The 68,005-nt window shown below is 51.1% G+C and overlaps 5 protein-coding genes across 11 annotated transcripts; 3 read left to right on the top strand and 2 right to left on the bottom strand.

Annotated features, from left to right (window-relative positions):
* Window positions 1-19,446: 19,446 nt before the first annotated feature.
* Window positions 19,447-21,583, top strand: TMT1B (thiol methyltransferase 1B). The gene is made up of 2 exons (XM_052641110.1): window positions 19,447-19,944; window positions 21,270-21,583. The coding sequence occupies exons 1-2, from the start codon at window positions 19,447-19,449 to the stop codon at window positions 21,504-21,506; spliced, it is 735 nt and encodes a 244-aa protein (XP_052497070.1). The 3' UTR covers window positions 21,507-21,583.
* Window positions 21,584-21,997: 414 nt separating this feature from the next.
* On the bottom strand, window positions 21,998-45,345 carry ITGA7 (integrin subunit alpha 7). Of its 6 annotated transcripts, XM_052640908.1 has the most exons (27): window positions 44,971-45,321; window positions 43,087-43,245; window positions 40,462-40,589; window positions 40,281-40,360; window positions 38,900-39,155; window positions 38,266-38,397; window positions 36,875-37,082; window positions 36,584-36,777; window positions 36,138-36,226; window positions 35,889-36,016; window positions 35,661-35,756; window positions 35,459-35,520; window positions 35,163-35,332; window positions 34,606-34,755; window positions 33,829-33,944; window positions 32,554-32,746; window positions 31,650-31,730; window positions 31,464-31,543; window positions 31,250-31,324; window positions 30,995-31,097; window positions 28,371-28,547; window positions 28,052-28,183; window positions 25,242-25,355; window positions 24,931-25,029; window positions 24,707-24,832; window positions 23,614-23,726; window positions 22,522-22,714 (listed from the first exon to the last, which is right to left on the bottom strand). In XM_052640908.1, the coding sequence occupies exons 1-27, from the start codon at window positions 45,174-45,176 to the stop codon at window positions 22,654-22,656; spliced, it is 3,528 nt and encodes a 1,175-aa protein (XP_052496868.1). In that variant the 5' UTR covers window positions 45,177-45,321; the 3' UTR covers window positions 22,522-22,653. The 6 variants fall into 6 exon arrangements, with proteins under 6 accessions (XP_052496866.1, XP_052496867.1, XP_052496871.1 ...); XM_052640906.1 differs by lacking the exon at window positions 23,614-23,726 and having other exon boundaries at window positions 21,998-22,714; XM_052640907.1 differs by lacking the exons at window positions 23,614-23,726; window positions 38,266-38,397 and adding an exon at window positions 37,916-38,035 and having other exon boundaries at window positions 21,998-22,714.
* Window positions 45,346-51,683: 6,338 nt separating this feature from the next.
* BLOC1S1 (biogenesis of lysosomal organelles complex 1 subunit 1) lies at window positions 51,684-55,378 on the top strand. Its single transcript, XM_052640698.1, has 4 exons — window positions 51,684-51,842; window positions 52,569-52,641; window positions 54,739-54,871; window positions 55,178-55,378. The coding sequence occupies exons 1-4, from the start codon at window positions 51,782-51,784 to the stop codon at window positions 55,286-55,288; spliced, it is 378 nt and encodes a 125-aa protein (XP_052496658.1). The 5' UTR covers window positions 51,684-51,781; the 3' UTR covers window positions 55,289-55,378.
* A 183-nt stretch (window positions 55,379-55,561) lies between these two features.
* On the top strand, window positions 55,562-60,409 carry RDH5 (retinol dehydrogenase 5). Its single transcript, XM_052640060.1, has 5 exons — window positions 55,562-56,197; window positions 56,781-57,108; window positions 57,275-57,533; window positions 59,146-59,309; window positions 59,573-60,409. Exons 2-5 carry the CDS (start codon window positions 56,799-56,801, stop codon window positions 59,794-59,796), a joined length of 957 nt encoding a protein of 318 aa, XP_052496020.1. The 5' UTR covers window positions 55,562-56,197; window positions 56,781-56,798; the 3' UTR covers window positions 59,797-60,409.
* A 1,206-nt stretch (window positions 60,410-61,615) lies between these two features.
* Window positions 61,616-65,407, bottom strand: CD63 (CD63 molecule). Of its 2 annotated transcripts, none has more exons than XM_052640062.1 (8): window positions 65,337-65,407; window positions 64,106-64,182; window positions 62,937-63,125; window positions 62,698-62,772; window positions 62,500-62,595; window positions 62,250-62,387; window positions 61,919-62,002; window positions 61,616-61,765 (listed from the first exon to the last, which is right to left on the bottom strand). In XM_052640062.1, the coding sequence occupies exons 2-8, from the start codon at window positions 64,169-64,171 to the stop codon at window positions 61,700-61,702; spliced, it is 714 nt and encodes a 237-aa protein (XP_052496022.1). In that variant the 5' UTR covers window positions 64,172-64,182; window positions 65,337-65,407; the 3' UTR covers window positions 61,616-61,699. The 2 variants fall into 2 exon arrangements, with proteins under 2 accessions (XP_052496022.1, XP_052496021.1); XM_052640061.1 differs by lacking the exon at window positions 65,337-65,407 and adding an exon at window positions 64,768-64,886.
* Between the last annotated feature and the right edge of the window lie 2,598 nt (window positions 65,408-68,005).

Genomic DNA, 68,005 nt, shown 5'->3' with positions numbered 1-68,005 from the left:
ACTGGAAAAAGTCAGTTTTCATTTCAATACCAAAGAAGGTTCAAACTACAGCACTTCTGCTGCTGCTGCTGCTGCTGCTGCTGCTGCTAAGTCACTTCAGTCGTGTCTGACTCTGTGCAACCCCATAGATGGCAGCCCACCAGGCTCCCCCATCCCTGGGATTCTCCAAGCAAGAACACTGGAGTGGGTTGCCATTTCCTTCTCCAATGCATGAAAGTGAAAAGTGAGAGGGAAGTTGCTCAGTCGTGTCCAACTCTTAGCGACCGCATGGACTGCAGCCTACCAGGCTCCGCCGTCCATGGGATTTTCCAGGCAAGAGTACTGGAATGGGATGCCATTGCCTTCTCCATTGTGCTTATTTCACATGCTAGCAAGGTAATGCCCAAAATTCTTCAAGCTAGGCTTCAACAGTATGTGAACAGAGAACTTTCAGATATACAAGCTTGATTTAGAAAAAGCAGAGGAACCAGAGATAACATCTGATGGATCATAGAAAAAGCAAGGGAATTCCAGAAAAACTTCTGCTTCTGCCTCACTGACTATGCTAAAGCCTTTGACTATGCAGATCATAACAAACTGTGGAAAATTCTAGAAAGAGACGGGAATACCAGACCACCTGACCTGCTTCTTGAGAAACCTATATGCAGGTCAGGAAGCAACAGTTAGAACTGGACATGGAACAACAGACTGGTTCCAAATAGGAAAAGGAGTACGTCAAGGCTGTATATTGTCACCTTGCTTATTTAACTTATATGCAGAGTACATCCTGAGAAACGCCAGGCTGGAAGAAGCACAAGCTGGAATCAAGATTGCTGGGAGAAATATCAATAACCTCAGATATGCAGATGACACCACCCTTATGGCAGAAAGTGAAGAGGAACTAAAAAGCCTCTTGATGAAAGTGAAAGAGGAGAGTGAAAAAGCTGGCTTAAAGCTCAACATTCAGAAAACGAAGATCATGGCATCCGGTCCCGTCACTTCATGGGAAATAGATGGGGAAACAGTGTCAGACTTAATTTTTCTGGGCTCCAAAATCATTGCAGATGGTGACTGCAGCCACGAAATTAAAAGACGCTTACTCCTTGGAAGAAAAGTTATGACCAATCTAGATAGTATATTCAAAAGCAGAGACATTACTTTGCCGACTAAGGTCCGTCTAGTCAAGGCTATGGTTTTTCCTGTGGTCATGTATGGATGTGAGAGTTGGACTGTGAAGAAGGTTGAGTGCCAAAGAATTGATGCTTTTGAACTGTGGTGTTGGAGAAGACTCTTGAGAGTCCCTTGGACTGCAAGGAGATCCAACCAGTCCATTCTGAAGGAGATCAGCCCTGGGAATTCTTTGGAAGGAATGATGCTAAAGGTGAAACTCCAGTACTTTGGCCACCTCATGCAGAGAGTTGACTCATTGGAAAAGGCTCTGATGCTGGGAGGGATTGGGGGCAGTAGGAGAAGGGAACGACAGAGGATGAGATGGCTGGATGGCATCATGGACTCGATGGACGTGAGTCTGAGTGAACTCCGGGAGATGGTGATGAACAGGGAGGCCTGGCGTGCTGCTATTCATGGGGTTGCAAAGAGTCGGACACGACTGAGCGACTGAACTGAAATGAACTGAACTGAACTGAATGGCAGAAAGCAAAGAGAAACTAAGGAGCCTCTTGATGAAGGTGAGAGAGGAGAATGAAAAAGCTAGCGTAAACCTAAACCTTTAAAAAAAAAAAAAAAAAAAGATTATCACATCCAGTCCCATCACTTCATGGCAAATAGATGGGGATAAAGTAGAAACTGTGACAGATTTTATTTTCTTGGACTCCAAAATCACTGCAGACGATAACTGCAGCCATGAAATTAAAAGATGCTTGCTCCTTGGAAGAAAAGCTATGACGAATCTAGACACAGTATTAGAAAACAGAGACACCACTTTGCTGACAAAGGTCCATGTCATCAAAGGGATGTTTTTCCAGTAGTTTTTCATGTACTTTTATGAAAGCTGGACCATAAAGAAGGCTGAGCACCAAAGAATTGATGCTTTTAGGGACTTCCCTGGTGGTTCAATGGTTAAGACTTTGTGCTTCCACTGCAGGGGGCACAGGTTCAATCCCTGGTCCAGGAACTAAGATCCCACACACCATGTGATGTGGCCTAAATAAATAAAATAAAATACATTTTTTTAAGAAGAATTAATACTTTCAAACTGTGGCACTGGAGAAGACTCTTGAGAGTCCCTTGGACTGCAAGGAGATCAAACCAGTCAATTCTAAAGGAAACCAACCCTGAATATTCACTGGCAGGACAGATGCTAAAGCTGAAACTTCAATACTTTGGCCACCTGATTTGAAGAGCCTTTGGTAAAGACCCTGATGCTGCGAAAGTTTGTTGGCAAGAGAAGGAGGTGACAGAGGATGAGATGGTTGGATGACATCACCAACTCAATGGATATGAGTTTGAGCAAACTTTGGAAAATAGTGAAGGACAGGGAAGCCTGGTATGCTGCAGTCCTTGGGGTTGAAAAGAGTAGGACACAATTTAGCAGCTAAACAACTCTATTCAGAAAGCTGACTGACTGAGAAGATTGCAGACTAATGTTTCAAAATAACTATCTGGATGGATCTGGATGCCAAGTTCTTTTATAGGACAGAGAGGGGGAGGAGTTGAAGTAAAGACCATTATCTTGCAAATATCTCCTGGAATGGCCAACCTCAGAAGGAGAGGTGTTAATCTCTTTAGGCAGAGTGACAGGGTTCCCTGAGGCAGGTGGTTATGTATGGTTATAATAACAAAAGCAATGAAAAACAAAGATTAAAGTTAAAGAAACAGATCCATCATGGAGTCAGAATCGTCTCTTCTCTGCCACAATACATAAGAAGTGGATTTATTTAAAGAGATACACACTCCACAGACAGACTATGGGCCATCTCAGAAGGCAGAGTGAAAACGTTTACCTCAGAATGGGACTTTGAACCCATGTGCTGGGACTCAAACCCAGCTGAAATCCAGTTTAGGACTTGAACCCTCATGGCCAAGACTTTCAGTCGCTCAGTCATGTCCGACTCTTTGTGACCCTATGGACTGCAGCACACCAAGCCTCCCTGACCATCACCAACTCCTGGAGTTTACTCAAAGCCATGTCCATTGAGTTGGTGATGCCAACCAACCATCTCATCCTCTGCTGTCCGCTTCTCCTCCTGCCTTCAATCTTTCCAAGCATATGAGTCAGCTCTTCACATCAGGTGGCCAAATTATTGGAGTTTCAGCTTCAACATCAGTCCTTCCAGTGAATACCCAGGACTGATCTGCTTTGGGATGGACTGGTTGGATCTCCTTGCAGTCCAAGGGACTCTCAAGAGTCTTCTCCAACACCACAGTTCAAAAGCATCAATTCTTAGGCACTCAGCTTTCTTTATAGTCCAACTCTCACATCCATACATGACTACTGGAAAAACCATAGCCTTGAGTAGATGGACTTTTGTTGACAAAGTAATGTCTCAGCCTTTCCCATTCTATTGTTTTCCTCTATTTCTTTGCACTGATCACTGAGGAAGGCTTTCTTATCTCTCCTTGCTATACTCTGGAACTCTACATTCAAATGGGTATATCTTTCCTTTTCTCCTTTGCTTTTGGCTTCTCTTCTTTTTACAGCTATTTGTAAGGCCTCCTCAGATAGTCATTTTTGGTTTCTGCACTTCTTTTTGGGGGGGATGGTCTTGCTCTTTGTCTCCTGTACAATGTCATGAACCTCTGACCATAGTTCATCAGGCACTCTTGTCTATCAGATCTAGTTCCTTAAATCTGTTTCTCACTTCCACTGTATAATCATAAGGGGTTTGATTTAGGTCATACCCGAATGGTGTAGTGGTTTTCCCCCACTTTCTTCAATTTAAGTCTGAATTTGGCAATAAGGAGTTCATGATCTGAGCCACAGTCACCTCCCAGTCTTGTTTTTGTTGACTGTATAGAGCTTCTCCATCTTTGGCTGCAAAGAATATAATCAATCTGATTTCGGTGTTGACCATCTGGTGATGTCCATGTGTAGTCTTCTCTTGTGTTGTTGGAAGAGGGTATTTGCTATGACCAGTGTGTTCTCTTGGCAGAACTCAATCAGCCTTTGCCCTGCTTCATTCTGTATTCCAAGGCCATTGCCTGTTACTCCAGGTGTTTCTTGACTTCCTACTTTTGCATTCCAGTCCCTGATAATGAAAAGGACATTTTTTGGGGTGTTAATTCTAAAAGATCTTGTAGGTCTTCATAGAACCGTTCAACTTCAGCTTCTTTGGCATTACTGGTCAATGCATAGACTTGGATTGCCATAATCCAAGTGGTTTGCCTTGGAAACGAACAGAGATCATTCTGTCATTTTTGAGATTGCATCCAAATACTGCAATTCAAACTCTTTTGTTGACTATGATGGCTACTCCATTTCTTCTAGGATTCTTGTCCACAGTAGTAGATATAGTGGTCATCTGAGTTAAATTCACCCATTCCAGTCCATTTTAGTTCACTGATTCTAAAATGTTGATGTTCACTCTTGCCATCTCCTGTTTGATCACTTCCAATTTGCCTTGATTCATGGACCTACCATTCCAGGTTCCTATGCAGTATTACTCTTTACAACATTAGACCTTGCTTCCATCACCAATCACATCCACAACTGGGTGTTGTTTTTGCTTTGGCTCTGTCTCTTCATTCTTTCTGGAGTTAGTTCTCCACTGATCTCCAGTAGCATATTGGGCACCTACCAACCTAGGGAGTTCATCTTTCGGTGTCCTATCTTTTTGTCTTTTCATACTGTTCATGGGGTTCTCAAGGCAGGAATACTGAAGTGGTTTGCCATTCCCTTCTCCAGTGGACCACATTTTGTTAGTTTAGGACTCTAACCCACATGGCCAAGACTTGAATCCAACCAAAACCCTGCTTGACACTTGAACCCATGTGGTATTGAAACACCTGCTTTCAGAACCTAATGGAGCTCAGGTTCTTGAGGTCTTATCACAGAAAGAATTCTGTGAGAGACAAAGTGTTAGGAAAAAGTGGATTTATTCAGATTCAGAGAGAAGCAAATGCCAAAGGCTGAGTGTGGGCCATAACAGAAGGTGAGTCTGACAGCTGTGAAATGTGGTGTGATTAGTTTTTATTCAGTTCAGTTCTGTTCAGTTGCTCAGTCGTGTCTGACTCTTTGCGACCCCATGGACTGCAGTACGCCAGGCTTCCCCTTCCATCACCAATTCCTGGAGCCTGCTCAAACTCATGTCCATCGAGTTGGTGGTGCCATTCAACCATCTCATTCTCTGTTGTCCCCTTCTCCTCCTGCCTTCAATCTTTCCCAGCATCAGGGTCTTTTCTAATAAGTCAGTTCTTTGCATCAGGTGGCCAAAGTATTGGAGCTTCAGCATCAGTCCTTCTGTTAGGGGAAGCACACTGATTGAAACTGCCCACACTGGTCAGGCACCATAGTAACCATTTGCATGAGTTGTTTTATGACAGGAGACCCTGATAAGGAATACGGAACTGATAAGCCACCACCAACTGGAAGAGTTTGGGAAAGGTCGAGAGGAGACACTGCGTGTCTGTCCACTTCCCAGAATCCCTCTCACTAGCATGCATCTTGGCTGAGCAATGTGTGTGCCACCAGGAAAGACTGTGAATTAGAGTGATTGGCCAAAGACGACCCTGAAACTAATCCCATCACCATAAAACCTTGAGACTGCAAGCCACTCGGCAGAGCTGTTCTCCTGGGTTCCCTTACCCTACTGCTCTCCACCCAGGTGCCCTTTCCCAATAAAATCTCTTGCTTTGTCAGCACATGTGTCTCCTTGGACAATTCATTTCCGAGTGTTAGACAAGAGCGCAGTTTGGGGCCCTGGAAAGAGTCCCCCTTCCTGCAACACTTCCAATAAATATTCAGGAATGATTTCCTTTAGGATTGACTGGCTTTATCTCCTTGCAGTCCAAGGGACTCTCAAGAGTCTTCTCCAACACCACAGTTCAAAACTATCAATTCTTCGGTGCTTAGTTTTCTTTATAGTTCAACTCTCACATCCATACATGACTACTGGAAAAACCATAGCTTTGACTAGATGTACCATTGTCAGCAAAGTAATGTCTCTGCTTTTTAATATGCTGCCTAGATTGGTCATAGCTTTTCTTCTAAGGAGCAAGCATCTTTTAATTTCAGGGCTGCATTCACCATCTGCAGTGATTTTGGAGCCTGAGAAAATAAAATCTCTTAATGTTTCCATTGTTTCCCCATTTATTTGCCATGAAGTGATGGGACTAGATGCCATGATCTTAGTTTTCTGAATGTTGAATTTTAAGCCAGCCCAATGAGTGGAAGGATTATTCCATCTATTTTGGGAAAGGGGTTGAGATATTCAGTAATTGAGCCACCACCCATTCCTTGGTCTTTTGAGAATGGCAACAATACATGGAAGAACTGTACGAAAAAGATCTTTACGACCCAGATAATCATGATGATGTGATCACTAATCTAGAGCCAGACATCTTGGAATGTGAAGTCAAGTGGGCCTTAGAAAGCATCACTACGAACAAAGCTAGTGGAGGTGATGGAATTCAAGTTAAGCTGTTTCAAATCCTGAAAGATGATGCTGTGAAAGTGCTGCACTCAATATGCCAGCAAATTTGGAAAACTCAGCAGTGGCCACAGGACAGGAAAAGGTCAGTTTTCATTCCAATCCCAAAGAAAGGCAATGCCAAAGAATGCTCAAACTACCACACAATTGCACTCATCTCACACACTAGTAAAGTAATGCTCAAAATTCTCCAAGCCAGGCTTCAACAGTACATGAACCATGAACTTCCAGATGTTCAAGCTGGTTTTAGAAAAGGCAGAGGAACCAGAGATCAAATTGCCAACATCCGCTGGATCATGGAAAAAGCAAGAGAGTTCCAGAAAAGCATCTATTTCTGCTTTATTGAGTATGCCAAAGCCTTTGGCTGTGTGGATCACAATCAACTGTGGAAAATTCTGAAAGAGACAGGAATACCAGACCACCTGACCTGCCTCTTGAGAAATCTGTATGCAGGTCAGGAAGCAACAGTTAGAACTGGACATGGAACAACAGACTGGTTCCAAATAGGAAAAGGAGTATGTCAAAGCTGTATATTGTCACCCTGCTTATTTAACTTCTATGCAGAGTACATCCTGAGAAACACTGGACTGGAAGAAACACAAGCTGGAATCAAGATTGCCGGGAGAAATATCAGTCACCTCAGATATGCAGATGACACCACCCTTATGGCAGAAAGTGAAGAGGAACTAAAAAGCCTCTTGATGAAAGTGAAAGAGGAGAGTGAAAAAGCTGGCTTAAAGCTCAACATTCAGAAAACGAAGATCATGGCATCCGGTCCTGTCACTTCTTGGGAAATAGATGAGGAAACAGTGGAAACAGTGTCAGACTTAATTTTTCTGGGCTCCAAAATCATTGCAGATGGTGACTGCAGCCACGAAATTAAAAGACGCTTACACCTTGGAAGAAAAGTTATGACCAATCTAGATAGTATATTCAAAAGCAGAGACATTACTTTGCCGACTAAGGTCCGTCTAGTCAAGGCTATGGTTTTTCCTGTGGTCATGTATGGATGTGAGAGTTGGACTGTGAAGAAGGTTGAGTGCCAAAGAATTGATGCTTTTGAACTGTGGTGTTGGAGAAGACTCTTGAGAGTCCCTTGGACTGCAAGGAGATCCAACCAGTCCATTCTGAAGGAGATCAGCCCTGGGATTTCTTTGGAAGAAATGATGCTAAAGCTGAAACTCCAATACTTTGGCCACCTCATGCGGAGAGTTGACTCATTGGAAAAGACTCTGGTGCTGGGAGGGATTGGGGGCAGGAGGAGAAGGGGACGACAGAGGATGAGATGGCTGGATGGCATCATGGACTCGATGGACGTGAGTCTGAGTGAACTCCAGGAGATGGTGATGGACAGGGAGGCCTGGCGTGCTGCGATTCATGGGGTCGCAAAGAATCAGACACGACTGAGTGACTGAACTGAACTGGAACTTTCATGGCACTTCTGGGCATGTCATTTAGCTTGCTGACTGAGGATCAAGTTCTTGTCTTGTCTGCCATCTTGGTCCCATTTGATTCTAATTGGTTTATGTCATGTCCTTGGGCTATATCATTCTTCCAAAAGTTGCGCCCTGCCCACTTCCCTCCAGTTACAAGAAAGTGAAGTGAAAGTGAAGTTGCTCAGTCATGTCCAACTCTTTGCGACCCCATGGACTATAGCCTACCAGGTTCCTCCATCCATGGCATTTTCCGGGCAAGAATACTGGAGTGGGTTGCCATTTCCTTCTCCAGGAGATCATCCCAACCCAGGGATTGAACCCAGGGCTCCTGCATTGTAGGCAGACACTTTACCATCTGAGCCACCAGGGAAGTCCATTCCCATTACAAAAGCAGCCTTGAACTATGGCATGGTTAGTTTTTATGGACTGGATAATTTCATAGACTAATAAGTGGGAGGATTATTGAAAATTATTTCAGAGGGGGGTGTGAATTTCTAGGAACTGCACCACCACCCACTTTTTGGCCTTTTATGGAGGGTCTGTCCCAAAGAAAGGCAATGCCAAAAAATGCTCAAACTACCACACAATTGTGCTTATCTCACACACTAGTAAAGTAATGCTCAAGATTCTCCAAGCCAGACTTCAAAAGTACGTGAACTGTAAACTTCCAGATGTTCAAGCTGGTTTTAGAAAAGGCAGAGGAACCAGAGATCAAATTGCCAACATCTGCTGGATCATCAAAAAAGCAAGAGAGTTCCAGAAAAACATCTGTTTCTGCTTTATTGACTATGCCAAAGCCTTTGACTGTGTGGATCACAATAAACTGTGGACAATTCTGAAAGAGATGGGAATACCAGAGCACCTGACCTGTATGCAGGTCAGGAAGCAACAGTTAGAACTGGACATGGAACAGACTGGTTCCAAATAAGAAAAGGAGTACATGCAGAGTACAGCATGAGAAACTCTGGGCTGGATGAAGCATAAGCTGGAATCAAGATTGCTGGGAGAAATATCAATAACCTCAGATATGCAGATGGCATCACTCTTATGCCAGAAAGCAAATAAGAACTAAAGAGTCCCTTGGACTGCAAGGAGATCCAACCAGTCCATCCTAAAGAAAATCAGTCCTGAATATTCATTGGAAGGACTGATGCTGAAGCTGAAACTCCAATAATTTGGCCACCTTATGTGAAGAGCTGACTCATTTGAAAAGACTTTGATGCTGGGGAAGATTGAAAGCAGAAGGAGAAGGGGACAACAGAGTATGAGATGGTTGGATGGCATCACCAACTCAATGGACATGAGTTTGAGTAAACTCCAGGAATTGGTGATGGATAAGGAAGCCTGGCATGCTGCAGTCCATGGGGTCACAAAGAATCAAACACGACTGAGCAACCGAATTGAACTAATTGATGGAGGGTCTCAGAACTGTCATGGCACTGATGGGTGTGTCATTTAGCTAATGTATTACAATGAAGGTATAATGAGGCTCAAGTTCTATTAGAAGTGGAATCTTCTACCATTTTAGACCTAGTTGGTTCTAACCAGTTTTTATCATGTCCTTATGGCTTTGTCATTCTTTTAAAGGTTGTGTGCCCTGTCCCCTTCCCTCTTGTTTCAAAATGATGTCAGCTACAAATTGGTGCTTGCCAAGGGCATTTGCCATCTGTCTCTAAAGAGATTGAATCTCATCCTCCTGCAGCTGTTAACCTTCAACACACCCTAAAGGGAGTTCAGGGTGGAGAATGAGACACTCTGTGCTCCAAGGAAACTGGTGGAGCAGATCTTTAGATAACTAGTCATTTTCAGGAACTGATTTCAGGATTCCAATCCTTGCATCTTCTCATACCTAAGTAAAGTGAAAGTTGCTCAGTTGTGTCTGACTGTTTGTGACCCCATGGACTTTGGGACCCCATGGAGAGTATTCTGGCCTGAATTCTCTAGGTAGTCTTTTCCCTTCTCCAGGGAATCTTCCCAACCCACGAATCGAACCCAGGTCTCCAGCTTTGCAGGCAGATTCTTTACCAGCTGAGCCACAAGGGAAGCCCAAGAATACTGGAATGGGTAGCCTATCCCTTCTCCAGCAAACCTTCCTCATCCAGGAATCGAACCAGGGTCTCCCGCATTGCAGGTGGATTATTTACCAACTGAGCTATCAGGGAAGCCCTCTCATACCTAGAAAAGTGCTAAACCCCTTTAAGGTGACATCAGCTCCTCGTGACTAGCAGAAAACCTTCTGTAAGATAAATGCTGGATTGCATTGAACTCCCCCTTCACCACAATCATATATATTGACCTTCCCCCTCTACCTCTCTTGAGCAGTTTCTCAGAGCTACCTGAAGTGCTATCTCCCAGGTTGCAGTCCTTATTTTGCCCCAAGTAAAATTTGCAACACTCAGGTTGTATATTTTTTTTAAGTTGACAATGACAAGTTTGCCTCAAAACAGTATTCAGTAGGGGTGGGAAGGGAAAGTGGATGAGCATGTAGATGAAGCAAGACTGCCCATGGTTTGAAAGTTGTTGGGACTGGATGATGTATACATGGGCGCGTTATACTATTTTATTCATTTTTGTTCAAATTCAAATTTTTCCATTATACAAAGTTTTTAAAAAGAGAGAATGATAAGATACAAGAAGAAGGAGAAAAAAGTCAGGGGGAGGGGGAGATTGAAAGGAAAAAGAAGGAGAATAAATTAAGTCCTAGGTTTTTGCTTGAGTAATTGAGCAATTGATTGTGCCATTATTGAGCTGGTGAAGAGAATGAGCAGAGTTAAACAAGAGGTTTGAGGGGTATCATAAGTCCCATTTTGGACACATGAAGTTTGACACATCCAAGAAACATGCTGAGGAATATGTAAACAACTGAATATGCAAGTCAAATGAAACTCAGAGGGAAAAACTGCCCCAGAGATAAATATGTGGGAAAAAATAGCATAGACATGGTATTTAAGTCATGAAAATGAATGGTATTGCTTAATGAGAGAATATAGACAAAGGGAGATCCAAAATCAAACCCAAAGAAACAAAATTTAGAAGACTGAGCAAATGAGAAAGACCTTAAAAGGGGGTTGGGGGGAGTCTAAGAAGTAACACCTAGGGGGACAATATAGAAACAAGAAGACTGGGGAGTTCCCTAGTGAACCAGTGGTTTAAGAATCCATCTTCCAATGCAGGGTTGCTGCTGCTAAGTCGCTTCAGTCATGTCCGACTCTGTGCGACCCCATAGATGACAGCCCACCAGGCTCCCCCGTCCCTGGGAGTCTCCAGGCAAGAACACTGGAGTGGGTTGCCATTTCCTTCTCCAATGCTTGAAAATGAAAAGTGAAAGTGAGGTCACTCAGTCATGTCTGACTCTTCGCGATCCCATGAACTGTAGCCTACCAGGCTTTTCCATCCATGGGATTTTCCAGGCAAGAGTACTGAAGTGGGATGCCATCACCTTCTCCACCAATGCAGGGTACACCTGTTCAATCCCTGGTGAAAGTGAAAGTTGCACAGTCGTGTCCAACTCTTTGCAACCCCAAGGAATTCTCCAGGCCAGAATACTGGATTGGGTAGCTTTTCTCTTCTTCAAAGGATCTTCTCAACCCAGGGATCAAACCCAGGTCTCCTGCATTGCAGGCAGGTTATTTACCAGCTGAGCCACAAGAGAAGCCCCAGTCCCTGATCAGTTCAGTCCCAGTTCAGTTCTGTCTCTCAGTCATGTCCGACTCTTTGTGACCCCATGAATTGCAGCATGCCAGGCCTCCCTGTCCATCACCAACTCCCAGAGTTCACCCAAACTCATGTCCATCGAGTCAGTGATGCCATCCAGCCATCTCATCCTCTGTCGTCCCCTTCTCCTCCTGCCCCTAATCCCTCCCAGCACCAGGGTCTTTTCCAATGAGTCAATTCTTCACATGATGTGGACAGAATTTTGGAGTTTCAGCTTTAGCATCAGTCCTTCCAAAGAACACCCAGGGCTGATCTTGTTTAGAATGGACTGGTTGGATCTCCTTGCAGTCCAAGGGACTCTCAAAAGTCTTCTCCAACACCACAGTTCAAAAGCATCAATTCTTAGGCACTCAGGTTTCTTTATAGTCCAACTCTCACATGCATACATGACTACGGGGAAAAACCATAGCCTTGACTAGATGGACCTTTGTTGGCAAAATAATGTCTCTGCTTTTGAATATGCTATCTAGGTTGGTCATCACTTTTCTTCCAAGGAGTAAGTGTCTTTTAATTTCATGGCTGCGATCACCATCTGGAGTGATTTTGGAGCCCAAAAAAATTAAGTCTGACACTATTTCCACTGTTTCCCCATCTATTTCCCATGGAGTGATGGGACCAGATGTCATGATCTTAGTTTTCTGAATGTTGAGCTTTAAGCCAACTTTTCCACTCTCCTCTTTCACTTTCATCAAGAGGCTTTTTAGCTCCTCTTCACTTTTTGCCATAAGGGTGGTGTCATCTGCATATCTGAGGTTATTGATATTTCTCCCGGCAATCTTGATTCCAGCTTGTGCTTCTTCCAGCCCGGCGTTTCTCAGGATGTACTCTGCATATAAGTTAAATAAGCAAGGTGACAATATACAGCCTTGACGTTCTCCTTTTCCTATTTAGAACCAGTCGGTTGTTCCATGTCCAGTCCCTGATAGGAGAATTCAAATTCCACATGCCACCTGGCAACTAAGCCTAACCACCACAACTAGAGCACCCATGCACCAAAATGAAGACCAAGCGATGCCGAGCAGAGCCCTGCAGGGCTCCTGGCATGGAGGCTTTTTTGTCCCCCATTTCTTATAAGCAAGACTTCAGCCTCCATGACCTTTTCTCAGTTCCCAACAGAATAGTTACTAATCATAGGAAGAACAGCAATGAAACCACCTGAGGCAAGATTAAAGGACCAAAGAAGTTAATCAAGATTAGGAGACTGGACCGCCTAAGACCCTAGTGCATACGTGCTCAGTCATGTCCGACTCTCTGTGACCCCATGGACTGTAACCTGTCAGGCCTTCCTGTCCATGGAATTTTTCATGCCAGGATACTGGAGTGAGTTGCCATTTCCAACTCCAGAGGATCTTCCTAACCCAGGGATTGAACTGCCTCTCTTGCTATCTCCTGTACTGGTAACCTAAGACCCTGCACACACCCTAATCTTGTCAGCAACCCCACCTTTTTGACACTTTACAGAAGAAAGAATACAAGACTGTTACTACCTTGGTGCTTATCACATACTCCTGCCTGACTATATAACCTTTCTCTACTCACCAGGGACAGGGGGCACAGTTCTTGAGGTGCTATCCTACCATCTTCCCCCTTTACCTGGCAAACTAATAAAGCCACTCTTTTCTTCACCTCCATAATTCTGTCTCTGTATTTCTATTTGGCTTTGGTGCACAGAGAGCCAAGATTTGGTCAATATAAATGCAGCCCCCCAAAAATGAAGACTAAGACTGTTGTCCTCAACATTCAGAAAACGAAGATCATGGCATCTGGTCCCATCACTTCATGGGAAAAAGATGGGGAAACAGTGGAAACAGTGTCAGACTTAATTTTTGGGGGCTCCAATATCACTACAGATGGTGACTGCAGCCATGAAATTAAAAGATGCTTACTCTTTGGAAGAAAAGTTATGACCAACCTAGATAGCATATTCAAAAGCAGATATTACTTTGCCAACTAAGGTCCGTCTAGTCAAGGCTATGGTTTTTCCTGTGGTCATGTATGGATGTGAGAGTTGGACTGTGAAGAAGGCAGAGCGCTGAAGAATTGATGCTTTTGAACTGTGGTGTTGGAGAAGACCCTTGAGAGTCCCTTGGACTGCAAGGAGATCCAACCAGTCCATTCTGAAGGAGATCAGCCCTGGGATTTCTTTGGAAGGAATGATGCTAAAGCTGAAACTCCAGTACTTTGGCCACCTCATGCGAAGACTTAACTCATTAGAAAAGACTTTGATGCTGGGAGGGATTGGGGGCAGGAGGAGAAGGGGACAACCGAGGATGAGATGGCTGGATGGCATCACTGACTCAATGGACATGAGTCTGAGTGAACTCCAGGGATTGGTGATAGACAGGGAGGCCTGGCGTGCTGCGATTCATGGGGTCGCAAAGAGTTGGACACAACTGAGCAACTGAACTGAACTGAACTGACCTGGGACAGCCTACAGAAGATAATATTTTAAGGAGGATATAGTAGGCAACTGAAGCTGTTAAGGGGTCAAATAATATATAAGAACAGGGAATAGCCACTGGAACTTGCTATGTGAAGGTCATCGACAGCCATCATAAGAACGGTTTTTATTGGAGCAATGGGTGAGAGGGCGTGGAAGCATGAATTAAATGTGAGGAAATTTAGATAACATTAGCAGTGACTCGAGAATTATCACTGTGAAGTCAATCTATAAAACAAGGTGGTAGCTAAAAGGAGGTGTGGAATCAAGAGAGTTGAGTTTTTATTAAACTGGCATATATTAGAGCATGTTAGTATGTTGAAAGATCCATGAAGAGATAGAGATAAATGATTTAGGAGAAAGAGGAGATAAAACTAACATTAGAATTCGTAGTGATATGGGCTTCCTTGGTGGCTGAGAAGGTAAAGCATCTGCCTGCAATGCAGGAGACCTGGGTTCGATCTCTGGGTAGGGAAGATCCCCTGGAGAAGGAAATGACAACCCACTCCAGTACTCTTGTCTGGAAAATTCCATGGACAGAAGAGCCTAGTATGCTACAGTGAATGGGATCACAGAGTCCTGAAGTGATAGAGATAAATGATTTGGGAGAAAGAGGAGATAAAACTAAGATTAGAATTCATGATAGCATTGCTCATAACACAGAAAAAGTCTAAACAACCCAAATGAACATCACCTATGAATACATAAACAAATTGTAGTACATCATACAATGGATGTTGTCTGGACATAAACAAGGTGAAGCATTGATACGTGCTTCAACATAAGTTAACACTGAAAACATTAAACAATGTGAAAGAAGCCCATCACAAAAGGCTTGATTATAAATAGAATGATTCCATTTACATGAAATGTCCAGAATAGGTAAATCCATAGAAACAGAAGGCAGTTTGGTGGTAATGGGAAAGTTGGCAAAAACAGACTGAGTGCTACTTAAGCCTAGAGTTTCTTTCGGGGGTGATGAAAACGTTCTAAAATTGACTGCTGTGATGTTTGCCCAGTTCTAAACATACTAAAACCACTGAACTGCATAATTTAAATGGGCAAATTTTATGGTATGTGAATTGCGAATTATCTCGATAAAGTTGTTATGTAAGTAATAAAAAAAGGTTGGGATATAATAGAGACCTAAACAGAGAAATTAACCCTAGGCAGAACAACACAGCTTCCGTTGTAATAAAGGAAGGAAGGACGGGAGAAGATGCAGAAAATCTGTAGGTCTCGTGATAGAAAATAAAGTTTACATCTGATCATTTCTCCCATAAAGTATGAGGTAAATTCATCAACTGGGAGTAAGGATAGAAGAAAAGTTACAATAGGAATGAGGACAGAGGACTCGGTATGAAATATTCATCTCAATACTTACTTAACACTATTAAGTACTTTTATCTCAACCTCAAAGTCCACATCATTCTGAATGGATGCATTAGTCAAGGTCCACTCTAGCAATTTCAAAGAGAAGCAATGTAACGTACAGAACTGGTTTGAATGGAGATGTTAGGAAGTTTGAAGAAGGAAAAGGAAGAAAGGATGATACCCAGAGATCATAAGCTGCAAACACCCCAGGGCTGGGTCCCACCAGTTCCTGCTGCTGTTCTGTTGTCAACACCGTCACAACATGTTCTCCACTTGCCAAATACGGCGGAGCTAGAGTTGCTGAAAAAAGTACAGACTTTGGCTCAGGCTTACGGAGCCTTGAATCACCCATCCCCACTGTGGCTCCAGAACTGCCACTGCCAACAACAGCCACACTGTCCAGCTGGAAACAGGAGGTGCCCTCTTCTTCCCACAGTCTGATCTCCTCAAGTGCTTACTATTGGCAGAACTCACAAGCAAGGGAGCCAGGTAAATGTAGCCTGCAGACTTTTAATCCCAGAAATATAGAGCAAAGTATAAAAGGGTGGGTGAAAGCCTGAGAGAAAAATACGTATAACCTGTGGGACAGTATTAGAACTATTCCTATTAATTTCAAGAACAAGAAAAAGGTATGGCAGAAACCAAAACAACATTGTAAAGCAATTATCCTTCAATTAAATCTTTTTTAAAAAACTACAAATAGAAGAGGAAAAAAAAAGAACAAGGTCAGGAATTTAGTATCCATACTACTATTCCCTGGTGGCTCAGAGGTTAAAGCATCTGCCTGCAATGCGGGAGACCTGGGTCGGGAAGATTCCCTGGAGAAGGAAATGGCAACCCACTCCAGTATTCTTGCCTGGAGAATCCCATGGATGGAGGAGCTTAGTGGGCTACAGTCCACAGGGTCGCAAAGAGTCAGACACGACTGAGCGACTTAACTCACTCACTCACTCACTACTATTTAACATTGTTCTGAAAGCATAGTTAAAGCAAGTAAATAAAAGAAAAAAATAAAAGATATAAATATTGGAAAGGAAAAAGTAAAATCATCATCATTTACACAGATCATTTTAGACCCAGAAAGTCCAAATAATTAAATAGAAACAATTATTATAAATAATGAAAGGGATTTCCCTGACAGTCCAGTGGTTAAGACTTCACCTTCCAATGCAAGGAGTGTGGGTTTAATCCCTGGTCAGAGAGCTAAGATCCCACATACCTCGTGGCCAAAACCCCAAAGTATAAAACAGAAGCAATATTGTAACAAATTCAATAAAGACTTTAAAAAAATAAGTAAATAAAATAAACAATGAGAGTATAAGATGACTAGGTACAAAATAAATAAACAAAAATCAAAATTATATATGTGTGTGCAAATGGAAACCAGTTAGAAGGTACAAATGAAAAAAAGATGTCTTATATTGACCAAAAACTAAAATAACTAGAAATAAACTTAAGAAACATTCGATGTATCTGAAATACTGCTGAGAGGACCAAAGACAATGTAAATAGAGCATGCATGACACACTCTTGAACAAGATATGTTGGTTCCCTCTAAAATATCATTAACACTATCCTAGTAAAATGGCCACTGCAAACATACTCGTAGCAAAAGACTGAAATCTCCTTGAAAGTAAGGAACAACAAAAGGATAACTGCTTTCACCACTTCTATTCTACACAGCACTATAAGTTCTAGCCAGAGCAATTAGGCAAGAAAAATAAATTTTAAAACAATGAAATTGAAAAGAAAGAAGTAAAATTATCTTTGATTGCATATGATATGATCTTTTATGTAGAAAACCCTAAAGATTACACACACACACACACACACACACACACCCAAAAGCTTTTAAAACTAATAAGTAAATTCAGCGAAGTGGAAGGTTACAAAGTCAATACACAAAAGTCAGTTGCACCTCTATACATGAACATAAACAATATGGGAAAAATCCATTTACAATAGAAAAGAACAAAATATTTCAGAATTAATCAAGGAGGTGAAAGATGTACAATGAAACTATAAACTATTGCCAAATGAGAGACTTCCCTGGCGGTCCAGGGGTTAAGACTCTGAACTTCCACTGCAGGAGGCACAAGTTCGATCTTTGGTCAGAGAACTAAGATCCCACATGTTGTATGCAGCTATAAAAAAGAGATAGAGAGATTTCAGCCTTAAAAAGGAAAAAATTCTTCTGTGCTACAACATGGATAATCTTGAGAACATTATGCTCCGTGAAATAAGCCAGTCACAGGAATATAAACACTGTATGACTTCACTTACGTGAGGTACTTAGAGCAGTCACATAGAATCACAAAGACAGAAAGTACAGTGGTGCTTGCCAGGGGCTAGGGCAAGGAGAGAATGGAAAGTTACTGTTTAATGGATGCAGAGTTTCAGTTTTACAAGAAAAAGAGTTATGGGGACGACTGGGTGATGCCTACACAACAGTGTTAATAAATTTAACACCATTGAATTGTACACTTAAAATGGTGAAGACGGTAAGTTTTATGTTGTATGTATTTTACCACAACCAAAAAAATTAAATGACATTGCCGAAACAAAAGAATATTTGTTGTTGCTATTGTTCAGTTACCAACTCTTTATCCAGCTGTTTATGACCCCACGGATTACAGCACATCAGTCTTCCCTGTCGCTCACCATCTCCCAGAGTTTGCCCAAGTTCATGTCCAAGAATAATTACACATTCTAAATAAATGAATACATAGCCATTCCACATGCAGGTATTTACACATGGGAAATGCAAGCATATATCCACACAAAGACATATATAAAAATGTTCATAGCAGTTCTGTTCATAATAGACAAAAACTGGACACAACCCAAATGTTCATCAACAACTGAATGGATAAATAATTTGTGGTAAATCCATAAAATGGAATACCACTCAACTATTTTCCATAAAATAGAATACCACAAATCAGTTTTGCTGATTATCTAAGGTTGTTGATTTTCTTTTCTCTAAATGAAAACTTCCTTTGGCCACTGTGCATGGGGACTATACAAGAGAGAAATGACAATCTAAAATCTCACAAACAGCCTTTTCCAGGGCCAGTGATGGCCTCTGAGGGAGGATGAGTTTAAACAAGGTCCCTGGTTGGGGCAGGTGCTCTGTCAAAGTCCATTGCCTCTGCCCTGAAGGTCAAACCCACTGCCCGGTCCAGTGGGGGCACTTAGGGGAAAGGTGTGGAGACAACTCCTGAGTCAAGCAGGGCTGAACTATTTCAGGAAAGTGTCCTTTACACAGGGCTGCAGTTGGTGGAGCTGGGGCAGCCCCTGGGCCAGTGCCCAGCAGAGAAGTTTTGTGACCCCAACGCGCCCCCCTCCCAAAGTGAAGACACTTTTGTTTCTGTGCTTCTATCTGGGGCAGAGGCTTGTTACAGTTTACAAAGCCCTGGGGGTGTTCCAGGGGCACTCAACCAGAATCCCCAGCTTACATAAACTGAGCAGAACCTGAGGCCAGGACGTGCCTATGAGTCAGCTCTGCCTTGGCATTTGGCCCCCCGAAGCTGTGATCTGAGATGGAGCTCCCTTCCCCCTCCCCGCAGCCCTCTGAGATGGCCACACACACCAACCTCTTCAACCTGGCAGAGCGTCCCAGAACTCAGGACACACCAGCACCACCTGTTTCTTCGCCTCCACTTTATTATGCCCCTATGTAATAAAATTTGTTAAAGAGCCTGTGGGACTTTGGGATTGCTGCTCTTTGCAGGAGTTCAAACATCCACTGAACCCCAGCAGAGAGGTAACTGCCAATTAGGAAACGGAGCAAAGTCCTCTTGCAAGGCGAAAGGAGACTTGCACGCAGGTCAGCGGCAGCTGAGCAGAGACCGGTCAGTCTCCCCAGGGAAGCTCCACTCAGGGCCAGGCTGCCATGGACGCCCTGGTCCGACTCCTGCAGCTGCTGGTGTTTCTCCTGACCCTCCCCTTGCACCTCATGGCTCTACTGGGTTTCTGGGAGCCCCTGTGCAAGACCTATTTCCCCTACCTGATGGCTGTGCTGACGGTCAAGAGCAACCGAGTGATGGAGAGCAAGAAACGGGAACTCTTCAGCCAGATAAAGGGGCTGGCAGGTACCTCGGGGAAGGTGGCCCTGCTGGAGCTGGGCTGCGGCACCGGTGCCAACTTCCAATTCTACCCAGCTGGCTGCAAGATCACCTGCCTGGACCCCAATCCTCACTTCGAGAAGTTCCTGACAAAGAGCATGGCCGAGAACAGGCATCTCGAGTATGAACAGTTTGTGGTGGCTTTCGGAGAGGACATGAGACAACTGGCCGATGGCTCCATGGACGTGGTGGTCAGCACCTTGGTGCTGTGCTCAGTGGAGAGTCCAAAGAGAGTCCTGCAGGAAGTTCGGAGAGTTCTGAGGCCGGTGAGCAGAAAGGGAAGGATCTGGGCATGGAGCAGCAATGTAGCATCAGCCACCCCAGAGTCCAGGGCACCCAGGATGGGGTATCTCATGTACTAGAACATGAGTCACCCATCCCCAACTGCTTTTGATCAGGAAATATGACCAGGGCCTGTATGGGGCAGGATAGAGTGCTGTAGAAGCACACAGCAGAGCCTGAACAAAGTGGGGGCAGATCAGTGAAGGACATCTAGGGACATGGTGTTTAAATTGAGACCCGAGGGATTAAGCAGAGGGTGGAGAGAGTATGGGAAACAAAAGTGCGTTCTAAGTAAAGATGTTAGGAAACATGGAATCCATAACAGGACTTCCATAGTAGCTCAGATGGTAAAGAATCTACCCGCCTACCAGAAGATCCGAATTCGATCTCTGGGTCAGGAAGATCCCCTGGAGAAGGGAATGGCTACCCACCCAAGTATTCTTGCCTGGAGAATTCCATAGACAGAGGAGCCTAGCGGGCTTCAGTCCATGAGGCCACAAAAAGTCGACACGACTGAGCAACTAACACACAGAATCCATAAGACTGGGAACTAGACGTGAAGAGAAAGGAATTTAGGATGGTTTCCAGGTTTCTGGCATAAACGACTAGCAGAGGGAGTGAAGGATGCTAGAGGGACGTGCCATCTGCAAGAAAGGAGAGACCCGTTCTGGACTCATGAGGTCTGAGGTGCTATGGAGACAGCTAGGCAAGAGGCACAGAGGCAGCTGGATGTCTAGGTCTGGAGGTCAGCAGAAGACGTAGCCTGGAGATTTCGACTTGGAAGTCACCAGCTTGTAACTGGTAAACTCCAAGCGGAGGGGTGAGATCACCGAGGGAAGGTACAGTGAGGAGGGAAGAGCCGGAGGAGCTCTTGCTTAATAAGGGGCCCAAGTGCAAAGTGTCCCTGGGATGCTGGCTGAGATGTCCGGAGCACAGGCACCTGGGTCTCTGGGAGGGTTCTGAGAGGGCTCTAGGGGAACGTCTTTGTGTCCAATGAGGTCTGTGCCCCTGGTTCTCCACCTCCCCATCTGCCTGCCCACAGCTAAGCTGTCCTGGTCATCGTTTAAAGATCTCTCACCAGGCAACCCCCTGGGTCACCGGAGGCTTTTCACATTGGCTTTGAGTGGACAGGTAGGAGTCAAGGGATACAGAGAAAGTCAAGAGCAGGATGCTGTCTGCTCCCTAAACTCGTAGACTGGCACCTCCCACTCCACCAGGAGGCTCTGATGGCTTGGTCAGCGGGATGGCATGAGGTCAGAGGAAGGTTGCAGAGTGGAGCAGGTAGGTGACGTGCTCTCTTCTCTCACAGGGAGGAGTGTTCTTTTTCTGGGAGCATGTGGCAGAACCACTTGGAAGCTGGGCCTTCCTGTGGCAGCAAGTTTTAGAGCCCACGTGGAGGCACATCGGGGACGGCTGCCACCTCACCAGAGAGACCTGGAGAGATCTGGAGAATGCCCAGTTCTCTGAACTCCAAGTGGAACAACACCCCCCTCCCATCAAGTGGTTACCTGTAGGGCCCCACATCATGGGAAAGGCAGTGAAATAACCCTTCCCCAAATCCTGCTTCCAGTCGGTCAGTCAGACGATCCCACCTACCCAAGTCTCCCTTCTCCTAAGAGGGATCCAGGCAGACCGAAACCATCCCCCACCACCCCAATCTCTCCTCCCCCCATGTCTGCCGGGGAGACATCTAACTCCAACCCTTCTTCAGTGAAAAAGCTCTATTCCCACCCTTACCACAGGGAGAAGAGAGTTATACTCTGTCATCTCAACTGCAAAGTCATGCACTGGGTCTCCCAATTTTTTCCCACCCACCCTTAAGACACCTCCCCATCCCTTCCCCGTGTTCCCCCTCCCCTGCTTCTGTGACTACACCCAAGTGCCCCCTGGATGTGATCACAAAAGTCAGCAAAGTCCCTGCCAGGCCCCTGCGCCCCCTCCCACCACCACCTGAGCTGTGGGGATGCAGAGAGAACAGGCCTCTCTGGAGACCCTGGGCATGAGGAAGCAGGAGTCATCATAAGAGGTTTTGTCCTCAAATATTTTTTAATAAATAGACAAAATCCACTACATTGATGCTGCAAACTAAGGTCAGAGGAGAGGGGAAGCTAGGGAGGGAAGAGCCCCTGAGTCAGCGACGTAACCTCCTCCCCACCCTCTAGGCCACCCTCTGGGCTTAAGGCACTTTCGGGAGACAGGTCCTTGGGGTCCCATCATACAGACTGAGTGGGAAAGGGAGGGACTAGAGTCCTTTCTCCCCACTTTTGAATCAGGACACCACTGCCCTTCTCACCCTCCCCCACGACCCATCCCTGATTTACCCCCTCTCATCTCACAGCATCGTAAGGGGAAGTTTGGCGGGGGGGTGGTCCTCATGGGGGGCAGAGATCTGGGCCCCAGAGGAAAGAGATCCTGCCAAATCTGGATAGGACACCAGAACCCCAGTCTACCCTCGTCATCCCCAGGAGCCATCTCTGGGGAAGGGGTTCAAGGGGCCTATGGGCCAGGCCAGGGTGGAGAAGGCTAGGCTGTGCCTGGCACCGGCTGCCCATCAGAGCCCAGCTCTGGGTGCCCATCCCCAGCCAGGATGGGGTGGGCGTCTGGGCCCTCCCGCCGGGGGCTGCCCCAGTTGTTCCTCAAGATGGTGCCCGTCTTCTCCTCCTTGAACTGCTGCCGGTCTTCCCGCGGGATCTTCACCGCATGGTACTGGGGTATGGTGGCTTCGGGGTACCGCGCTCGCTTGAAGAATCCCATCTGGAAGAAGAGCAGGCCAGACATGAGGAGCCTGTGGGGCTGGGGTCCCTGGAGCACAGGCCCGGCACAGCCTGGTTGCTGCCCCACTATCCCTGGGACAGAAAGAACCAACGGCGGTCTGTGCCAGAAGCAGCCCGCACAGGTGCCACCATCATGGCTGGGTTCCCCCGGTCCTCACGCACAGCAAGAGAAAGACCAGGAGGGGCCTGAGCTGCAGGACCAAGGATATCTCCCTTGGCGCCTGAAAGAGGGGTTGAAGGTAGAACTTCAGAACCGCTGTCCCAAAGATTTCAACCCCTCTAAGCTTTTTAAGAGATGCAACAGCGTCCCCGAGAAGACAAACAAGATCTAAGGGAAAATGTGGCTTCCTAGACTCCTGCAAATTCCAGAATGATTCTTCTGAAGCCTCATACACACAATGCCTGCCTACTGGGCAGCATCTCCCTTAGGGTGGGCCCTCTCCTCTGTGGCCCCCCCAACTAAGTCATGAGCATGCTGGCCCTTACATACCAAGATGGAAGTGTGCCCCTTGCACACTCACACTCAAGACTTCCCAAGACTCCGACATGCTGGACTGCATGGCATCGCCTTGCACTTGTGTCTCTGCACTCTCATGCCCAAAAAAAGGCATGCAGGGCACCTCCCAGCACTCCCCACATGCTCACACTCCAGGAGCCCACCCAACCCTTGCACATGCCTCAGGCTGGGTTATGCTCACCCTTATAAGCTCACCCTACTAGTTACCTCCCACCCCAGTTCCTGGAACTCACACCACCCTCATGCAATCTCCTTTCTTCACTTTGCATATTCCTGAATGCTGGGAGCTCGACTTGCACACACATACATACTTCCCGACACATACAAATCTGGACACACACATGCTCACACCCAACAATTACCCCACAGTCCCTGGACCCCCAGCTTCCACAGCTGAGGGCTGCACAGCCAGCCGGGCCCGGTGATAGTTGGTGGGAAAAGATGAGCTCTGGCTGCTCCGACGGAAGAAGCCACACTGAGATGTAAGGGAGGAGGGGAGCAGAGGAGGTGGAGGATGGGAAGGCTGAGGAAGGGTGGGGACCCCTATCTCTGCTTTGTCCCCCTTCCATGGGAGTGAGAAGGAGAGATCTTGGATCCAGTTCCTCAAAAGCCTCAATCTCCCTGAAGAATGGCAAGGTTCCCAACAGTCTGGATACCCAGAGGCCTGATGATACACATTTGCCAGAGGCTGTGCCTGGTCTGTGATTGGTCCTGGGGAGAGGGGCAGCTCTCCGGAGGGCCCCCAGGGCATGTGTGGTTCCACATGGCTCAGATGTGGCATTGGTTCGGGGGATGGCCGCTGATGATGGACGTGATTCTCGGTACTGACGTATACATGTGTGTGCTCTTATGTGGAGCCCCAGATGCACACATGATTCTGGCTATGCTCTGTGACCAAGAATGGTTCCATGTAGAGCCTGGTATGTGGCAGCTCAGAGTTCAGTCCTGGAGACAGTTCCCTGGAGGCAGTTCTCCACACTGGTTGGCTTTCTTGGGCCTGGCTTTCTTCCCAGCCTTAGCCACCAGGCTCTAGTTAAATCAGACCACACTTCCCTGCCTCCATGACTTTCCACTCCCATGGTCCTTCTGAAAGGCCCAGACCCACATTCCATTTCCCACACCCAGATCCTACTACCCCACCTTCTAAGGCCCTTCCAGGGCCACCTGCTCTCAAGCTTTCCCTCCCCTGAATTCCCACTGTGCTTTCTCGACTCAGTCGGCTGCCTCGTCCTGGACGACAAGGCTCCCCTCCCTGGCTCGACTACAAAAGGCCTGAGAACAAGATCTACATCTGGCTTATCCCTGAAACATCCAGGGCCTGAGAGAGGTATTGGCACACGTGAGTAAGTGCTCAACACAGATGTGCTGAATAAATGGGAGAGAGGGTGCAAGAACCACACCACAGCCTGACAGGGGAGCCTCACCAGCAGCAGCACCACCCTCCCCAAGCCTCACCTTCCACATGAGCAGCACCAGCAGCGCCAATACCAGCAGCCCGGCTAGTACAGCCAACAGGATGACCCACCAGGGGACTCCTTCTGCCGCCACAGCCGCGGGGTCGAGGTACACCATCACCGGGATCTGGGGAGGAAGGGGTGAAGGGCGCAAGGGCTGGAGCAACTGGAGAGAGGAGCTCCCCTGGCCACACCGCCCCGTGAGCCTTGCGCCAGGCAGCTCACCACCGTGGAAGCATCTCTGAGCAGCAAGTTCTTGATGGAGGATTTCACGGTGATGTTGGCTCGAACAATCACTTCCAGAGACTTTACAGCTGAGTACTCCTAAGGGAGCAGGGAAAGAGAACCTCCTCCTAATGCCCCATGCGTCCACCTCCCCCCAGCTCCTGAAGCTGTAAATGGAATGGCGCCCAACACAGAGGGTGTTTCTGCCTGCCTCGGGTTGAGAGCATGCTGCCTTTGGACCGGGAGGAAAGAGAAGGAAAAATGGGTCCCAGAGGGGCTATTGGGGAAGAGAAGCCCAGCTGTGCTCTCACCTCCAGGAAGGTGCTGTTCCAGAGGCGGCCCCAGACGTGCAGCACAGCCGCGCGGTCAAAGCTGTAGAGAGGGCAGCTGAACACCACGCAGTTGGCTGTGCCCCGGGCGCAGTCCTGAGGACCAGGACAGGCAGGGCTCTGAGCTGCTTGGCCCCGCCCCGCCAAGCTGCCCAGGGCCCAGCAACCCTCACAAATGTGGTCACACAGACACAGTCTGCTCAGAGCCTCCCCTCCATCCTTCTAGGAAACCCCCCTGTACCCCAGCTCTTCAGTATCTCCTGTTTTCCTTTCCTGACTTTAAACTCTCCTCCTCCAAAAAGTTTTTCCAAACTAACCCTGTGGTCTAGAATAGCAGCCTACCCCAAATCTGGGCTATTTGGCTTTGAAATGCATGGGGAGCAGAGAGGAGATCTCTTGACAGCAGCAGGCAGAGTAGCTTCCCCAGTAGATGCATATGTTACCTAATGATGACCTCATTTATTGAGCACCTACTATCTGCAAGATATTTATCTCATTTAAATTCACAACTGTCCTGCAAGGTGCAGATTATTATCATCCCCATTTTTCAAACTAGAAAATTAAAGTTTAAAGAATCTAGTGACCAGTCTCAGATCACACAGCTAGCAAAGCTGGTGGAGCAGATACTTGAACCCAGGTCCAGAGTGGGCAAAGTTGCACTCCTCTGCAAAGCCCAAACTCACTGCAGGAAGATGTGGCTGCCCCAGGAGCTGCTAAGGGGACAGGGGACTGAGACACTGCTCCTTCCAGGTCTGACCTAAATCCATTTGGTCCAATCTCACCTAATGGACCATCTGCCTAAAAACTAATGTTCTATTCATCACACTTCCCGTACAGAAGAATGGCTTTGAGAGTGTCTGAATTCTCTGCGTCAGCCCTTATTTTGCCCCTGTAGAGTAATTCAAGAATCCTTTGTCAATTTGTCTAAAAGTCATTTTAAGTAAAAGAATCCATTTCAAAATGTTTTTAAGATTTTTTTTTTTTGATGTGGACCACTTTTGAAGTCTTCACTGAATTTGTTACAGTATTGATTCTGCTTTATATTTTGGTTTTTTGGCCAAGAGGCATGTGGGATCTTAGCTCCTCCACCAGTGATTGAACCCGCACCTCCTGCATTGGAAGGCAAAGAACCCCTGGACTGCCAGGGAAGTCTCCCATTTCAAAGTACTTATCAAGAAGGGTGGCCTTGGGACTTCCCTGGTGGTCCAGTGGTTAAGACTCCATGCTTCCCATGCAGGGGACGTGGATTCGATCCCTGGTTGGGAAACTAGGATCTCACATGCCACTGCTGCTGCTAAGTCACTTCAGTCGTGTCCGACTCTGTGCGACCCCATAGACGGCAGCCCACCAGGATCCCCCATCCCTGGGATTCTCCAGGCAAGAACACTGGAGTGGGTTGCCATTCCCTTCTCCAATGCATGAAAGAAGTGAAAGTGAAGTCACTCAGTCATGTCCGACTCTTCACGACGCCATGGACTGTAGCCCACCAAGCCCCTCCATCCATGGGATTTTCCAGGCAAGAGTACTGGAGTGGGTTGCCATTTCCTTCTCCATCACATGCCACAGGGCACCAGAAAAAAAGATAAAAGATGGCATTTCAGTAGGGCACCAGAGAAAAGATAAAAGGTGGCCTTTCAGTAGAAATCAGTCACCTGGAGAAAGCAAGACTATCCATGTAACAAAGAAATAGCAATTACACGAGTTCATACTACCCCCCGGGGGCTTCCTTGGTGGCTCAGACAATAAAGAATCCACTTGCAATGCAGGAGACTCGAGTTCGATCACTGAGTCTGGAAGATCCTTTGGAGAAGAGAATGGCAACCCACTCCAGTATTCTTGCCTGGAGAATCCCTTGGACAGAGGAGTCTGGTGGGCTATCGTCCATGTGATCGCAGAGTCGGACATAACTGAACGACTAAGCACACACATACTACTCTTGTGAAGCTTCCTGCCGTGCTTTCAACGGGGCCAGGGAAGCAAAGGGCCCCCAGGAAGGATGGACTGTGGCAGGGGAACTTTCTCCCAGACAGATACCACCAGAGTTGCCCAACTGCTGCCCTCCCCCTGCAAAGGTCTCTTTGTCTGTTTTCGCCTCTATTGCCCATCCTTCCGTATGTAGGAGTCACCTTCTTGCCACCAAGCCGAGCACCACCCTGATCTGTCCCCCACCCCCACTCCCAACTCTCACTGCCAGCGCCATCCTAGAACGGACAGCACAGAGCCTGCGCTAAGCTGCTTAGTGAGTCCATTCGGAAACATAACTATGTGAAACAAGTAGGAAAAGGGGAGGCCAAACTGCCTGAAAAGGAAAAACTTAATGAATCACATAAATATACTATCAAGTTAATTATTAGAACTTTTAAAAACCTTTTTGACATGGTGTTTTTAACATGGTGAAAACTATGTCAAATTTCCTTATGCAAACTGACTTTTTGCCCGAAAAGAATTCAAAAGAACTACAAAGAGACGTCAGAGGTGGCTAAAACCATCCCACCCCCTCTAAAATGTGACCTTCCATTTAGGCAGGGAAAATTGTCTGCACAGGGAACCAGCTGTAGCTAAGTGCCCTGGTCTCTAGTGAACACCTGGCAGGTGTTGGGGAAGCTGGGGTGGCGGCAGCTGCCCCCAGGTGTGACGTGTCTGGTCAACTTGCCCCAGGTACCTGACCATCACACCTCGCCACAGGCCACCCCCACCCTGAAGCTCCAGGCCCTTTCCCTTGCCCCCACCCTCTGTCATACCCCCTCCGCTCGCCCACCATCCTGGCTGAACCGCATTTGCCCTGTCCTCACCAGGGTGATGTTTTTCCTCTTCTCAGCAGAGGACACTGGCCACCAGGACGTGCTGGGCTCCGGCTGCTCTCGAGGTTCCTGCGACTCCGGTGGCTCCAGCTCCCGCCTCCTCCTGTCCCTGCTGTCCACATCCTGGGCCGGGGAGGGGGCCCAGTGAGGGTCCCTCCCAACGCAGCAAGGAGAGATGGCACCTCTTCCCCAGCGGCTTCCTCCACAGGCCCCCAGCCCCAGGGCAGCCTGCGCAGTCTGAACCCCACACCCCCCACCTCCACACCCCCACCCTGCTTCAGCAGCCCCACCCACCTTGCCTGAGCCTCACCAGTTGGAGGATGTTGGGCCTGGGGGAACAGAGCCCCCTCTGCCCGGACCCCTGCCCGCCTTCCAGCTCCACCCGCATGGGGTACAGCAACCACTTCCCGTTGGCAATCTCATGGGGCCACATGATGTTGAGGAAGGCCGAGCCCAGGGTGTTGAGCGACTGGCCTTGGTTGGAAACCTGCGGGCACAAGAGTGTGAAGCAGTAGTGTTCGTCGCTCAGTCGTGTCCGACTCTTCGCGAGCCCACAGACTGCAGCCTGTCAGGCTCCTCTGTCCAAGGGGTTCTCCAGGCAAGAATACTGGAGTGGATTGCCATTTCCTTCTCCAGAGGATCTTCCTGACCCAGGGATCAAACTCGAGTCTCCGGCATTGCAGGCAGATTCTTTATCATCTGAGCTACAGGGAAGTCCCTTGATAGTGTAGAAAATTAAATATATTTTATATCATTTTGTAATGACATAGCCTTGAAATTTTCACACACCTCTAAGAATATCTAAGACTAAAATTCCACTATAAGCCAACGGGATTACCAAGCGAGGAGGAATATTCTTTGTTTACTGCTACACTGACTTCACTTCTGTGTGATTGTGAAGCCTGAAAGTGATACAGACGTGACTATTCAACCTTTCCCTGAAGGTTGGTAACCTGGAGGGCAAGGGTATCCACAGCATTGTGTAACTTTACTTGATCTCTGATTCCTATTGTGAACTGCAACCCACTAGCAGTTTACTATTTAGCGGAATCAATTTTACCGGTTGCAATCAGCGTTTGAAAAAAAATAAATAGAATAAAAGAAAATAAACACCAGGTTATATCACATGCAGTAAGGAAGGAGTGTTCTATAAAACTTTTATTTATGTTAGATATATACATGTTTGGGCTTCCCTGGTGGCTCAGATGGTAAAGAATCCACCTGCAATGCAGGAGACCTGGGTTCAATCCCTGGGTTGGGAAGATCCCTTGGAGGAGGGCATGGCAACCCACTCTTTAATTCTTGCCAGGAGAATCCCCATGGGCAGAGGAGCCTGGAGGGCTACAGTCCATGGGGTCACAAAGAATTGGACATGACTAAGCAACTAAACACATATACATGTTTACTAGAAAATGATATAAAATGTAGAATACCCTAAAGATGCTTAAAAATAGCTGCATTATAGAACAATATATAGAAAAAATCGTGAATAAATCAATAAGGACACTCTCATATGGTGTGTGGAGAAGGTGATGGCACCCCACCCCAGTACTTACCTGGAAAATCCCATGGACAGAGGAGCCTGGTAGGCTGCGACCCATGGGGTCGCAAATAGTCAGACACGACTGAGCGACTTCCCTTTCGCTTTTCACTTTCATGCATTGGAGAAGGAAATGGCACCCTACTCTAGTGTTCTTGCCTGGAGAATCCCAGGGACGGGGGAGCCTGGTGGGCTGCCGTCTATGGGGTCACACAGAGTCGGACACGACTGAAGTGACTTAGCAGTAGCAGTAGCAGTAGCATATAGTGTGATTCTTTAATAACATGAGTTCACAGATCAGTAGGCTTGAAATGCTCTTGAAGCACTAAAACATGAAGTCTCCTAGAAAACCCTGGATCACAGTTTTTATGTGAAAGTGAAAGTTGGTCAGTCATGTCCAACTCTTTCTAGGCCAGAATACTGGAGTGGGTAGCCTTTCCCTTCTCCAGGGGATCTTCCCAACCCAGGGACTGAACCCAGGTCTCCCTCATTGCAGGCGGATTCTTTACCAGCTGAGCCACTAAGGAAACCCAGTTTTTTTATACTTTACCCAAAAAATTTCCATACCCACAAACCCAAAATGTTTTATACATGATTTAGCGGATTCATAGACATGGTAAATTCAATCTAGAATTGTTAAGAACTCCTGCTTTAAATATTTTAAGCATCTAAAATTTCCTTAGAAAGTAGTAGAATCTCCCCGTCCTTATGGGGAAGCAAAACTCTAGACCTAAAAATTCTGAATGTACTTATGTAAGTAAATGCAAATTTTTATTCTAATCTAATATTTTGCTAAATCCTAGACAGGTACACGAACAGTTCAAAAGACAGAATGACAGAATCCTAATACACAGAACTTTGAATTCTAATGTACAGACAAGGAGAGAATCGTGGAGGGTCTACTGGGAGCTGGTACTTTTTGACATAACAGAATCAAAGGGTGGGTTCTAAACCCATGAGATGGAGGGGACAAGGCTACAGGGAAGGCTCAGGAAGCATAACTTCCACAAAGACTCAGGATCCTAATTCACGCACCATTCCCTGCCCACCCCAAATCTGGGGAAACCTGGAGATGTCCCTGGGAGGTGTGGGAAGGCCCCGGGCAAAGGGAAGGGTTCTGGGAAGAGGCACTAGCCCTCCCCCCACGTCCCCATCCCCCAGCAGAGGGCCCTGTGCTCTCACAGTGAGATGAGACATTCAGTCAGGAACGAGCAGGAAATGGTCAGCTGAGGCTGCAACACAAATACCTGCCCGCAGTCAAGGCCCAGGAGCTAGGGGAGGCCGCAGGCTCGCTGGACCACCAGGCACCAGACGGGAGAAGAGCCACAGCCCCTGGAACACGTCTCAGCATCTCTTCTGTGCCAAGAAGGGAGAGACCTCACCGGGACACTCACCGTGACCTCGTACTTGACCTTGCTGCCCACATCCCGCTCAGACCGCATTGCACTCTCTCCCCGTACCACACCAGAGAAGAAGAGCTGCTGGGGAATGGCCACCCTGGTGAGGAGGGGTTAAAACAGGGGCTGAGGAGGGCTGGGGTTTGATGGAGGGTCAGGAAGGGTCAGGCCAGTGAGGCAGAACCCAGGGCTGGGTCTGGAACTGGCAGTGCCCACCCCTCCAGTGGAGGTGCCCACCCAGGCAGGGCTTACCCCGTGATGGACAGCGGCAGCTCAATGAAGACACGGGCACGGGCCAAGACTGGATGCAGCTCCTGCTCGCTGATGCTGGTGAGTAGTGGGGGCAGGTGTGGGCAGCGAGCCCAGGCACCACCCCAAGGGGTCACAGGCAGACAGCAGAGCCCCTTCCAGGTGGACTTCTAGCCAACAGCCCCCACTGTCACCCACCCTGGACCCCCAGCCTTACGTGGCCAACAGCAGCTCCACCTCCAGCTCTTCGGTTTCAATGGTGATCCCTGAGGTGCTAAGGATGAGGTAGAAGGTGACCTAGACCAAGAGTGCAGCAAGATGAGAGTCTGGAAGGGTGAGGAGCTTGAAGGGGGGCCAGGGGTTAGACAGCCACTTGGACAGGGATGAGGGCAGCTGTGGCAACCTGGGCGCCTCTCTTCATGGGGTTCCCCAGCTCACACTCGACATGGGAGGCATTCTCATCAGACAGGCACAGCGGCTTCTCCTGGAGTGGAGAGAAAAGCAGAGGTCAGCTGGGGTAACCGAAGCCCCCAAGACCCCACTTCTGAGAAAGCAAATTCTTAGGTAGGTTGATAAGGAGTTTGGGGCCCAGGAGGAGGAGACAAACCTTTTTTTTCTACATTGCTTTGTCTTAGTCACATAAGACTTAAACTCTGAGTTGTTATGACAACAGTCTTTAAGACTAACTTTCATGAAAAGTGAAAGTGAAGTCGCTCAGTCTTGTCTGACTCTTTGCGACCCTGTGGACTGTGGCCTACCAGGCTTCTCTGTCCATGGGATTCTCCAGGCAAGAGTAGGGAGTGGGTCACCTTTTCCTTCTCCAGGGGATCTTCCTGACCCAGGGATCGAACCCAGGTCTCCCGCAGATGCTTTACCCTCTGAGCCACCAGGGAAGCCCAGAGCTAATGATTACACAACAAAACAATGCATCTTGCTCGAGGGTCTGTTTTTCCTTAAGCTCTGTACCAATGCTTATATAACAACAATTTATCTTGTCCGAGGACATTTTTCTCCTTTTTAACAAGAACCTTCTGACTAATCTTATTAATTTAAGATGTATGTTGTGGGAACCAGTCTGGTAAAAGCCTTGATTAGACTAGGGAGGGGGCTAGTCTATCCCATGCCCCTTCTGATGTCTATATCAGAAGCTTTCTCTGTCCTTTCTCACTGTAATAAAACTTCTGCCACACAAAAGCTCTGAGTGATCAAACCTGATCCCTGACCCCAAAGCTAAATCTTCTCCAGAGGTCACGAATCCGACATCGTTCACTGTAAGCTATCACTGCCACTCTGCCCCAGGTCCTCACCACAGGGTCCAGGCCCCGGACTCCCGAGTAGTGTAGAGCGGCAGGGAGGGTGACCAGGAGCTGGGCTTCATGAGCGTCATCCCCATCAGCCTGGGGCTGGGCTGGGTCCGAGGGTAGGTTGGTGACCTTCAGCTCCAGGCCGATGACTGGCTGCCCACTCAGAGCAAACAAGGCTGTCGTCCCATCCGCATCCCTGAAGGACCAGATCCCAGTTGCTCTAAGACCTGAACACCTGCCCAGCCTCTCCCTCCCGCCCCCTCCCACAATGCATGGGATTCGCCTCCACCCTCTGAACCTCTCCCTCCACCTGGGCCTCCCTAATCTCCACACACTCAAGAAAGAGTCAAGACTGGAGTCAGGGACTTCCCTCGTGGTCCAGTGGCTAAGACTCCAAGCTCCTAATGCAGGGGGCCTGAGTTTAATCCCTGGTCAGAGAACTAGATCCCACGTGCTGCAACTGAGATCCAGCACAGCCAAATAAATAAAAATTTAGGGGCCTTCCCTGGTGGCTCAGTGGTAAAGAATCCACCCACCAACGCAGGAGACATGGGTTTGATCCCTGATCTGGGAAGATCCCACATGCTGCAAAGCACCTAAGCTAGTGGGCCACAACTATTGAGCCTGTGCTCTAGAGCCCGGAAGCCTCAACTACTGAAGCCTGCATGCCCTAGAGCCCAGGATCTGCAACAAGAGAAGCCACCATGATGAGAAGCCTGCGCACCGCGATTAGAGAGCAGCCCCGGGCTCACCCCAGCTAGAGACAGTCTGTGTGCAGCAATGACAACCCAGCACAGCCAAAAACAAATAATAAAATTGAAAGAAAAAAAGCACTGAGTGGTTAGCACTTCAGTATATAACATAAAAATAAAAATTTTTAAATACATTAAAAAAAAGAAAGACTAGGAGTCAGGGAACCACCCTCCTGGTCCCCAGTCCGCCGTTTACTGACCTTGGGCAGATAACTAAACCTCTCTAGGCTTCCAAGTGGAACTGATAGTAATTCCTATCTCATGGGTTGTGAAGACTGAACAGTGAGGTGTATGTGAACTATATAATTTCAAAAATATGATGAAGGATTATTCTTCCCTGCCAGGTGAGCTGCTATGGGCCCGTCACCATCCTCATCCTGCAAACTTCCGAGCTGTCTGCAGGCCCTCCCCACCTTCCACCCTCCCCTCTGCAGGTTCAGGCCCCTCTGAGCCCTCCCCAGGGGACTTCCTCGGGTACTTTGAACTTTTGCCTTCCTGCCCCATCTGCTCCCTCGCTCTCCCTCACATGGGCAGAGGCTGAAACTCCGTGTCACTGACGCGGGCGCAGAACCGGGCGTGGACCAGCTGCAGATTGCTCTGGCAGATCTTGTCTTCACCACAGCCTTGCTTCAGGAAGTGGATCTGGGGGGAGATTTGAAGAGGGGGTCCTTCTCAGGGAGTGAATGTGTCACCAAGGCATGTGGCAGGGTAGGGGACCAGAGAAGTAAACAACCTGGATTCAACTTGCAGATCTGCTGCTTGCCAGCTGTGTGATATTGAGCTGGTCTCTTAACCACTCTGAGCTGGGTCCTCATCAGTAAAATGATGTCAATCACAGGAAAGTGATTACCAGGCCGTGGCAGAGGCCAGAAGGCTAGTCCACAGCAAGGACACATTTCCTCAGCCTTTCTTGTGTGTAACCAAGTCCCAGATTTAGAAGATGAAGAGAAGGGAAGAGCATCACTTTTGGACTGGCCATAATAACCATGCACGGAGCTCCCCTGTCCTCCTCCAGCAGACCAGGTTAGAGATGACCTAAGGACCTTCGAGGCCACATTTGAACACGGCAGACCCCCAGCACCATGGACGTCTGAAAGACTGCCTGACCCCCCTGACTAGGAACACATGATCATCTAGGCCATTCTACATCTGGGGTCCACCTGTCACAGCATCTTGAGATATGAGGAATGACTAGGGTAATATGAGAAAGAATTCTGCAGGCTATGAATGAGTGTCACTGGCAAGGGACCGTGATATCTATTCCTCCCATTTTTTCCTGGGCTCAACCAGAGCACATGCTCACCTCTGTCCGCTGGGTGCTGGGCTGGTGGGCGTTGAGGATGGGGGCCACTGGGGGCAGCCCCTGACCAGGAGCCTGTCGTCGGAGCCGAGGGGTCTGGAGACCATAGGACAGGGTCACGACAATGGCCCGAAGCTTGTCTTTGACATTCTCCTGGGGAGGGAAAAGACAGAGGTGGATGCAAGAACCACCCCTCAGGCCCCAGCCCCACCCAAAGCCCCAGCCAGACCTAGGACAGATCCTGAAGCCTGGAAAGAGGCTCTGGGAGATGAAGGAGAGAGATGGAGAACTAAGCTAGAGAAGGGAGAAAAGCCAGGACTCAGGGCTTTGAGGACCACGCAAGAAGATGGACTTGCCATCATCATCTCCAGGGAGAAGAGAACTTGACAGGAGACACAAGGAGGCAGCAGGTAAGAGAGAGGTCAGCCCAAAAGGGAACCATCCCCAAAGTTGAGATTTTAGACTGAGGTGTGAGTGTGTTAGGGAAGAAGCTGAGAAGAATCCAGAAAAAGAGATGATGCGATGACAATGACCCTCAGAGGCCAAGGGTCAGCATCCACCTGAAGCTGGAGCATGGTGTCTCCGCAGACTCGGTCATGCTGGTGTTTCAGCCACACAGTGCCTGAGGACTGGTGCTTGGGGTCATCGGGGCCACGGCTCAGGAAGGTCACACGGGGCACCTGGCCCCGGAGTCTCCGGTCTGTGTCCCCATCTAACACGTAATCCAGGGCTGTGGCAGGTGGGAGAGGAGGAGCCAGTGAGCTGGGGTGGGGGCAGCTCCAATGGGCCCTTCTCTGCACCCCGGAGTGACCCACCCTGAAACCCAATGCAGTGGGCGTGGAGGGGCCTTACTCACCCACAGTAGGGCTATAGCTGCTGGGCAATGCGACGTAGCTGAAACAGACCCTCAGGTCCATGCTGTGGGGGCAAATGTAAGGATGACAGGCCAAGGCCCCTCCCCCACCCTGCCCACTCCTGCCCCAGCCCCAAACTGGGCAGACAGGGGAGAACCAGACTCTGGAGGCTCCCCTCCACCCTCCCCTCGGGTCCCGCCTCACCAGACCAAGTGGCCATTGGCACAGTTGGGCTGTTCTAGGTCGATGGCTCGTGGAAGAATAGAGACCTCGTGGGAGACATGGAGGACGGGCCTGGCCCTGGAGAACGGGGAGTCCAGGGCACAGGACACATGAGAACGTCAGGCTGGGAAAGGAGGAAGGCCGGAGATCTGGCTCTGCAGAGGGGCTCCGGCCTCAGGAGGGTGAGGGCAATGGGGATGGAGGACTCACCTGAAGAGCGCAGCAGTGTCATCCAAGGAACCCACCAGCAAGTCTGGATAGTGGTTCCCATCCACGTCCAGGCCACCCGACAGGGAGTAGCCAAAGCTCTTTATGCCCACGGCCTCACCTTCCAACACCTGCAGGACCAGACCGTCAGCCCCCCACCCATCATCCCCAGCCTCTGCCTCCCCCATCCTCTGCTGCCAGGCCCCCTGGGTCCACCCACACCCATTCCCTCACCCCAACCCCTCCCCTCACCTGGGATGGCTTGGTGACAACCCCCAGACTGCTCCCGTGGTAGATAAAGACCTTCCCGTCCCCATCGAAGGGAGCCCCCACAGCAAGGTCTGCAGGCGTGGGAGAAAAGCAATCAGACCTGAAGGTGGGGTCCAGGCCCCAACTGTCTTTCAGTCACTCAGCTCCAAACCCTGTTTTCTATTTTATTGAGAGGCTACTAAGTCCTGGACACCTTGCATGTGTCATCGCTAATCTCTCAACTACTCTCGGCAGCTATCACTAGCTCAGAAAGGGCATACTTGCCCAGGGCCACAAAGCTGGTAAATAGTAAAGCTCAGACAGGAGCCCAGGTTGCTCCTCTCCCTGAGTCCTCAGAGGACCTTGCCCTTGACCTCAGAGGCCTTTCCCCGCCTACCTCCCCGCGCTCTCTCTCCTCATCCCTCAGCCTTTCCCATTCCCAGTCACACCTGGGAAGCCGTCTTGATTGAGGTCCCCCAGGACTGCCAGGCTGATCCCAAACATGGAGTCAGGGGAGCCGCAGAGCCGGAGAGGGGCGACCCCGGCCCAGTGACCCCCCTCGTTCATGTACACATACACGGCACCCCCCAGTTCTTCTTGGCGCTCAAAGAAGTAGGGGGCACCAACTACCAGGTCTGTCCAGCTATGGAGACAGGGAGGCAGGAGGAGGAGTCAGGAGAGGCCAGAGGTCCCTCCCAGCCCCAGCCTCTCCCAGCTGCACTCGCCTCCCTCACTCTCACCCATCATTGTTGAGATCAGCCACGGCCAGCGAGTAGCCAAAGCCGGAGGTCAGGCGCTCCCCGGACAGCGTCACTTCAGGCACCAGGCGACTGGCACTGTCTTTGCGTAGAATGACCACAGCACCCTTGTGGTTGGCACGGGGGGCCCCTGCCACAAAGCTCAGCTCCTCAGCTCGCATCAGTCCCTTCCCCGAGTCGATGGAGAAACCTGGATGGGGGCGACTCACCGGTGAGTTCTCCCCCACCAGACTCCCAGCCAGAGTGGGTCTAAGTTCCCCCACCCCACCCCATCCCGCAGGTTAGAGCCTAAAGGTGGAGGTGCCCCCCCAGGGTATCTCCATCACAGCTGGACCACTCCTCTGCCCCTCCGGACACCTGGTGGTCCTCCCCATCCGGAGACTGGAGCTGGGCACGAGACATGGGATGGGGTAGCCTTGGGGACTGGGGAGGAAGGAGGAAGGCGATGGCTGGGAGGCCCAAGTGGCTTGGCAGCATCAGGAGCTGGGCCAGGGTGCCCCCATATGATTCCCCAAAACTGCTCTCCCCTCAGCATGCCCAGGAGCCCCCCATTCCTCCAATGCACGTCACTCCTGTCAGGGAGAGGAAGTTTCCACGTGGACAGGAGGAGAGGAAACAAGGGGGAAATGGGAAAGAGCTGGAGTCACCAAACATCCCCCAGGCCTGGTTTCTTCCCCTTCAGCAGAACAATGCGAATGAGACAAGAAGAGGAACTTATCAACACATCTCGACCTTTCTCCACACACGCCCGCCATCCACCCCTCAGAGGTCCAGCCTCCTTCCTTCCCACTACAGCCTCAGCCCACCTGCATCTTCCTCCATGGAGACCCCTGTTTACAGCCCTCTAGGCTATCACCCCCGGGGCCTCTTCACCTTGGGCCTGGCCACCAGGCTCAGCTTTTCTCTGCAATTTGGGCCCAATGGGTGTTTCTCCGGGTAGGTGTTGGGGGGCAGGGCAGGAGAGGCAGGGAGGCCAGGCCAAGCCCCCAGGGCCCAGGGGGACGTGGAGGGGAGCTTACAAACCTAAGTAGCTATTCAGGGCCAAGTCGCCGGCCAGTCCTGGGAGCCGGTCAGCAGGGTCCAAAGTTTTATACACCAGCTGGTCAGGGTCTGAGCTATCAATGTTGGTCACAAAGAGCAACCCTGCGAGGGCGGGGCGGGGAGACACCAGGGCAGGGACATCCAGAGGACGGGCCAGAGAGTGCAGACAGAGGCAGAGAGAACAGCAAGGAGGCAGAAAAGGGAGAGGGAGAAAGAGGACGAGCGAGACAGAGAGACCAGAGAGACAGAGACAGAAGGGTGGGAGTGTGGAGGGGGGACAAGAGAGAGGAGCAGAGGGTTAGAGTGGCTCCGGGCCGGGGAGGGGTCCCTACCAAAGTAGCTGTTGGCAGGGACCGGGATGAGGCGGGGGTCCTGCTCCTTCTCACCCCCCGCCTCGTAGGGCCCGTCGTCCAGGTGTGCCAGGTCCGCTGAGCCCTGCACACAGAGCTCCACCCTGGCCGTGCCTGCAAGGACAGACCCGTTAGTGCCCAGGGTGGGGAGTGGAGACCACCCACAGGCCTGGGCGCTCGTTAGGCACCCAGGGAAGCCCCTCCTCTCCTCTCCAGCCCCATCTCCACCCCCTTCCCAGTCCAAGCTGCCTGGGGTCTCTCTCTACCCCTGGACATGGCATCACACTCACCACGTGTCAGCCCGGCCAGCGGCAGCGTGCGGAGATGGGAATGGGAGTGATGAGGTGTGGGCTGGCGTGTTGGAGCATGCAGGCCCCGGTTGGGCATGTGGGGGCTCAGGCCAGCATGCTGCAGAACTCTCGGCCATGCGGAGGACAGGAAACGGATGGCCCCAGTCGTGTGCGTGCCGGCGAGACGCGGTGGGAGGCGTGGCGGGGCCCCGGGGCTCCGTGGCGGTGAACACGCAGGCATGCTTAGCCACATGCTGCCCCCAACCCCCTCTCTGAGGTACTGGGACATTTTGGTTCCCTTCTCCCCTCTCCGGGGAGTGACTCACCCTTCCAGTTATAGGTTCCTGGAGCCCCAAAGAGGAGATAGTGGCTGTCAGGGGAGAAGGCAGCCGCCGTGCCCTGCTGGCAGAAGCCGAACTGTTCGTGGCCCTGGGGGCGTCCCTCACAGAACTTCCACTCCCCACCATCCAGCTCATCTCGGATGGCCAGGTCCTGGCTTAGAACAAAGCAGCGGCCGATCACATCCCTCGTCTCCAGGATCTGGTCTACACGCTGCCGCGCCTCGTATCGGTGTGCACAGGTCTGTGGGAGGAAAGCAGATTTGGTCACTCCACCATGAGGGCCAGGACCCTGCCTGAGCCACACTGCCCATGTGCAGGAATTTGGCAGATGCTGCTTCGAGTGCATATGCACACACATGCATGCACGTGCACACACACACGCCTCTGCCAGCGTCACTTGGGCGCCACCTCCCAGCCTAGCATTAGGCAGGTATATGGAATACATTACCCCCATCCCTGTCTTCTCTGAACCCACTTCTTTGCCCTGGCAGCAAGAAGTCCTTGCTCCACATTCTCCCCGGCACCCACAGCATGACTCGGCCACAGAACTCATGCCTCCTTGATCCCGCCAGATGGGACTGTCCACAGCATGCCCAGCTTGGTCCTCTTCCTGAACCTGAGAGCCACCACCTCGTCTGCAAATAATTCCCTCCATCTCCACTCTCCAAGTATTGCTTATTCTGGAAATCCAGACTCAAATCACCCCCACCTGCAGTAGTCTTCACTCGCCACTCCTCCTTTGAACTGGTATAGACTGGGGACCACACCACTCACCTAGCCTTAACCATATTCTGCCCCAAAGGGACTTGTATTATCGTGTTTGTGCATGTCAGTGATGAGAATCTCTGTAACTATGCAGGAGGCTCTCTGAGGCATGGACCAGGCTTTTCCCTGTGTTTACATGTCCTCTCTCAGTTCAATACCTGATACTTAAAAGGTTCTCAGTAAATTTAACACATGGCTGGGTGGATGAACTGTTAGATATTTTTAAATTTATAAAGACAGAACCATGCCTCACACCTGTTTACATCTCTCAGAAGTCATCAGAAGCAGAAAATCATATCATACTGCCAACCTGAGTTCTGTAAGCACATCTGTGTGTATACACACACCATACATACACACAAACACACACTCAACACCCTTGCAAAGCGTCACAAGAAGTGGTACCCACTGCCATGATATTACTGTTACAGAGTCAAACTGTTTTTCCGTCTTTTATTTTTTTTTTAATTTTTATTTTTACTTTATTTTACTTTACAATACTGTATTGGTTTTGCCTCCCTCTTTTAAAAAACAAAATTTCATGCTCTTTTTCTATAAAATTGGTAAATATCAAAAGTCAAAAAAAAGATATGGTACTCACAACAATCTTGCCCCCAGGCCCCTGGCTCCGAACACTGACTCCCAGCCACTGGTTCTCCTTACTCTCCTTCTGCACATCAGCTGGTGGCAGGATACTGGGAATTAGGGGAGGAAAGAGGAGGCCAAGTCCTCCCCTCCCCTCCTCACATGTCCCCCCCATCCCAGCCCCACAGAGCCCTCACCTCCCCGGTCGATGTCCACTCTGTAGCAGTCAGTCTCTTCCAGGCTCAGGGGGCAAGCGAAGAGACCTCCAGTGCGATTTGCCTGCTGCCCTGGCAGGGCCAGAGCCTGGGGAGCGCCCACCAGCAGCCTGCACGATGGAGGAGGGGCAGGAACTAGTGGCCAGCGCCCTCCACCTCCCAGAGCCACCCAGGCCCAGCTCCGCGGTACCAGGCAGAGTGTTGAAGGACTAAGGCAAAGGGCCAAAAGTCAGCTTTCCCACGTCCGGGTATGGGCAAATTCACACACTTGGCCACGCAGTCATTACATTACGTATGCGCATACTATCTGAGTGAGGGACCGCATGATAGTAGACACACACACACACACACACACACGCACACTGGCAGCCCGAGCAGCCTGGCCCGTACTGCTGATTTGAAAGAACCGCCTGTTCCCAGCACCTGTTCCTGACCAAGCCTTCCTACCCCCCCACCCCCACTCCCTGGCCCCATCTCCGAGCTCTGCCCTCCTCCCCAACCGCAGATCAGTTGAAACCTTCCCAGAAATGCCAAGAATGCTGGGAGCAAAAGTAACAGAACCATGAGGTGGCCTAGAGACCAGCTTCCAGGGCCAAGCGAGAGACTACATGTGGGTCCCACTCCCTCACTCCCTATAGGGGATCCATCAAAACCCACCACCCAGCAACCCTGCCAGCTCAAGATTCTGTCAGTCACTCAAACTGGCATAGAGGTGGAGGCCAGTTTCTCATTCTGTCTCCAGTCCCAGCCCCGTTAGCCCCTACATCCTGAATCCCCTTTCTTCCTTCCTGCGGCTCCCCAGGCCCATTTCCCCATTCATCCCCACCCTGCCCCCACCCAGCTTTCTCTCCTACCTCCCCCTCAGACTCTTTCCCAGCTACAACGTTCTTGGCAGGACAATTTTCCATGATCACAGCCAAGGCTTCTTCCCCAAGGAGGACTGTGCTGGGAATGGAGGCTGCCTGGGTCCCCTGGGGGGCAGACCCTCAGGCCAGGACTGAAGGAGAGGATGAGGCAAGGTGATGGGCACCTGGCTGGCTACAAGGATCCTCTCTTCACAGGAGACTCAAAAGTGTCAGCAAGACGAACCTCTAGGCCTCTCTCCCCAACTCATTTACTCCATCTCCCCCACTGGGGCATGGGGCGATATGGCAGACAGGCATCTGTGGGGCGCTGTGCCAGTTCTGATGGGCACAGAGCCACTCTCCCTTCCCACAACTCCTCCTCGTCTCCGAGCAGCTGTCATCCTGCGTCAGAGCCAATGTCACTAGAGGGGGGTGGGGAGAAGAAGGGGAGACGGCATACACCGGGCATATGTTAACAACTATTTATTGAGAATCTATCATCTGAAAGAGGAGGGCATGGCAACCCACTCCAGTATTCTTGCCTGGAGAATCCCATGTACAGAGGAGCCTGATGGGCTATAGTCCATGTGGTTGCAAGAGTCGGACACGAACGAAGTGACTTAGCACAGCACACACATCATCTGCCAAGCCCTGTGTCAGGCACTGGTGAGACAAGGAAGTAATATTTATTCATCACCTACTATGAATCAGGTCCTAGGCTAGATGCCAGGGATGTGAGGAACTAAGATTTATGACTCTACTAGGTGCCGAGCACCAGGCTAGGCATGTTACCTGCATTGTCTCATTTAATCTTCACGACAGTCCTATGTAAGGATTCTTTGCTTATCTTTCAGATGAGGAAACTCACTCAGAGACATTGGTAGCACAAAGGAATTCAAACCCACATCTGCTTAATTCCAATATCCATGCCTTTTCCACCCAATGACTATGACTGACCACCTTCAGAAAAGGAAGAGGGAGATGGGGAGAGGAGGGTACTCCGAGCAGAAAAAGAAACTAGGAGGCCTGGCTAACCTCCAGACAAGTCCATGGTGCCCTCACCTGTAAACACAGAGATAGTGAGCCCTTGGAGGACCCAGGCTGCTTCATTCACCTTTGCATTTGCCCCATAGGAGGCATCAATGCTCACATCTCCCCTGGAGGTCACAAGTAGGGGGTTGAAAGAAGGGGAGGGGTCCATACGGAGGAAAGAAGCTGAGTGCATAGCTATGCCCAGCCCCTCTCTTGATGGAGAACAGGCCAGACCATCCTGCCTGGAACAAGATTTCCCACACACAGCCTCTCCATTCCCTCCACCTCTGCCCCAGCCACACACTCTTTCTTGGCTTCATCCCACGATCCCCAGCCACCCCAGACCTCTGGACAAACAGTAGCCACAGTTGCAGCCACTGTAGAGAGAAAGGCAGCTAGGAGCAAGGGACTGTGTGGGAGGCTAGCTAAGTGGAGGTGAAGGAGTAGCCTTTGCACCTCTTAATTTCCCATTCACTCCAGGCTCTGACCCAAGCCCAGCCCTCTCTGACTCTCTCAATCTGGGTGGCCCTCTGGGGAGGGTGCTTGGCCTGGAAGGTTGGCTCAGCCCTGGGGGTGCTCTGGCCAAGCCTTTGGATCTAGGCTCACTGTAAGGCACTAAAGCTATGCTCCAGCTCTGTGGATCACCATATAAGAAAAAAGGTACCCACACTTTCATACCACCCACACTGGGCCTTGTGCTATGCTCAGAATTTTACATATGTTAACAAACCTTTCAATATCCACAATTACTCTCTCTGGTGGCTTTCCAGATGGCGTTGGTGATAAAGAATCTGTCTGCCAACGCAGGAGATGCAACAGACACGGGTTTGATGCCTGGTCAGGAAGATTCCGTGGAGGAGGAAACGGCAACCCACTCCAGTATCCTTGCCTGGGAAATCTCATGGACAGATAAGCTGGTGAGCTACAGTCCAAGGGGCCGCAAAGAGTCGGACATAACCGAGCAACTCAGCACACACACACATAGTCTATTTGGTAGAACCATTGATGGTATTACAGTCGATGGAAACAAATGAGGCTGAAACCACAGAAGGCTGAACTTCAAAGTCTCATCCCTGGGCTAGACTGAAAGACATCCAAATGGGTGAGGTTTTTCGATCAGAGAGTGGTGGGGACAACAACCTGCAACCCCAAAGCCAGGGACTTAGCCAGGGTATCCCACCTCTCATGTGCCACCAGACAGCAGAGCACCCCTTGCTGGAGCAAGAGCAGGGTGAGGGGGTGAGCAGGCCCCTCTGGGAATGCCCCCAGCTTGGCTCTGGGAGACAGAATCAGGGGCCACCTTCAGGGACAAGGGGGAAATGACAAGAGACCATTAAAAATAACCTAGAATTTGCCTGGAAATAGCTCAGAGACTTCAGCATGTCCTAAAAAGGCCTCCAGTCCTGGAACTCTGGCAGATGGGGGGAGAGGAGGAAGGGAGACAGAAAAGAGGGAGGAAGAGGATAGCAGACGGAAGAAGAGATGAAGTCAGTAGCTTTCCATTGCTCCCAAAGTGTGGGGGATCTCTGACCCTGCTCCCTGATGACAGAGATAATGGAAAAAGAAGATCAGAGCTAGCCCCTAGTCCCTGAGCCAGGGAAGAGAAATGAGCTCTCGTCCCTTCCCTCTGCCCCTAGGCCAATAGCAGGGGGGAGGAGATGGTCCCAGTGGACAGCACTGATCCCAGTAATGGACACGGACTGTGGCTTAGGCACTAGCCGAGGAGAGAAAAGTCCCCTGGCAGGAAGGGGTGGGCCGCTTTCTCTTTCCTGCCTGTCTTTTTAAAATCTCACACAGAGATGGGGCCAATAGTACAGGAATCGTGACAGTCACAGTCCCCACACACGAGTCTATCTTTCTCCCACGGGTCCTGAACTGATTAGAAAATAACCAGAATTGTCCTCTGCCCCTCACCCCTCCCTATCTCCCCCTACTGCCGAGATTCTTGGAGCTGGAAATCTGCCGAGGAGGAGGAAGGGGAACAGCCTGGCCAGCATCCCCTCTAGATCTCTCACTACTGCTGCTGCTGCTGCTACAACTTTGGGGGGCTCTGATTTCTGCCACCCTCTATCTCCAAACTACCTAGTGCAGAGTGCCAAGCCCTCCCAACCTCCCTCTAGTTTTGAGCCACAGAAGCTCAGGTCTCTCCTGGCCTCCCAGGGTCCTGCTGCTCTCATTCCCTCCCATGGCAATGCCCTCGCAGGAAGTTATTTCTGGAGTCTACCCTCTATCCCTCCCATGGTACCCTCAGTCTCTCTGTCCTCTCCTTCACCTGTCCTAAGCAGAGGCGAATTGCTCCCTCCCTGAGGGAGCTCAGCCTCCTAAAGAAGGAGGGGAGCCACAGGCCCTGGGACTGGAACAAGGATGCAAGTTGGGGTGAAAAGCGAAAGGGGATAGCTCCCAGCCAAGACTAGACTCTTGCTCTCCAACTCATCCCCAAAGCAAGATCGCCGGGGTCTCATATCCAAGGCAGACGAGGCTTCAGGCTGGGGCGCGGGATGTCTGGGGGCAGCCTGAGTCTTGATAAGGTTGGAAGATTGAGAGATGGCGCGGAAGAACGGGGTGGGCATCTGTGGCTCGGGCGCTGGGATTCTGGGCGGGTGCGGTGACTCACCAGCTCTGGGGTCGCGGCTGCAACTGCCGATGCAGAGCCACCGAGAAGCCAAAGAGGCTCCCCGGCTCGCCCTCCTTGCGGAGGGCGCCCATCACGTCCAGATTGAAGGCGGCAGCCCCTGGGAAGAGCAGTCCGGCGAGCAGGGAGCCGAAAAGGTAACAAATCCCAGGGGTCCCCCAAGGATCGCGGCCCGGAGGTCCCGCCATGGGGCAACCGCTTGCTCGCGCTCCCGGCAAGGGCAAGGAAATACGCTGGCGCCCCGAATCTCAGATCTCCCAAGGAGGATCTCCGGTCTCCGAGTCTCGCTGGTCCTTCAGGAGGTCCTCCCAGTCTTCCACCTCGCTGCCCCTCTACCCCTCTCCCGCCGCCCCAGCACCGGCCAGGACGACCGCAGCGGCCGCAGCCCCTAGTCCCCCCGAGGCTCCCGCCTCCGCTCCCACGGGCGCCGCCCCGGCCCCGCCCTCGCCCCGCCCCCCGGCCCGAGGCAGGTGGAGGCCGCCCGGAGTCGCGGAGGATTGCCCAGGAGGGCGGCTCCGGGTAGGAGCAGGCCTTGCTCCCCACGTACCCGGAGCCCCACCCCAGCGCCGGCGCCGCCCCCGCCAGTGCTCTCCCCTTCCCCCCTAGCTCCTGCCCTAGCCAGCGAGTGATGGAGGCGGCGCCTGGGCATGGGGTAGGAGAATTACGGATAGAAAGGGGTCGAAAAGAGAAGGGGCGAGGGGGGTGAGCCAGGGATGAGAAGTGGATGAGGCTAAAAGACAGTCTGGAAAGGGAGAGACACAGAGAGAAAGAGATGCAGATGTGTCCGGTGTGGTGCCTTAATGTTCCCTTCTTTCCCCAAGGACACAGAACACCTCTCCTGCTCTCTGAATCAAACCAATTCCCACCACATCCCATCCCATCCCATTCCTCCGAACCCAGCAGTGGCAAAGGCTCTGCTAGACACATACATCGTCAGCGTTCGGGGAAATAAGGAAAAGACAGGCAAGAAGAAAGAAAAACTCAGCAGGCCTAGGGGAGGGGAGCAAAGGAGGCGGGTAGAAAGAAAATAGAGCTGGAGAAAGAAGGGTAAGAGTTTGATCACCAAGGAAGGAATGGAGAAAACAGGGGAGAAACGGGGCGGCAGAAGAGGAAAGTGAGCTGGGGAAGGACTGACTGTCAGAGAAGGCCAAGGTGGGAGAGACTGCGCCCAAGAGGCAAAGGGATGGGGATGATTGCTCCACCTTCCAGACCCTTCCCAGAACCGTAGATTTCCTACCCTCCACAGAGGAAGGGACTGGAGGGGGCAGCGTCCTGGACTGGCCCTCACAGGATCGAGGTGGGGCTTCCCAGGGATGTCCACAGGGACTCACAAGCGGTGCCTCTGCCTCTCCCTTCCCCCCAGGCTGAGACAAAGGCAAAGGGGGAGGGCATTTTCCAGCTCTGCTATTTATAACTCCAACCCAGAAATGGGGCCAAGAAGAGAGATAGGAAACAATTTGGCACAACTGAAACGTCACTTGCTCCCACCTCCCCTTCCTAGGTCTCTCTTACTGGGTGTTGGTGTTGGGTATATCCATGTGCCCATCTTTCCCTCTCTCTCACTGTCTGGTTTTGTCTCATCCGAAACTCTATCTTTACCCTTCTTGTCTCTGTCCATTGGAATCCTTCTAGATTGTTTCTCAGTGTCTCTAATGTTTCCTCTGCCCGCTCAAACACTGTCATATTCTTAAGATTCTCTCTTCTCCCTCTTTGTCTTAAAAGCTCCAATACATGTTCTCCCTAATTCCTCTTCCTAAGTGTCCATTTTCTCTCTTTCTTCTTTTTCCAGGATTATACTTTTAAACAATTGATTTTTAATAGGCTCTCACTCTGCTGCCCAGTGGGACAATCCTTGCCCTGGGTGAGTTACTATACATTTGAGAGTCTGTGCCTCCATCTTGGCAACACTACACTTGTATCCATCCCCTCCAGGGGAGTAGCATACCTCTAAACAGGTGCTCTCCAGGTAACACAGCAGACTGGCCCTGAGATCCTACTCTTATCATCCCCCAGACATGCCCTCTGCATCCCTTTTCTATCTCAGAGCCCTGACATTGGAGAAGAGCTGATATGAGCATGCAAAAGAGTAAAATCAGGATGGAACCCAGACTCCTGACACTCGGCCCAAATATCATCCAACTGGGGTCAAAATGCCTTTAGAGGGGTGGGGGTGGGGGGAAGGAGAGGGTGGGATATATTGAGAGAGTAACATGGAAACTTATATTACCATATGCAAAATAGATAGCCAATGGGAGTTTGTTGTATAACTCAGGGAACTCAAACCAGGGTTCTGTAATAACAGAAAGGGGTGAAATGGGGAAGGAGGTGGGAGGGAGGTTCAGAGGAAAGGGACAAAGGTATACCTATGGCTGATTCATGTTGATGTTTGGCAGAAACCAACACAATTCTGTAAAGTAGTTATCCTTCAATTAAAAAATAAATTGATTAAAAATAAATAGAAGTTTTTTTAAAATGCCTTTAGAGCCCCAAATGCCTCCCTCTCTCCACCTGCAGCTCCTGCCTCCCTCCATCTCTACTCTGCTGATTCTTGCTAAATCTGAGGTTGAGATCAGATGCCAAGAATCTGCTTCTGACCTCCTCTGCCCAAATATTTGAGAAGTCACCTTACCCGCCACAGGAGGAAGGAGAAGGAAAGAAAAGAGAGAGAGAGGCCACCCAAAATTAGCCTGACTATAAATAGTGGGGCAAGGGAGGGCAGGGAACACGCAAGAGTCCCAGACCAGCCTAGTAAATTTAGACGTGTAGATTTTCCCTAAAGGAGAAATGAAGCCAGATTTGGAGTGGAGAGCAGTATTTCAGATTGAGGAGGGAATGAAGAAGCCGGAGGAATCCAGAGGACAGAAGAAGCTTAATATTCAAATAAATAATCTGCCAGCGAACCTTTCTTTTGAATTCGGAGTTCAGGAATTCATTAAATTAAAACTAATGCTGATGTTGTATGATTCCATTCACATGACATTCTCAAAATGAAAAACTATGGAGATGAAGTGATTGTCAGGGGACAGGGATGGGGAAGTGGAGGTGTGAATATAAAAGGGTAGTACAGAAAGTTCCTTCATGGTGATGGAGAGTTCTGTAACTTAATTTTGGTAGTGGCTACTGAATCCATCTGTGGGATAAAATTACATTGAATTATAAATAAAAGCATGTTAAAAAAAAAAACTGGGGAAAATCGAATAGGCTTATAGCCTAGTTAACTGTATAATATCTATGTCAGAGTCCTGGTTTGGATATTGTGCGACAGTTATATGAGGTGTCACCTCTGATGGAAGCTGGGTGAAGAATACACAGGATTTCACATACTACTTTTGCAGTTTCCTCTGAGTCTACAACGATTTCAAAATAATATCAAAACATTTTTAAAACTTTATAAATGTCCAGACCCAGCAAAGACTCTTGCCATTTTCTGCCAGCCCCTCCCCCCTCTAAGAACCCCTTGCCCTCCATCTGGGCTCCCTATTTTTCAGCTCCCCCAGACCACACACTGCCCAGCTGCCATCTCTAGGTGAGCAGCAGACACTTCCAGAACACACACTGCGGGGTTAACATCTCCCTCCACCTAATCTGGCAACAGAGCCTTGGAGCAGATGTCCCAGGGTCAGCCTCTTCCTCCACAGCATAGACAACATGAGGACTTTCTCACCCCACCCACCTCTCCAGCACTGGAATCCTTCTGCGGGCCTCTGAATGTCTCCTGTAGCCAAAGTTTGAACTATGGGTGTGGCTGGGAGAGAAAGGCTATACATGTGATTGAGGGCAGTCAGTGGGGAAATGACTTGACCGCTCTGGTCTTTAAAGATCCCAGGGAAACCCCTTGTGTCTTGGGGAGAAGGACTGGGAGATCACTTCCCACGGTGAGCCATTTAGACTGGGCCCCTTTTCTCTGAGCACTGGCCTCAGGCCAACATTTGGAACTCAGCCACACCACCAACGGCCCCCTCTTGAAGCCCAGCCAGATTTCCCAGTATGAGAAGCCTTCTCCACTCACACCATGTCCTGCCTCAGTCCTCACCCAATCCCTAACTACTCAGCAGCTTCCGGCCCTAAGGCTTGGCCCAGCCAGTCAGCCTGAAGCTTGCTAATTAAAGCAAGCTCTGAAAGAGAGGCCTGAGAAGAACAGAGAAATGAGTGGACAAAAGGAATATGGGGGCACATTCACTGATTCTAAGAGGAAAAATAATCTGGGTGGGAAAGTGTAAGCAGAGGTAGGTCAGAAAGAGATTTCAGATTTCAAGAGTCATTTTCCTACTATGCATGCCACCTGTGTCCATCTCTACCAAAGGCAGGTGGAGCTGAGCCTCAACAACAGTAGAGACTGACGTTAGACAGTGAGCCACAGGGGCCCAGAAAAAGAGTAGGTGGAGGAAGACCCTGGAGAGATCAGCTGGAGTCCCCAGATACAGGTACCCATGTCCTCTGCTCAGCTCTAGGGCAAAGGAACAGTCAGTGTGTGGGAAAGGAGGGTGGGGCTGATGTCCGCAGAGCCCTGGCAGTCTCTATACCGATTATGAAAATGTCAGGTGGTTGTGCCAAGGGGGTGAGGGTAACACAGGATGGGCCTGGCACTCACCATGAGTCATCCTAATCTTAAATTACAGACTCACCGCTGAAACCCCCAACGCCAACCCCCCTCATTAGCCCCTGCCCTCTGTTTCACAGGTCCACTTGTCACCATTCTCTGCCACCCCTTCCAACCTCTGCTTTTCTCTCCCAGCTTGGGGAGTGAGGCACCGGGCATCTTCCAGTCTGCCTCCAATTTGCTTGCTCACTGCAGTTGGAAGCAAAAGCCAGAAGGGGGGAGGACTGGCAAGGCTGCCCTGCAGTGCTCTCATTCTTCCCGCTTCTATTGATCAGCTCCTCTCTGGAGTGGAGCCTCTTCCCAAACATTCCTCCCCTGCTGGTATTCCCTTCAACTGATGCTGCACAGGCATACAGAGGCATAGTGACAAGAGACAGGGAGCTGTCCCCCAAAGTGCTCTGGGCCTCCCCCTGCTGGGGTCTTTCCCATGGTTTCTGCAGTATAGTACAGTGGTTACACTCAAGCTCTGGCATCAGATAACCCGGCTCTGTATCCTAGCTCGACCACTTATGTGCTCTATCACTGCACTGCTCTATACCACAGATTCTTCATCTGCACATTGTTATACTTCACACGACTATTCTCAGAATTAAATGAAATAATACATGTAGTGATTCACACATGGTATTAAGTACTCAGGAGATGTTGTTAAAGAAGTATCAATATAATAAGCACAGACACACAAACACAATATCCAACACTTTTTTTTTAATACTTATTTATTTGCCTGCATCAGGTCTTAGTTGTGGCATGCGGGATCTAGTTCCCCAACCAGGGACTGAACCCAGGGCCCCCTTTATTGGGAGTACGGAGTCTTAGCCACTGGACCACCAGGGAAGTCCCAGTACCCAAGACTTTTTATTCAGAGTTTTTATTTTGGCACTTAATGTTCTGCTTTCTGCTGCCAGTTAACCACTTCACTCACTAATCCTTTGACAGCTGGGCAGCTCCCTGGGATTTAAGATGCTGTTCTGCGAAGAGTTGAATGAACTGATCAGTAATCTTCAACTCTGACTCAGAAATTCAAGAATGTTCTAATCAGTCAGCATCCATTTCTCCTCCCCCTGCAAGTACATATAATGAAGTCAATTTTCAACCATGTAACTGAAGTGAGAGAACACCAAAGTTTTGAAAACAGCTTTAGATATGGTTTAGTGCAGTGGTTCCCAACCTTGGGGGCACATTACATTCACCTGAACAACTTTCTAAAAAATACTTGTACCAGGCCTCCACCCTCAGAGATTGGTCACGGACCAAGGCATATTTTTTAAAACTTCCCCAACTGAGTCTAATGTTTAGCTAAGGCTGAGAACCGCTGATTTAATCCAATCTTCTAATTTTACTAAGGAGAAAACCAACATCCAGTGTGGATACGCAACTTGCCCAAAGCCACCCAGCATGTCGGTGTACGGTGCACCAAGAGAGAATGTTGTAAGAGCGAGCACGTGTTGGTGATGTTTATAATTTTTTCTCGTTGGGGTTAATCCCAGAAACACTTCTTTAGTTCAGAGAGGTGTTATATAATTTACCTTCTACTTTGGCAGCAGCACTTGTTCTGCTGGTAAGACTGAAATAAATGGGCTCGCATTCCCTGACCACAAAAGGACAGAGATGGAATGGCACATTCACCACACATAGCCAGCCAAATTAGCAAAGCTCCCTAGGAGGCCGCTGGAAATGCCTAAAACGCTGAGGGACTCTGGCGGGGTGGCGAGAAGAGACAGGGCTTGAAGAGGACAGCATTCCCCCTCTAGAGGGAGGAGCTGAGGATTCACTGAAAACCGGCCAGAGCTGCCAGGAGGAAAAGGCCAGGGAAGGAAAAGAATTTCAATTAGTCCTGGGAACCTCTGCTCCCCCAACAACCGAATCATGATAGCCTGGCAACAACAACCCTCCTAGGATCCAAAGGAGATTGAAAACTGTTCTGCAATCAGAGTACTAAAGAAAAAGTCTCCCCACACTTCCCAAAGTGAGTTCCCAATAAAGACAAGAGCTCACCTGCTCCTACTATCATCTCCCTTCCCAGCCAAGATCCTCTCTACCTATCACCCCAGGTCTCAAGAGGAGGGCGGTTCCGGGCCTCACGTGACATTGCGGCCACGTGACCCCGGCCCCGCGGGAGCCGAGCGGCGAGTTCCAGTTCCGCGAGTCGGAGGGGGGCTGGGCACGCCCTGCCCCGAGCCCGCCGCGACCATGCTGTCCCGCTTGCTGAAAGAACACCAGGCCAAGCAGAATGAACGCAAAGAGCTGCAGGGTAAGCCAAGTATCCAGCCCGCCGTTTTCTCTCCCTCCGCGGCCTAGCCTCAGCCCGGAGCCTGGATCTCAAGTAACGGCCCAGATCCGGGGAAGGGAGCGGGCTTGGAGGAGAGGAAATTACAGGAGCTTTGGTTGGGGGGGAGTTCCGTTCCCCTGCCAATGGCTCTGGTCCCTTTAGCAGCAGTAGCGTCCCCCTAGGCAACGTCCCCCTCGCTGTGGCCGCAGTATCCTAGCCCCGCCCCCTGTTCACGGAACGCTGTGCCAATTGGTCTAGGGGGCCGCTCGTCCTGGAAGTGGGAAGGAAACCTCCTGAAGAGAGGAGGGTGTTGAGGACCCGACAGGACTGGGATTCTTGGAGGCCTGAAACTGCCGGAATGGGGATGGGGCCCTTGTGTCCTGAATCCATGCTGGGAACCCCAGAGTTACCAACCTTTAGGCCAAACCAGTGGGGAAAATGTGCCTGAGAGTCTGGAGTCCTGGTCGCTGCCAAGGACTCGTTAGCGTCCCTGGGCGAATCGCTTCCCTTCTCAGGCTACCGGTTTCCTCACCTCGAAAATGAAAGGGCTTGCTTTATGTTTTGCAAGGCCCTGTCAGCTCTGGCACTCTGGAATGACTTGAGGTGTTCCCATAGCTAGCAGAATAGTAATGAATGGGTGGGAAACCTTAAGCATCACTCCTCAAGAAAACAAGTCTCCTGTCTAATCCCTTTTCCCCTTCCACCCAGAGAAGAGAAGGCGAGAGGCCATCACTGCAGCGACCTGCCTGACAGAAGCTTTGGTCGATCACCTCAATGTGGGGTATGAACCTCTTCCCATCAACAGGAACACCCCTCCACCCAAGTTTAGGCCCTGGCCTAGCCTTCAGTCTGCTCCTGAGGGGATGAGCTGTTCCTCTCATTCCCCTACCCTCCCCCACCCAGCTTAACTTTTATGGAGAGAGTCTTGAGTCAGCTCTGACCCCTAACATTGGGCAGGGGGGAGCAGCTGTGGTCGGTGGAGAAGCAGCCAGATTTCCCCTTCCCAACAATAACCGCCCTGGTGCTCACGACTTGATGCCATCTGGCCTCGTCCCTTCACCCCTCCAAGTCCAGCTGTCACTTCCAGCGGGAGGGAGAGCACCATCCTTCCCCACAGCTTCCCACCCTCTCCTTCTTCACCTCCCACCCTCTGGCAAGTCTGGAGAGCAACTGGCAGGAAAGAGATGACACAGCTGGTAAGGGTGAGGGCAGAACCTATGCCAGGAGCCACCACAGAGCCAGGCTGACACTCCCCCATCCTTCCAGGTCTCCAGAGACCACCCCTTGCTCCCATCCTAAGTAAGGATGCCAGTAATGACCAGATACATGGGAAGGAGTAGAGAACATTGCCTCTTGACCCCAAGTGACCCAGAAAAGTGCAGAGATGATGATTTGATAGCCAGGCCATCTGTTGGGAGAAAGGAGGCAGTGTGATACCTTCTACCCAGGGCAAGTGGAATAGCTTGGTTGTGAATTCAGAGGCTGAGTCACCCAAGTGAGCCAGGCAGGGACTGTCATCTTCATTGCTCATCTCAGGAAGATTAGGGGAAGAGAAGGCTGTGGTTGGGACCTCTGACCCCCCCTCCAGTTCTCCCCCTCCACTCAGTGTGAATGAGAGAAAGCAGGAGGTCAATGGGAAAAATGGGGATTTCAGGAGCTCCCAGGGGAAACTTGAAGCATTGGGAGCCCCCTGCGATTCCTGTTTCAGCTCCTATAACACCCCGCACTGTGACCCAGCTGTCTCCCAAAGAGAAGGGACAGGGTCGACGCCTTCCCTCCCTCCCACATTTGCGCCTCCTGGGCTCTGCTGTGAGGTTGGCCTAGGCTTCTCCCACTTCTCTTTGCTTGGGGCCACCCTATGTCCAGCTTAGAGGGCAGCTAAGCCAAAGCCAGATTAGAAAGCCTTTTGTGTTGCTGCCCACAGCTCCTCTCATTCCCGGGAAAGGAAAACAAAGGCTCAGTCTATCTCAGCCCCTGTCAGGTGTCCTTCCCACTCTCTGGAACAACCCCCCCCGCCCCCCGCCCCGCACCAACCCCCTTGCTCCCCTCCAGCCCCCACAGATTCCAGTGGGTGGGGGCACCGGATGTGGAGTCTACCAGCTGACCTAGAGCTTTGGGGTGGAGGATGAAAGATTCCTCAACCAATTAGGGAGAACAATTGCTGCACAATTATTGCGGGGGTGGGGGTGAGGAGGCAGAGGACTGGGGATACCAACCCCTTGGCAGTAATGGAACTGCAGCGAACCGTGATTGAGGAGAAAAGAAAGACTATTGCCTAGAGCAGAAGGAAGAGAGAGTGCGTGTGTGTTCGTTCATCTGTGTGGGCGATAGGATGGCTGGGAGAGAGACAGAGCCAGGAAGCAGCCCTTGGGATGTCTTCTCTTGACCCTGAGTTCCTGGGGAGGGGGTTGCTCTCCCATCCCACCCCGGATTCAGGGAGGGGCCCAATTTCCCTTCCCAACTTCTTGCACCGATCCCTGGCCTCCCAATCATTGCCAGATGTGTCCCTGCTGCTGGATTTTCCCAGCCTCCCCACAGCCCCTTTTCCCTCCCAGCTTCTTCCCCAGTGGTACCGCGTCCACCCCCACCGACCAAGTGCACCCTCCCTTCTCGCCCCCGGCTTTGGGAGCTCCTTTCGGGGCAGGAAATGGTCTGTATCTAGTTAACTCTCCTGGGAATCCTGGGAGTGGAAGGAAGGGACCGGGCTCACTTGTGTGCACTCGTAGTCACTTGCCGTACATCCAGGAATGGCCGAAATCCCAAGGTTTTCTCCAGCGCGACTGCGGAACAGCCTACTGCCGCAGCCCTGGGATGTTAGTTCTGGAGACCACTCCCCACCAGCTGGGTGAGATGGCCTCCCTCCTCCTCCAACCTCTAGTGTGGCCCAGGCCTACATGAACCAGCGGAAGCTTGACCATGAGGTGAAGACCCTGCAGGTCCAGGCAGCCCAGTTTGCCAAGCAGACAGGCCAGTGGATCGGGATGGTGGAGAACTTCAACCAGGCACTCAAGGTAAGCCACACTGCCGGCCTCACCAGCCTCATCCTATGACCCCATTGACTCATCCTATGAACCCCTCATCCTATGAACCCCTCAGGGGCTCCCCTCTGGGCTGGGGTTAAGAATGAAGTGGGGGCAGTCCCAGAAAGCCCAGAATTCTGTGGCCTCAGTGCCACGGAAGTTAGAGGAAGAGGTAAAAGCAGCTGGAGGGTCCAAGCAAAGCCCTTTCTAGGGGATGGATGGAATGTGCCCCCATCCAGCCCCTGGAGCCACACCCCACCCACCCTTACTCTTGGGCTCCCGCCCCCTCCCTTCCAGGAAATTGGGGATGTGGAGAACTGGGCTCGGAGCATCGAGCTGGACATGCGCACCATTGCCACTGCGCTGGAGTACGTCTACAAAGGGCAGCTGCAGTCGGCCCCCTCCTAGCCTGCCTGCTCTCCCTGCCCCTACTCCTCCCACCTGCCCCAGGTGGGCAGGAGGGAGGCTGACAGCCCGTGAATAAAACACAAGCCTCCATTTCTCCGTGTTTGTCTCTAGGAACTACTAGCTTAGTGTAGGAGGGGCGGGGATGGAAGATTCAAAGGCTCTTCCTCTTAAGAGACACTACCAAAATTTTGGGTGTCTTTTTTGGGTAGGGACTGGAACTAGCTTCCTGTTACAGTCTCAACTCTCTTCTCCTCCTCGGGCCTGGTACCTGTGGCAGGTACCTTCCGGATAAGCTGAAGGTGGGAGTTCCCCACCCCTCCCCAGAGGAGGGCAGTGGGCCCCAACCCAGGACTTCCGTTTCCGGCAGAGGAGAAACGAGACAGGGAGCAGGCCTGGTCCGGCTCTGGCTCTCTGCCTCTCCTCGTGCTCACGGCCTCTCCCAGCCTGGTGCTAAGCAGTGTCATGAGTCTGGACCAGGTGGGAGATTAACTCTTGGGTGTGGGAGCACTTCAGGGCAGGGAGGGGGAGGAATGATAGGTCCAAGGTTACTGACAGAGGGGGGCAGCTGCCATCCTGGACAGATACCCTCGTCTTAAGAATCCGTGACAGAGAGAGCCAGGAAGCCCCACTAGAAAAGACCAAGCGAAGGGGGCAGCTGGGCGCTCCTGGCTGGTGCCAAGCCCTGGCTTCAACCCGCAGGCCCAGCTTCCCTGGCTCCTCCTCCCCCACGCCCCCGCCAGCCCCACATGCACTTAATACTTCTGGCAGCCAGTCCACCCGCCACGGACTTTGGCCTTAGCTGTAGCTAGTGTGGGAGCCTGGGAAGACCTGGACCACAAGTTTCTCAAGCAAAACAAAAGGAGCAGCTTCAGGTGCTATAGTATCTGCCAACAGCTTTCCCCTGAGGAGGTAAGCAGGGTGCTGGGGGGAGGGGAGGGGCAGTGGCTCTGAGAAGACTAGTGATATTGATAACTTAAAGCCTAAAGCTTGGCCTGTGTCCCCTCACACTTTATCCCCTTTGATCCTCCACAGCTCCCTGGTGGGCATGCTGGGCGTTAGCCCTACTTGGTAGATGAGAAAACAAGTTCAGAGACACAAGGCAGTGCTCAGCCTCACACAATAAGTTTGGAGCCACCAGGACTAGAATGCAGGGGTCCCTTATGTGTTTCCAAAAACAGGGCTTAGCTGGTTTAGTGGGAGCTAAGAGGCGACAACAAACAAGATCCCTCTGCCCCCATGCAGCTGGTCTGCGCAGGACCCAGCTCATGACCTTTCAGTTAAGTTACCCACAGATACAGGGTCTGCCCAGATCTTCACTTTACTTAGATGAACCATAGTTTGTCTGCAGGTTATCTGCCAAGCAGGTAATTTGTCAATTTGCTCAAACCAGAGACTTCCAGCTAGGCAAGGATCTGAGGGGTGAGGGGTGAGGGCTGGCGGGCCAGCGTCAGCTAGACACGTCCCCCGGCCCAGCCTCGGCTGCCACCTGCAGGTCACCTGGGCTCCAGCCATGTGGCTGCCTCTGCTGCTGGCTGTCTTGCTCTGGGCAGCACTGTGGTTGCTCAGGGACCGGCAGTGCCTGCCGGCCAGCGATGCTTTTATCTTCATCACCGGCTGTGACTCGGGCTTTGGGCGGCTCCTTGCTCTGAGGCTGGACCAGAGAGGCTTCCGAGTCCTGGCCAGCTGCCTGACACCCTCGGGGGTGGAGGACCTCCAGCGGGTCGCCTCCTCCCGCCTCCACACCACCCTGCTGGATGTCACAGATCCCCAGAGCGTCCGGCAGGCAGCCAAGTGGGTGGAAACGCATGTTGGGAGAACAGGTGAGTGTGGCGGGGGCCACGAGGATAGGCATGTGAGGTGTGCACACATAGGGGGCTGTGGGAAACCAGAGAGACTGTGGGGGGAGTAACAGGGCTCAGATCCTCCCGGGAAGGAGAGGGGCCGTGGGAATGCCTCCCCTACCCCACACCTCTCATCCCCGCACAGGGCTGTTTGGTCTGGTGAATAATGCTGGTGTGGCTGGCATCATTGGGCCCACCCCATGGCAGACACGGGAGGACTTCCAGCAGGTGCTGAATGTGAACACACTGGGTCCCATCGGGGTCACCCTCGCCCTGCTGCCCCTGCTGCTGCAGGCCCGGGGCCGAGTGATCAACATCACCAGTGTCCTTGGCCGCCTGGCAGCCAATGGAGGGGGCTACTGCGTCTCCAAGTTTGGCCTGGAGGCCTTCTCTGACAGCCTGAGGTGAGGGGGGCAGGGACTCCACTCCCAACTCAGGGGGAGCGTGCTCAACCAACAAATTAGCAGCTGCCCACCACATGGCATGGTGGAGTTTAGGGCTTAAGAGACAGTTTAGGGCTCGACTTCCAAGATTCTGATCCCAGCTTTCACTCGTGAGCTTGGTGAACTTAGTCAGTTACTGTTTTTTTCCGAGTTTGTTCCTCCTGTTAAATCACGATGAGGCCTGCCTCATGGGTGAGTAAAATGAGGGTATATGTGAGGCTCCAGCAGAGCCTGGTACATAGAAAATGCCCCCAAAATGCCACTCTTAATGTTATTGTTACTAATGATAACTATTACTTAGCATGAGTACCTTTACATAACACTTTCTCATTCAATTCTCCCTAAAATCCTGTAAGGATAGGTGTTAACACCCTTAGGGGATGGGCTTCCCTGGTGGCTCACACAGTAAAGAATCTGCCTGCAATGCAGGAGATCCAGGTTCAATCCCTGGGTTGGGAAGACCCCCTGGAGAAGGGAATGTCTATCCACTCCAGTATTCCTGCCTGGAGAATTCCATGAACAGAGAAGCCTGGTGGGCCAGTCTGTGGGGTCGCAGAGTCAGATACAACTAAGGGACTCATGCACACCACACAAACATACCCACAGTCACCCAAGCCCACACACTGGGGGGGGTACTGGCACGCCTACCTGCAGAGGCTGGTCCTCATGTCCTCTGGCCCCTATTTAGACAGTAACGTTCAAAGTCCCATGAGAGTACAATGGAGACTCGACAACCGCAGGAACAGGGCCTGAATTTGGAACAGACCTCTGATTCCCTCAAGCTGAGCCCGCTTCTCAAGGAAGCCTTCCTCTGTCACCATCACTCAGCAAATAGCATCAATATCCACTTTTGTCCCTATGCCTCAGTCATTTCATTTTCGTTTAATCAGCATCATGGAAATATACTTTCAACTTGGACTTGGGTAGTCTGTTCTGGGTACTCCCACTTTCCCCCAGCAAACACCAGTCTAATTTTTCCCCAGCAGAGAGAGATCCAGCACTTTGGACCCTGTGTTTTGGAATCTAGGGAACATGATTCTTCCAGTTCAGGAGTTGGCAGATTGTGCTTCCAGGGCCAGATCTCTAGGCAGCTGCCTACAAGCTAATAATGGCGTTTGCATTTTTAAATAGTTACACTATAATCAGTTATATAAGTACCTACATAATATTTAGATCTGCAATACTGAAAATATTTACTCTCTGGCCCTTTAAGAAGTTTGCTGGTCCCTGCTCTAGGTGCTAGAAGAGCATACAAAAGGAAGAAAAACTCAAATAAACCTCCTTGGGACTTCCCTGGTGGTCCAGTGGTTAAGACTCTATGCTTTGACTGCAGGGCGCCCAGGTTTGAACCCTGGTCGGGGAACTAATATCCTGCATGACACAACATGGCCAAAAAACAAACACAAATGATGCTCCACCTTCCCTCTGACGCGCTTGCCCCTCATCCCATGGCAGTGGGGATGTCTCTTCCTGTCAGAAATCCTTTTCCCATCTCAGCATCCCTACAATGTCCCTGAAGGTCCTCTCCCTATACAGACAAGAACCCAGAAACCTCTCTCTGCCCTCACTCCAGGCGAGACGTGGCTCCTTTTGGGGTACGGGTCTCTATCGTGGAACCTGGCTTCTTCCGAACCCCTGTGACAAACCTGGAAACTCTGGAGGACACCCTGCAGGCCTGCTGGGCACGGCTGCCTCCAGCCACACAGGCCCTCTATGGGGAGGCCTTCCTCACCAAATGTGAGTAGCTGGGCCCGCGAAGGGGCGCGTGAAGGGAAACAAGGGTGCCGGAAGGCCAGGCCTGCATCAGCCTGCTGGGAGGAAACATGCAGGGCAGTCAGGGAGGGGATGAGGGAGAACGGGGTGCCATAGGAGAACACCCCAGCCATAGGCAACCTGCCCACACCCTAAACTGGGGAGGGGACTGAGAACCCCAGGCGACACGGCCTGGGGGGTTGGAGCAGGACAGGGGACACTGACCACAACCGTCCACTGGGCTGCAGACCTGAGAGTGCAGCAACGCATCATGAACATGATCTGTGACCCGGACCTGGCCAAGGTGAGCAGGTGCCTGGAGCACGCCCTAACTGCCCGCCACCCCAGAACCCGCTACAGCCCAGGCTGGGATGCCAAGCTGCTCTGGTTGCCAGCCTCCTACTTGCCAGCCAGCGTGGTGGATGCTGTGCTCGCCTGGGTCCTTCCCAAGCCTGCGCAGACGGTCTACTAAATCCAGCCCTCCAGCAAAAGACAGTTGTTCAAGGCAAGGACTCTGATTTATTCTGTCCCCCCACCCTGGTACTGCCTGGTGCCTGGCATAAAACAGTCACTCAATAAATGTGTATTATTCAAAACAAAAAACACTGTGGGTGGGCAGAAATGAAGGTGCACAGTGGGAGTTCAGTTCAGTCACTCAGTCATGTCTGACTCTCAGTGACCCCGTGAATCACAGCACGCCAGGCCTCCCTGTCCATCACCAACTCCCAGAGTCCACCCAAACCCACGTCCATCGAGTCGGTGATGCCATCCAACCATCTCATCCTCTGTCATCCCCTTCTCCTCCTGCCCTCAAGCTTTCCCAGCATCAGGGTCTTTTCAAATTAGTCAGCTCTTCGCATCCGGTGGCCAAAGTATTGGAGTTTCAGCTTTAGCCTCGGTCCTTCCAGTGAACACCCAGGACTGATCTGCTTTAGGATGGACTGGTTGGATCTCCTTGCAGTCCAAGGGACTCTCAAGAGTCTTCTCCAACACCACAGTTCAAAAGCATCAATTCTTCAGCGCTCAGCTTTCTTTGTAGTCCAACTCTCACATCCATACATGACCACTGGAAAAACCATAGCCTTGACTAGATGGACCTTTGTTGGCAAAGTAATGTCTCTGTTTTTTAATATGCTGTCTAGTTTGGTCATAACTTTCCTTCCAAGGAGTAAATGTCTTTTAATTTCATGGCTGCACAGTGGGAGACTGACCCCATTTAACTCCTAACCTAGGCTGGGGCTTCCCTGGTGGCTCGGTGGTAAAGGATACACCTGCCAAAGCAGGAGAGGCAGGAGACATGGGTTCAACAACCACCACCACCTAACCTGACATCCTCCAGGGTCTCTGGCGTGTTTAGTACCTGCAAAACATCTAGTACCCACAAGGGGGCGCAAGGGGACAGTCTTGTGTGTTTGAAGCTGCACCTAGAGTCGTGGCCACCAGAGGGTACTGTTGGATGTCTCCTTTCTGTGTGAAATAAGGTTGAAGTCGAGTGTTACAAGAGTGGGAGAGGTGGTGAAGAGAAGTCAAAGCCAAGCTGGGTGGTTTCCATGGAAAAACAGGCACCCACCTCTTAAATTCTTCTATTATCTAAAGTAAGTCAAGAAGGACATAAACTGGCTGCACAGGTATAAAAGTGACTTGTCACCACCCTGAAAGAAGCTAGGCCCCCTTGAGGATTAGTGAAGCAGGGAGTACTTCCCTGGTGGCTCAGACAGTAAAGCGTCCGTCTACAATGCGGGAGACCTGGGTTCGATCCCTGGGTCCGGAAGATCCGCTGGAGAAGGAAATGGCAATCCACTCCAGTACCACTGCCTGGAAAATTCCATGGACAGAGGAGCCTGGTAGGCTACAGACCATGGGGTCGCAACGAGTCGGACACGACTGAGTGACTTCACTTTCAGAGGTGGACAGAAGGCTGGGGAGAAGATGTCGAAAGTGGATATAGGCTGGCCTCTCCCAGGTAGCTGGCCTCTCCCAGGTAGGACCTTTGTAGGGAATCCCATTGACTTGGGAGACAGTTTCATGAACCCTTCAGCACTGAGCCTGGCAGCACAGGAAGGGCAGTGGGCCTCAACCTCCTCTGGATCCCCACATCCACTGCCAGACCAAAGAAAGCCTTGAGCAAAATCCTCCTTTCGCCCCACCCTTTCCCAGAGGTGCCTTTCCCAGGCCAGCCTTTCCCAGAGGTGCACACAGAATAGGGTCCCAGAGGATGGGAACATGGATAAAGAGGGAGAAGGGTTAAAGTATCACTTTTTAAGACAAACTGAGACTCCTTCTCTTTGGGGTCTGAAAAAATAATCCGTTTAATTGAAAAACCTGGAGTATATTGCCCCACTCCCCTGGATGAGGGGGCTGAAGAGACAGACCCCCTACATCACCTCATAGCCACTTCGGATGCTCTTCACAAGGCAGCATGCTAAGACAATACCCAGGATCTAGAAGAACAGAGAGATGGGGGTGAAGAGGAGTCAGGGAGGCAAGACAGAGACCCACCCAAGAGACAACCAGGGCTCCCCTCCACAGACCAGCCCCCTGCTCAGCACCCTCCCACTGCCCCTAGTTCCCAGATGCCCAAGGGTGCCTCTCACCTCCACAAAGGCAATGCCCAGGGCTGCCGCAGCCACCACCAACACATTCTTCCTCAGCCAGGCCGCAATCTTCTCCACACAGCCCTGCCGGGTGGCAGGCACACAAAACAAGACCCCGTCAGAAATTTCCCACACCCCCCTGCCTGCCCACCTGGCTCCCCCACCCTCTGTCCCTTTCATCCCAGCCCCAGCATTACCAGATTCCCTCCCGATCCCTGATGCCCAGTTTCCCAGAGCCCCAACCTTCTTCACCTCCACCCCTGGTCCCTCTCACCTCCTGAAACATTTCCCAGCTTCCCCAAGTCCCCTACTATCTCAGCCCCCTTCCTACCTCAGTATGGATGTCCTTCACGACGAAATGAACCCCACAGTTATGAGTGATGTTGACGCAGCAGGAGTCAGGGACTCGACTGGCCATGGTCGGGATCTTCTCCCAGTCTGTGTAGTTAGCCGCCCCGCAGCACTTAAACTGGGGGAGAGTGGAGAGATGGGGGGAAAGGCTGTTAAGCGACCCTCCATCTTCAACATGGAGGTAAGAATCTCCTTCTCCTACTACACCTGCTCCCAGCAACTCCACTCACATCTTTCTGCATCTTGTCCAGGATCGATGCCGTCTCATTGGCTTTTGGATAATTCTTCATCTGCTGCCGGAAGTCCTTATCAAATTCTGATCTCACCTGGGAATAGGGAGGAGCACTGTGGAGGTCAGGACTCAGGGCACCTGGGTCCCAGAGCAGCCAGGCCTCTGAGGCAAGGACTTCCCCTTATTCCCTGCTTACCTTGTCTCTAAACACATAGCCAGCAATGGCTGCAGCCACTTCAACTAGCATGATAAGGGACAAGAAGATGGCAAACTGCAGGTGCAAAGGACTGGAGTCAGGTTTGGAGTCGGGGTGGGAGGGCCCTGCCGGTCTCAGGAACATTCAAGGCTTCCCTCAGCCACCCACCCTCCAAACCCTGCCCAGAGAAATGCCCTTTCGGCAGCCCCAGGCACCCACGCTGGCCCACACCCACTCACCGTGATCATAAGACAGTAGTTCTCCTTGCAGGCTCCACAGCAGCCCACAAAGGCCACCAGGAAGAGGAAGGCCCCCACTGCGATAATGACCACAGGCAACAGGAAACTAGGGGTGGCCCCATGGGTCATAGTCTGATTCAGGACGAGCTGGGTCGCTACGCCCACAGCAATCAGTCCCACTGCACAGGCCTGTGAGGAGCAGGGCAGGTCAGGACTCGGAAGACCCACCACCCACCAGCCCCCCACGGTGGAAGGCGGCGGGTGACCCAGGACACAGACTAAGCCCACTCTAGAGAGACTGATTCTCACACCTCCAGGAAACTTTTGACAGTGGGAGAGGAGGCTGACCCATCCTTGCCCCACCGTGAGGGCTAGGCAAACTGTTCAAGGCTCTCTGGGAGAAAGCCATCAGGAGGAACCACACCTTCCTTCAAGCAACTGCTCACAAAATGCAAAAAAAGAGAAGTTTCCAGTAAGCCCTAATCCCAGGACACACATGCCTCACAGAGCAGTGCTTCCTTTGAGCCTCTTCCTATGGGCCTCCAGGGCTCCCAGAATTGCCCTCTCACTATCGTCATCAGCGACCACATCCTCACCAGCTGTGAGAAGGGCTCCTCAGGCCTCCTGGGCCTGGGAGAAGGAAGGGGTTAAAGGGGTCAGAGTAGTCGGTCCCTCCCTGGACAAACAGTAGCCTCTCAAGCCAGGAGCCCAGGACTGGAGCAAGAGATGGGCAGAGCCCTTACCCACCCCGAGCGGCCCGGAGGGGTGATGAGGGAATGAAGAGGGATGAAGGGGTGGCGGGAGAAAAAGAACAGAGAAGCGGGGAGCAAGGGCACACTCGAGGCGAGGCGTGGGGCGGCGATAGCATCAGAACTGGCAGTTGGCTGGTTGCCCCACTGCCCCATATCACAGGAGGCTGGGTCACCAGACAGGAAGGGCCCGGAAGGCTTACGGTGGAGACCGGCCATTGTCGGCCCAAACCAGCCTCAGAGGTTCCCGAAAGCTGGAGGAGGGGACGGCCGCGCTGGCTTCGGCTGTAGCCCGGGCTTCTTCCTCCCACATCTGGTCTCCAGCTGCCTTCATTGTTGGCCGCTCAGCCCTCATCCCTCCGGAGCCAGGTCCCCCTGCACCCTGCCAGCGCGCCCCCGCCGGCCCCGCTCCCCACTCACGCAGAAGGCCAGCAGGAGAACGTAGAGCAGGAACTTGACACATTTCATTCCTCCTTCCACAGCCATGGCTGCCTGGCCTGGGACAGAGAGGCGCGCAGGGGGATCAGAACCGGTCGAGGCGGGATCTCGCTTTCCGAGCTCCCCGCCGGCCCTCGAAACCTCCCCTGCGCCGCCCCCATCCCCGGCCCCTCCCACCCGGAAACCCGCGGTCAGATCCACGTCTTCCAGCCCCCTCTTCCACCCGCAGGAGAAGGGTGGGGGCGCCCGCAGCCCAGCCCGGACCCCGCCCCGCCGCCTCCCGGGGGCCGGGGACCCACCCGAGGGCGCCGGCAGCCGCCAGGACCGAACGCCCACCCTCGACCCTCCAGCCCCCAGGTGTTAAACACCCCTCTCCACTCAACCAGTCACGGAAAACTCTCCTCAGCCCCAGCCCGACCCCCGGGTCCTTTTCCCTGGGTTCTCATCACCGAAGAACAGAAATGCGGCCGGCGCCGCCGCACCCCAGCCCGGCCCGGGCCTCCGAAACTTCACCAAGTTGCAAAGTTGGGAGCGGCGGGGAGCGCGGCGGATCTGCGGAGGCCTGGGGCGAGCCCCCGAGCTGGGGGCGACCGGTGACCCCCTCCCCACTCCCCGCCGCAGCCTCGCGGACCCCGCGGCCTCACCTGGGCTCCGGCAGGCTGTGTGCTGCTCTCCCGCCGCCGCTCAGGGGCTCTCTAGCTGCGCCCCCAGGCTCCGGCCCCGCCCGGCGCGCGGCCCCGCCCCGGCTCCAGCCACAGCCCCCTCCCCCGCCGAGTGGCCTCCAGCCTCCCTCATGTGACGCGGGAACAGCTGCGGCCTGAGTCACTGGGCTCACATGGGGAAGGCCAAGCCCCCCGCCCGGTCGAGGCCACGTGGCCCCCTCCCGGAAGACAGCGCCCACCCCCACCAAGCGAGGGCACCCAGGGCAGGACCTCGGGGTGCCTGAGGCCCTTCTGGCGCCCCCAGAAAGGGGCCACCTCGGGGTAGGAGAGCGGGACCCGGCGCCGCCTGGATCGCTCTGGCTCAGGGAAAGGGAGGAGACATGTGAAAGCCAAAGGAAGGAGAAGCCGCCCGGAGTTACTCTCTGAGCGCCGGGTCGGGCTGCAGAGCTGAGGCGAGATGACCAGATGGTCTTCAGAAGGCCGCCTCATCCTCCACCCAGAGCCCACCCTCGTCCTCTCGCTCCAACACCTTTACAGCCCCCGACCCGTACCCCGGAGTCAACAGAGGAAGCTGCTGGCTCTCTGGGATCTGGTGGGGCCAGAATAAACTTTAAGAAAGGCTCCAGCCTCACAGCCTCCAGCGTTCTAGAGTGGGTGTTCCTGTCCCCCTCCTCGGTTTTCTGGGGCTCCAGAGTAATGAGCCGAGAAGTGGAAGAAGCCCTTCCCAGGACCATGTCACCCAGCCAATCAGGACACGTCAGAGTCAGGCTCCTCCCTGTGTGGGAGGGTGGCCGAGGTGGCCTCCCACCCCTCCTGAATCTCCCTGTTGCAATGGTCACGCGGGCATGGCGTATATACCCTGGATTGCCCCATCCCATCCTGTTGGACAGCCCAGAGGGTAAGGCCAAGAGAGGACTGAAAGGTGAGGGGGTGGTCTCAAGCTGCCTCCCTCCCTGTTAGCCATGGTGGTCTCCAGGAGCTATGTGAACAGTTCAAGAATGTAACCAGCCACTACAACCTTCCTGCCCCGCCTGGGCCCCCGTCCCTTAGATTCTTCTCATCCAGCCTGAAGAACCATTTCCTGAGCCTCAGTGTATGTCAAGGAAGGAAAGAAACTAAGAGCAAAAGGAAGGCAATCTGGGCTGGGCTGAGAACCAGCTTCCAGGATCACAATCTTCCAGTAAGACACACCAAGGCCCTTCTGGACCTTGCATGCCTGCGTGCATGCTAAGTTGCTTCAGTCCTGTCCAACCCTGTGCAACCCCACAGACTGCAGCCCACTAGGCTCCTCTGTCCATGGCACTCTCCAAGCAAGAGCACTGGAGTGGATCGTCATGTCCTTCTGCACTTCTGGACTTTGCTTCCCACTTATCACCACAGGTGGGCTGTGCAGGAGGAGCCAAGATGCTGAAGAAAGGAGTATTCATCTGTATCTGCCAGCCATGTGCTGGGCACAGGGCCAGTGAGGCAAGAGAACTGGTGGCCCCGTCCTGTGCCAGCAGGCAGAAGCAAGCCCACACTGTGAACAGAGGCAGAAACCCCTGGTGACAGCTGGACGAGCTCAGAGGGAGGGACAGGTGGCGCCTCTGCCCCAGAGAAAAACAAAACAGAATGAATTTCACCGAGGTGGTTGGTGCTCTCTGAGGTGTATGTATGTGTTAGTCACTCAGTCGTATCTGACTCTTTGTGACCCTATAGACTGTAGCCCACCAGGCTCCTCTGTCCATGGGATTCTCCAGGCAAGAATACTGGAGTAGGTTGCCATGCCTTCCTCCAGGGGATCTTCCTGACACAGGGATCGAACCTGCGCCTCTTTTCTCTCCTGCACTGGCAGTCGAGTTCTTTACCACAAGTGCCACTTGGGAAGCGCCACTCTCTGAGGTGACCTTAAACAATAAAAGGGCAGTCACTCAGTTCCAGGGACGAGGAAAGGGCCAAGTGTAAAAAGGATTAGTTTTAAAAGTCCATGGCAGGAAACTTCCTGGTGGTCCAGTGGTTAAGAATCTGCCTTGAGGTGCAGGAGACACTGGTTCAATCTCTGGTCCAGGAAGGTCCCACATGTCACGGGGCAGCTAAGCCTGTGGAGCACAGCTACTGAAGCCTGCACTCCCTACAGCCTGTGTTCCGCAACAAGAGGAGGAAGCCACTGCGATGAGAAGCCCACACACCACAAGTGGAAAAAGCCCACATGCAGCAATGAAGACCCAGCACAGCCAAACACAAATCAGTTAAAAAAACAAAGCCCTTCCAGTGCAGGGGCATGGGAACTAAAGATCCCTCATGGCATATTGGGGATGGCTGGCTCACAGGGCTGGGGAAGGATGTGGTGACAGATGGTGGGCAGGGAGGTGGTCTGCAGTCAAGATTGAGAAACTTAAGCTACCAAAACACCAAGCATAATGCTTGGTCTTTGACTGAATCTTCGCCTAAACAAACTGACTATGAAAAACATTTTAGGAAGAACTTGTCATTCAGTTGCTAAGTCATGTCTGACTCTTTGTGACCCCATGGACTGCAGTCTGCCAGGCTTCCCTGTCCTCCATCTCCCAGAGCTTGCTCAAACTCATGTCCATTGAGTCAATGATGCCATCCAACCATCTCATCCTGTCACCCCTTCTCCTCCTGCCCTCAATCTTTCCCAGCATCAGGGTCTTTTCCAGTGAATCACCTCTTCACATCAGGTGGCCAAAGTATTGGAGCAACTAGGCAAATCTGAATATAACTGAAGATTAGACATGAGAAAATGTTATTGATAGTATAGGAAATTTTCTCTATTTTTTTAAAGATGCATGCTTTAAATATTTTTTATGCATTTTAAAGATGCATACTTTAAAAATATTTCAGGGTGAAATGTCACATCTGTAATACTTCACAAAACAACAGAAGAAGTGAAAAGAAGACAGTGGGATGTGTACATCCACGGCTGATTCGTGTCAATGTATGGCAAAAACCACTACAATATTGTAAAGTAATTAGCCTCCAATTAAAATAAATAAATTAAACTTTAAAAAAGAAGACAGTCTGGGTGACACGACTGTTAAGAACCTAGTGGCTGTGTAGGGTGTGTTCTCAAGGCAAAGGGGAGGGTGGGAAATTACCAAGAGGGTGAACGCCGACCTCCTGCTGAAAGGAGGAATGGATGCTGGTCCAAGGGAGGGCTAATGAAGGCCAGAACCAGGGAAAGGAGGGGACGTCCTGGGAGGGGCCTTTCAGAGAGAAA

The sequence above is a fragment of the Budorcas taxicolor genome, chromosome 5 (genome assembly GCF_023091745.1).
Source record: "Budorcas taxicolor isolate Tak-1 chromosome 5, Takin1.1, whole genome shotgun sequence".
NCBI classification, from domain to species: Eukaryota; Metazoa; Chordata; class Mammalia; order Artiodactyla; family Bovidae; genus Budorcas; species Budorcas taxicolor.
The sequence above is the reverse complement of the archived record's forward strand: the minus strand, read 5'-3'. Positions and strand labels throughout refer to the sequence as shown.

Excerpts from the sequence above, each read along its gene's own strand:
- TMT1B (XM_052641110.1), top strand. The coding sequence starts at position 19,447 with ATGGACGCCCTGGTCCGACTCCTGCAGCTGCTGGTGTTTCTCCTGACC. Across the intron at positions 19,945-21,269 it reads TTCGGAGAGTTCTGAGGCCG|GGAGGAGTGTTCTTTTTCTG; the intron begins GTGAGCAGAAAG and ends CTTCTCTCACAG.
- BLOC1S1 (XM_052640698.1), top strand. The coding sequence starts at position 51,782 with ATGCTGTCCCGCTTGCTGAAAGAACACCAGGCCAAGCAGAATGAACGC. Across the intron at positions 51,843-52,568 it reads TGAACGCAAAGAGCTGCAGG|AGAAGAGAAGGCGAGAGGCC; the intron begins GTAAGCCAAGTA and ends CCTTCCACCCAG. Across the intron at positions 54,872-55,177 it reads ACTTCAACCAGGCACTCAAG|GAAATTGGGGATGTGGAGAA; the intron begins GTAAGCCACACT and ends CCTCCCTTCCAG.
- CD63 (XM_052640062.1), bottom strand. The coding sequence starts at position 64,171 with ATGGCTGTGGAAGGAGGAATGAAATGTGTCAAGTTCCTGCTCTACGTT. Across the intron at positions 63,126-64,105 it reads TTCTCCTGCTGGCCTTCTGC|GCCTGTGCAGTGGGACTGAT; the intron begins GTGAGTGGGGAG and ends TGCTCCTCACAG. Across the intron at positions 61,766-61,918 it reads TGGGCATTGCCTTTGTGGAG|ATCCTGGGTATTGTCTTAGC; the intron begins GTGAGAGGCACC and ends CTGTTCTTCTAG.
- RDH5 (XM_052640060.1), top strand. The coding sequence starts at position 56,799 with ATGTGGCTGCCTCTGCTGCTGGCTGTCTTGCTCTGGGCAGCACTGTGG. Across the intron at positions 57,109-57,274 it reads AACGCATGTTGGGAGAACAG|GGCTGTTTGGTCTGGTGAAT; the intron begins GTGAGTGTGGCG and ends ATCCCCGCACAG. Across the intron at positions 57,534-59,145 it reads GCCTTCTCTGACAGCCTGAG|GCGAGACGTGGCTCCTTTTG; the intron begins GTGAGGGGGGCA and ends CCCTCACTCCAG.
- ITGA7 (XM_052640906.1), bottom strand. The coding sequence starts at position 45,176 with ATGGCGGGACCTCCGGGCCGCGATCCTTGGGGGACCCCTGGGATTTGT. Across the intron at positions 40,361-40,461 it reads AGTGGACATCGACCGGGGAG|CTGATGTGCAGAAGGAGAGT; the intron begins GTGAGGGCTCTG and ends TCCTGCCACCAG. Across the intron at positions 35,521-35,660 it reads GCCAATGGCCACTTGGTCTG|CATGGACCTGAGGGTCTGTT; the intron begins GTGAGGCGGGAC and ends TTGCCCCCACAG.